This window comes from Gracilinanus agilis, chromosome 1 (assembly GCF_016433145.1).
Source record: "Gracilinanus agilis isolate LMUSP501 chromosome 1, AgileGrace, whole genome shotgun sequence".
NCBI classification, from domain to species: Eukaryota; Metazoa; Chordata; class Mammalia; order Didelphimorphia; family Didelphidae; genus Gracilinanus; species Gracilinanus agilis.
Genome location: NC_058130.1, coordinates 376,857,066 through 376,929,154, shown reverse-complemented (window position 1 = coordinate 376,929,154; position 72,089 = coordinate 376,857,066). Strand labels below are relative to the sequence as shown.

The 72,089-nt window shown below is 37.4% G+C and overlaps 2 protein-coding genes across 2 annotated transcripts; one reads left to right on the top strand and one right to left on the bottom strand.

Moving 5' to 3' along the window:
- Window positions 1-5,946: 5,946 nt before the first annotated feature.
- Window positions 5,947-18,319, top strand: PTGER4 (prostaglandin E receptor 4). The gene is made up of 3 exons (XM_044657768.1): window positions 5,947-6,376; window positions 6,949-7,868; window positions 16,417-18,319. The coding sequence occupies exons 2-3, from the start codon at window positions 6,993-6,995 to the stop codon at window positions 17,008-17,010; spliced, it is 1,470 nt and encodes a 489-aa protein (XP_044513703.1). The 5' UTR covers window positions 5,947-6,376; window positions 6,949-6,992; the 3' UTR covers window positions 17,011-18,319.
- Window positions 18,320-31,217: 12,898 nt separating this feature from the next.
- On the bottom strand, window positions 31,218-64,146 carry TTC33 (tetratricopeptide repeat domain 33). The gene is made up of 5 exons (XM_044657767.1): window positions 64,078-64,146; window positions 61,253-61,474; window positions 42,568-42,649; window positions 37,547-37,678; window positions 31,218-32,173 (listed from the first exon to the last, which is right to left on the bottom strand). Exons 2-5 carry the CDS (start codon window positions 61,471-61,473, stop codon window positions 31,820-31,822), a joined length of 789 nt encoding a protein of 262 aa, XP_044513702.1. The 5' UTR covers window position 61,474; window positions 64,078-64,146; the 3' UTR covers window positions 31,218-31,819.
- Between the last annotated feature and the right edge of the window lie 7,943 nt (window positions 64,147-72,089).

The following is a 72,089-nucleotide window of genomic DNA, read 5'->3' as shown; positions in this document are numbered from 1 at the left end:
AATTTTGTAAAAAATAAAAAAAAAACATTAACATTATTTATATGATTCTCATCATAATCAATCTAGAGAGTTATTATAACTTAATAGGAAAAGACCAGAAGTAGGAGGGACTCCATTATTAATTAGCTGCTTAGGCTGGGCAAGTGGCAAGTATATTGGATATGGAATCAAAAGAATTAAGTTTAAATCTCAATAATGCACTTGCTATGTATCAAAACTTGAACAAGTTACTTAATACCTCTAACCCTCAGTTTCCTCTCCTATAAATGAAAGGACTAGATTAGATCAGAGATTTTTAAACTGGGTCCATGAATTTAATTTAAAAAAATTTTCATAACAATTTCAGTGTAGTGAGAGGGAGGGAGTTGTAATTCTTTGTATTTAATTTTATACACTTAAAACCACTATTATGAGAAAGGGTCTCAGGCATAAAATATGAAACAAATACAAGGTCATGGTTATTGTTATTGAAAAGGAAGAGACCTGTATGTCTCTAGAAGTAGCTGTGATGGGGCAGCTAGGTGGCTCAGTGGATAGAGAGCCAGACCTAGAGATGGAAGACCCTGTGTTCAAATCTGCCTCAGGCACTTCATGACTATGTGACCTTGGGCAAGTCACTTAAACCCAGTTGCCTAGCCCCTGCCTTTCTTCTGTCATGGAATGGGTTCTTAGTATTGATTCTAAGATGGAAGGTAGGGGGTTTTGGACTTACTTTGGGTTTTGGTTTTGGTTTTGAAGTAGCTGTGAGGAAAGTTGTTCTAGAACAAAAAGGTGACTGGAAAGTCCTCACCCTTACAGAGGAGTTGTCCAAAGTAACAGATTAGAAAATCAACAGCAGCAACAGGAATAGAAAAGTGTGGGGGGAGGGGGAAATCAGGAAAGAACTCCAATAGAAAGTAACACAAGCTGTTTTGAAAGAAACTAGGGTTTCTGCTAGATGAGATAAGGTAAGAGTTTGTTCCAAGATAGGAGGAATCACTTGGGCAAAGGCGGAGAGGCAAGAGATTTAATGTCACATATGTGAGCAACAGCTGAAACGATCCATAAAGGGGGAATGTGAAATAAGACTAGGAAAGTTGGTAGGGGTTAGATTGTTGAAGGCTTTACATGCCAGAAGAGTATTTTGTTTTTCATCCTGGAAGTAATAGGGAACCACCAATGTTTTTCAAGGAAATATCAGCCTAAAATCATTGTTCTAGTCATACCCTTTGATCCAGCAATACCACTACTAGGTTTGTACCTTAAAGAGATAATAATGAAAAATATTTGTACAAAAATATTCATAGCTGCATACTCTTTGAGGTGGCAAAGAACTGGAAATTAAGGGGATGTCCCTCAAATGAAGAATGGCTAAACAAATTGTGATATCTGATGGTGTTGGAATACTATTGTGCTGTAAGGAATGATGAAATGGAGGATTTATATATGAACTGGAAAAACCTCCAGGAACTGATGCACAGTGAAATGAGCAGAACCAGGAGAACATTGTACACAGAAACTGAAACACTGTGGAACAATCCAATGTAATGGACTTTGCTACTCCAAGATAATTCTAAGGGACTTATGAAAAAGAACTCTATCCATACTGAGAGAAAAAAATGTGGGAGTATAAACACAGAAGAAAAACAAATGTCTTATCATTTATTTATATGGCTATATGATTGGGGGTTTTGGTTTTAAAAGATTACTCTATTGCAAAAATGAATAATATGGAAATAGGTATAAGTGATAACATTTCTATAACCCAGTGGAAGCACTTATTGGATCCAGGAGGGGGGAAGGAAGAGGAGAGGGAAAGAAAATGAATTAGGTAAACATGAAAAATATTTTTAAAATAAAATAAAATCACAGTACATTATATATGTACATTTTCTCCTGGACTCTGCACAAAAAAGAAGGCCTGGAAAATGAAAACAATTCAGAGGTAACACATTTGACACACACCAGAAAAAAGAGAGAGAGAAAAAGAAAAAGAGGAAGTGCAGAGATCAGGGGCATAACCACAAATATTCTCTTCCTCCTGTTCCCACGTGATTTCCTTACTATTATTCTCTAACCCACTGAGCAATCTGGCCAAGTATACCGTAGGCATGTATCCAAGGACATCATGCTATTTACTTCAGAAGTTTTTTTTCCTACCATTTTTTTTGTAGACATGGCCTATGATGAAAAAAGTGAGAAGGAATACAATTTGGGTAGACATGAACACGAAATTGATTAGCACTCAAATCATAGCAGGAATACATTACAAATCACCAGCTATAAGTTAACGGAGGCATCCAGACCAAGCCTGATTCATCTCACTAAGTCTTTTCCTAAGGTTCTTTTTTCCCATTCCTTAGTCTGCTTCTTTCCCTCCTTTCTGTCCTTTGCCTTGGCTCCTTCCAGATTCCTCCCATTTTGAAAAAAAAATTTTTTCTTTCCTTCCTGTTTTTTCTCCTTTGGCCCTTCAAGAGAATGGAACTAGGCTGTTGGATCTGAAAATGTCTATAGACATAGGTGGCCTTTGCTTACAGGCAAAAAGATTTCCTTTTCCCTGTTTACCTTAAAGTAATAAAAGGATCAACCAGCTGAACTATCAAATAGCCTGGTTCTTTGGCATAATACTTAAGCTTCCCTGAATGGCACTGCCAAGGAGCTATGATCCTGCTGCTAATTAACAGCACTCCTACTTATGTCCCCCTATAGTCATTTTCCTCCTGATAATGGAATATTGGCTTCAGGCAGGGCTCAGTCCTTTGCTAGAGCACTAAAAATGTGCATCTACATCAACACTTGGCAAAGAAAAGGAAAAATGTGAAGTAATAATTGAGAGTTCAAGGAAGAAAAAAAGTCACATGTACATATTAAAATTAAGTAGATTGTTCAAGGGTTTGAGATTCCCTACTGTTAGTGGAATAATCATTCCTAATTCAATTACCCACGCTAGTATATATATTTTTTACCTACAGAATATATACAATCTCTGGTGGCCAAAGAAAACTCCACTGTCCTGGCTTTCTAAATGCTAAAAACAAAAATAAAGTCACCTCCTTAAACTATCATTTTCTTAATTATAATAGCTAAGGTTTATTCAGCACTTTACAAATATTAACTCATTTCATCTTCAAAACAACCCTGGAAGGGAGGAACTATTATTACCCCCGTTTTACAGATGAGGAAACTGAGGCTGAGAGAGGTCATAATATTTGCCATGGGCCATTCAACTGTAGCAAGTGTCTAGGGCAGGATTTGTATTCAGATGTTCCTGACTCCAGGACCAACAGTCTATCCACTGCTCCACCTAGCTGCCAGCTGTGTATTTTACCATCTAGCTAAACAACTGTCAGATTGTGGCTGAAGGTTAAATTGGCAAAAGGGTTGTTTTTATCCATCTGAACCTCTACTTTAAGAATGTGGGTAGTGACTAATTTCATTACATACTTGCTTGATAGATCTTTAATTTAGTCTTTTCTTTCAAAATCATTGTTTCTTTAAAAGACATTTGGTGTAGGAAATACCATATAAGTTGTTTTCTCCAGTTGCACCTGTGATCTTCCCAAGCAGCCTGGAACCTACTATTTTAATTGATTTTAACTCAGTTTCTTCATTCTAATATTTTATTCGGTATTTAAAATGAACATTGAGTTTCAGGAGCATGTGGCAGATCATTATTTTCTCTGTCTTCCAGGATGGAAATTATAAGACCAAGAAACTATATTTATACATAATCCACAAAGCAGTGACCATGATACCTACTCCTTCCACAGTAGGGTTTTACTGACAACTGCCATGAGCACGAGGAAAGTAAAATTACTAATAGTGATGCAATATGACTAGTATGAAACACAATGGGAAATTTTCCTCTTTATTGCTGATTCTTCTGTAATACTTTTAAAAGATTGAATCAAATTCACAGAAAAGTATAAATGAAGTTGTTTTGGGACCATGAAAAACTGAACCAAGGGCATTCATTTATATCATATAGTTGAACAACAGGCATTTTCCAACCTAGAGTGCTACCAGTTGTGTGGCATTTAATAATACTATGGCTCATTTATATGTTAAAATTTTTATTAGTGCCTGCCTTTTGTGGAAAATAAGACTATTCAGATAAACTCAATTAAAAAGGCTAAAGCAGCCCAAACCTTTCATTAGTTACTTTGGAGGGAAAGCACTCCCTCTTAACTTAAATGATCTAGGTTCAAACTCCACCCCTAATAATTATTCCATGTGTGACCTTGGGTAAGTCACTTAAACACCCTGAGCCAGTTTCCTAGTCTAGAAAATGAAGAGATTAAAGTAGGCCACTTCTGAAGTTCTTTCCAATCTAGATCTATGATCCTATAATCACCACATTTGATTTCTTGATCATCCCCTGACTTTTGAAATATCTTGTGGAGTTTCTCTTGTATCTAGTTGTGAACAGATCAGAGAATCAGAGGTGGTTACAAAATATGGGAACTAAGAAAGGGCTTTTATTGAAAGGTGATTTACAGGAGCTTAAATGGGAAGTTCCCCTTCCCCGTCTTAGCTTATTTTTGGTGACTAGAATCCAAAAAGTACAGTTCTGGTTTTTAGATATGGAGTTGGAGAATCCTAAATCCACAAGAGAAAAGTGGCTTACCCCTCCCTAGCTCCCTGGAGAAACCAAATGAACTAAAAAGCAAATAAAACTAGAAGGGTAATAGGGAGAGCTGGGAGTTTTTTTGAAAAGTTAGCCCCAGAAACTAGCAGAGGAGGGCTATTCCTCCTCTCCCTTCCCCAATCATCTCTGCAACTAACCAATTTTTCTTTCCGAGAAACTGGTGGTATGAAGATCCCTACTATTAGGTTTAATGACCCAAATCCAGCCACATATTGTCTTTGTCTTTCTACGTCAGTTCTGGGTGAGAAAACCCCTGGATGTGATCAGGACAAGTCAACCCCGCGGTTAGACACAAGTACACTTCGGAGAAAACAGCCTAGTGAAGAAAGATCTTAGCATCCACAGGTCAGGTTGGTCCCCGGTGCCAGCTTTTACTGCGTCCTTTTTCATCTCGCCGTGTTCAAGGCCTTGGCTCCTTCTTCATTTAGCTACCGCTGGGACACCTTCAACTCCTTTTATGGTGTAGGGATGCCAATGCACCCTCCCATCACCAGCCTGACACCCTTTGCCTCCCGGGCATATCTCCCTGAACTATCCTAATCTGCACTCCCTGAAACTTCGGGAGGACAAACATATTCTAAAAAGCTGCCTTCCTTTTCTACCCTGTAAAAAAAGTATTCGGAAAATAGTATACTTGAGAGTAGGGAGGCATCTACCGGAGTTGCTCCTCTCTCCCGCCACCTCGACCCGGGAAAAAAAGAGAGGAAACAGGCAAAGAAAGCACTTAGGGTGGGAGAGAGAAAGGAGCTTCCCTCCTGCTGTGCATCCTTGGGCTACCGTGACGACCACAAGCGGATGATAATTCGGCTGCTGCTGTGCAAGCTACCTTCCTTCCAACCGGAGGACAAGGTACAGGAAGCTGCCACTCTGTGGGTACGAGGGTTGCCTGCTGATAACAGCGGAGAGGAGGCAAGCAGGAGACTAAGTCAGCCTCGGTCCTAGGACGTTAACCCCGCCCACAGAAGCCCTAGGGACCCGAACACCCCACCCCCACCCCAGCCCCTGCCTGCGCTCAGCTGCGGGGGAACCTAGAGTCTGGCTGCGGAGGTGGGGGTGCTGATCCCTCCTTCTATCCTCCTTCCGGGCCAATAGCTGGATGAGTGGTGCGTTGTAGGTCCCCGCCCCCTCCAGGGAAACTTGGAGGAGGAGAAAACTTTGTGCAGAGGTCTAAAGGAGCTTGACTGCTGCACATGCCCTGAGAGAGCGCAGGAAGATGAACCGATTCAGGTCCGAGCTCCACCAAGAGAGGATCCCGAGAGATCCCCAAGACGTAGGAAGTTCTTGCCGCCCCAGCCGCCGGCCCCGATAGCCATCCTCGGCCGGGCAGCTGGGAGACCTAGGACCACCTGTGTGCACCTGTGGGACGGGCTCTTGAGTGCTGGTGCCTACCTACGTGTTCCCCAGAGTGTCAAAGGACCTTCCTGTTCTAGCTAGTTAAGAAGGCGGCGTAGCCCCTAATTTGGGGGAAATCCTCAAAAATTCAAACCCCGGACAAAGTTCACTCACCCACCTCCCCCTGAGCATCCCACTCTCCTCCTCTTTCTTGATTCCCCTAAATCAAAGTCAGGCTTGAGCTGACTTTTAGTCTCGAAAGCAGACGGGCAGAAGAAACTCGAACCCGGACTCGGGAAGAAAAGCTTGGCAAAGCTCCACACTAAGGGGACGCAAGAGACCGTGAGGTGAGGGGAAAGTGTTTCAACAGGAACTAAGGGTGCCGAGGAACCTCTGCTGACTTTAAGGCCGCCGCAGGTGAGAGCTGGGGAGTGCGGGGCACTGAGGAGGGGGGAGGGGAAAGGAAGGACCTGGGAGTGTAGTTTTGACATCAGGTGAGGTGCTTCTTTAGGTTGGGAGCGGGAACGGGCCACAGAGCCAATTCGGCGACTTTAATATTTCTCTTCAAAAGAGAGCCCTTAATTAACTTATTTTTAAAACGAGTATTGTTAAATAGAACCAAGTCCGGTGCACTACCGCCTTCCTCCTTGCCTCGGGTCCTAGTTTTCCTACTAGCTGAGGGAAAAGAGGAGTGTGATATGAAGGGGTAGGGAAAGATGGAGGGAGGGAGAAGAGAAAAAGGAAAGTATACCTTTAAAAAACATATCAAAAGCTTATATCTTTCGTTCTGAGTTACTGGTTATGCCTGTAGATTTCTGTCTTCATGAAACGTGATTATTATCCGCATGACTTATAATATGCTTTTATTTATTATATATTTATTATATATAATGTGTGTAAGCTGAGCCTTAGAGAAAATAAAATACAATGCTGCTAATGTTCGTTTCTTCTCTCCCTATTGCTCACATTTTTTTTTAAATCTCTCTCAGTCACAGGCTTTCAGCCCAGAGCTCTGTCCCCTTTAGCCATCGCCATGTCCTCCCCTGCGAACGTCTCTGCCATTGTGGCACCCGGGAACCAGCCGGGTCATCTCCCTCCCGTGACAATTCCAGCGGTGATGTTCATCTTCGGCGTGGTGGGCAACCTGATAGCTATTGTGGTGCTGTGCAAATCTCGAAAGGAGCAAAAAGAGACGACCTTCTACACGTTGGTCTGCGGCCTGGCAGTCACCGATCTGCTGGGCACATCGCTGGTCAGCCCGGTCACCATTGCTACCTATGTGAAGGGAGAGTGGCCCGGGGGCGAGGGGTTGTGTGAATACAGTACCTTCATCCTTCTCTTCTTCGGCCTCTCCGGCCTCAGCATCATTTGCGCCATGAGCATCGAACGCTACCTGGCCATCAACCACGCCTACTTTTATAGCCACTACGTGGACAAGAAGCTGGCCGGTCTCACGCTCTTTGCAGTTTATGTCTCCAACGTGCTCTTCTGCGCCCTGCCCAGCATGGGGCTCGGGAGCTCCACGCGTCAATTCCCTTACACTTGGTGCTTCATAGATTGGCGCACCAACGTGACCACTCACGCCGCCTTCTCCTACATGTATGCTGGCTTTAGCTCCTTCCTCATCCTCGTTACGGTCCTCTGTAACGTGCTGGTCTGCATGGCCCTCATCCGAATGCACCGACAGTTCGTGCGTCGTACGTCGCTGGGCACTGACAGCCACCACCATGCTGCGGCTGCAGTGGTCTCCGCTGCCTCCTCCAGCCTGGCCTCCTGCTCCGCTGTCCCTAGGCTCAGTGATTTTCGTAGACGCAGAAGCTTCCGCCGAATTGCTGGGGCAGAGATCCAGATGGTCATCTTACTCATTGCAACGTCTTTGGTGGTGCTCATCTGCTCCATCCCTCTCGTGGTGAGTTAGCCAGAATTCTACTGGCTTAGCATCCTGGAATGTCCGAACTGGAAGGGAACAGCTAGCCAAAATCACTCCTTTTACAAGTCAGGAAGCCTGTTCAGAGACTGTAAACTCGAAACTAGGCCTCCTTTCTCTCATTCTAGTGCTCTTGCTATATCACCTAGCTTCAGTTAGTTTAATTTCACCCGGCTCATGGCCTCTCCCCTTTATTTGTTCCTTTCCTTTGGCAGGTATCTTATTTCTATTGTTTTATCATCTCAGCACCTCGGAGGTTTACATGTGTTCCAATCCCCCTTGAATCAGTTGCACCCTTGTTTTATACCTCTTCGTAGTGAACTAACTCTGCCTGCAAGGCTTTGAAGAAGCTTTTCTACTTCTTTTTTCTTTCTTTTATTTTTTTCCTTTCTTCATCTTGACCAGCTTCCTATCTTTTGCTGTCTTCCTGCCTTACTGTGCTGAAAAATACCCTACTCCCTCCTATTGTCAGATGTGAAGAATGCCCTAGGATGCTCTCTTCCCTTATCCTTTTCTTTTCCCACAGTGTTAGGATATAACCTGAGCTAGGTGATAGTTTAAAGATGGGATTTTTAAAAGAGGACTTTTGAATAAAAATCATAAATAACTAATTTTGAGCTTGAAGAAGACTTGATAGCTTCCTAGATTATCTGTAGTTCAACAGAGAGAAAAGAAATAGACTCAGAGACCTGTATCCTCCACAGAGAGTCAATACTCAAACTTGGGGCTCTTAACTGCCAATCTAGTACCATTTCTACTGCACCCCATTTTTTTACAGAGAAAATTCCCTTAAATTTTCATGAGGAACATATTTCAGCACTAATGCAAAACTGATCATTCATGGGGGCAGCTAGGTGGCTCAGTGGATTGAGAGCCAGGCTTGGAGATGGGAGGTCCTAGGTTCAAATCTAGCCTCAGACACTTTCTAGCTGTGTGACCCTGGGCAAGTCACTTGACCCTGATTGCCTAGCCCTTACCACTCTTTCTGCCTCGGAACCAATACACAGTATTGATTCCAAGAGGGAAGGTAAGGGTTTAAAAAAAAAAACTGATCATTCATATACATTTGTGATCATTCACATACATCTTCCTTCACAGAACAAGTATGATTCTGCCACCCTTTGAGAATCCTATTGGGTTTTGGAATACCCTATTCTTAAGAGAACAGGCTTGATTTTGTTTTATTATACCATAAATTATTTTTTATCATACTCACCTAAACAGATGTAGATTACATATAGACCTGTGGTTTCACTCATATAGCGAATCCTTCCCAGTTGAAGAAATTCCCTCCACAGATTCTCTGCAACTTAGAATCTTGAAGAGTTGCCTGGAGAGCACTGGGAGGTTTTATCATTGCTTATCAGAAGCAATACTTGAACCTAAATCTTTCTGATTTTGAAGCTCTCTCGCTTATTGTTGTGCCATGTGACCTCTTTTAGATGTAGATTAAGTCAGGAAAGCTAACACTAAACCACAGAACTGATACCTTTTAAAAAATAATTTGTCATCCCACCAATGCTGTATTCAGTTCTTCACAGTTGAAAATTCTCCATCAGTTCACTCACTAGACAAGTCAGTTCTTCCTTGCACTGGTTGGGATATAGATAATAAAGTTGTTATTATTTGCCACCAACCACTTAGGGATCTTGATTGTTAAAAACAGAGTGTGAGGTAAGGGTGAATGTCAATGAAAGTGACTTATGGGTGGATGGGAGCCAGCTTACAGTAGCATCTTGCCAGAGTATATAAACAGAAGCACAAAATATGACCAAAAGAGTTTAGGAGCTAATATAATCTTCAGAGCCAATTCACTTTTTCTATATAAATATATTTTACTTTCCTTAACAGTAGCATGGAATGAAGTAAGATTTTGTAAGTGACAAGTTTACTGCTGCTGGAGCTGAATTTCTTTGGTCTTTCCTCTTGGCTTCTCAGTCTAATAAATGACAATGTGAATAGTTGTTATTTATAGAACATCTACTTTGAGAAGTAAGAACCAGAAAGTTAAACAACATGTAACTCAAAAATGTTTTTGTGGTTGTGCTAAAAAGACATCTGTGCAAAGAGAAGTGGCTTCCATAAGAAAAAATGTCTTCTTCCAAGATCTGAAAAGGTCTAAAAAGAACAAATCACTTTAATGGACAAATTAAGCTTCAGACTCATTTCTGATGAAAGTTCTTATGATTGTTTGAAATAACAGGGAAAGAACTCAGAAAAAAAAATAGTCTAACTAACAAGCTACAAGTTCACTTAGAGAGCTCTCCATCTTATAAAAGATTTTTTTAAAATAAGATAAGCATTGAAATACCTTTTTAAGAAATCTAGGCTTTATCTTTTTACCTTTAAAAAGACAATAATGAGAAGTAATAGGTTTTGTTTATATTCATAATAAAAATGAGAAACATAAGTCGAAAAGAAAATGAAAAAGTTGAATCAAAATTAACTATTTTGAGCACTCTAAAATTATTACAGTATAAGGTTATGTACTGCTTGGCCGGTTTGTGAATATATGTAAATGAGCCAAGGAATAATCCAAAAGTGAATTATCATTAAGACTAAGCTTGGATTACAGAGAAACCAGTAAACTAGACCTGTGTTATCTAAGGGACAGATTCTTCAAATCATTTAAATCTAGCACTTAATGGTGATGGACAGCAAAAAGTTTACTTGATTTCCAAAAAACTATGACAAAATTAACCATGGGAACAAAAAGCTATGAAATAAAAGCCAAATTTTGCCTTGTTTTGAAAAATTTAAAAACCAGAAAAGAGCAATAATGATAGTTTACAAACCATAATCTCATTTGCTAGCATACTAATAAGGAACTGTTCCTGTTCAGGAGAATGGTTAGAAGTTATTCCAGAATTTAGTTAAGTCTTAGAAGGCATTTTTATCTGGATAACAAATTGAAATTTCCCTATTGAACTAATCTATAAGCATAAAAATTCTACCTTTTGAGATACTCTAAAAGGATAATAGAATAAATTGGTTGTTTATGGATTCTTGAAGGGATTCAAGTGGAAAATTTAATGAATTGAATGTGCAGAATCCTCTCAAGAAAGTTATAAAGATTTAAAAACAAATAGTGGGGATGATACAGTTATGATCATTTGATCCATTCTTCCATTTAGACCCAATTTCAAAACCCAGGAAGATCTGAAGAATTGCTATCTCTACTATTGGGATAAACAAAAGGGAATGTACACTCTAGAAGGCTGTGGAGAGAACTGCCACCAAAGGTTGCTTAAATGCAGTAGCTAGATCAATTTCTGGCTTCTCATGTTTGTAGCTCTCTAAGCAAAGATAATCACTATAATCAAATATCATGCTTCAGGGAATGAGCCAATTTGCTTCAGGACTTGGAAAGCATTTTTTCTTCCTCCATGCACAATTAGTCAAATGTGAGGTAGTTATTTTGCTTTGTTTTGTTTTTTTTTTTAACATTACTCCAAGTTATAGAAGAATCTATTTCACTATTAAAAGGAGGCTAGGAGAATTAGGCAAAAGTAACAGCTCTGGCTTTGTGTGTCCTTAATCTGGAAAGTAACTGGCCATGGGGTTGTTTGTTTTTGTCTTTTGTTTTTTGCCTACTTTAAAATCAATTGTCTCTATAAAGCCTTTGTGATTAGGAGAGGTTTGTGAAGACAGATGAAAACCAGGTAAAAGAATACTTTTTTGTTTTTAGTAGGTGTACTGTAAAGAGAGCAACAAAATGCCCTGGGTGGCATTTCAGACTACTTAGACAGTGTAGGTTTAGGTAAACAAGTAACACAAGGACAGGCTTTTGATGCCATTAAAGCAGAACCTGAAATGTTTTATTTTTCAAGTTTATTATCTCAACTTTAAACATAGCACATTTTAAAACTGACAGTAAGCCTCCTGGTGTGTATATTTATATATTACTACATCTCCATGACTAAAATGAAGACACACAGACTACTATATTTGAATATTAGAACACAAAGCCACTCTATTAGAGTCGCAATACTCTCTTTTCTACAATTTTCTTTTCCATGGCTGATTTTTCCCCCTCACTAAAGAATCTGAAGCATTAGATGGGTTTTGCTTTAAAAAGTAGTTAAGTAGATTAATTCACCTACTAGAGACCAAACTTAGCTTTATTAACTATCTCCCTCACATCTTAACTTTCTTCCTTATTGGGAAAGTCCATCGTTCATAGTAGTTACTTTATCACAGTGGCATGCTTGCTACTGATTTGATAACTTTCTGGTAGTTTTCTACCCGCAGAGGTAAATTTGTTTTTCCGGATGATACCATACATTTGTGTTGTGTATTAGTGTTTTTCGAGAGCTTTTGCCATCCATTCTCTCTTTAGCTTTAGCAAGCATATTATTTCCATTGTTTTGTCACCTCAGAATCAAAGGCTTAGACTTCTATACTGATTCCATACAAACTCAGGTCTTGGACATATTACAATCCCCTTTGAATTGTTTTCACCCTTATTTTATACTTCTTCACACAAACCTCACTACAGATAATTTTTTTAAACCCAGGGACAGTTCTAGGAAAGGACAAAAACTAGGCAAACAGTTAATTGACTTACCCAAGGTTATATAGCTAGGAAGTATATGAGGTCAGATTTGTACTCAGGTCCTTCAGATGCCAAGCTTGGTGCTCTAACCACTGTGCCACATACTTGCCCCCCAACCACAGGTATTATTCATCTCACCTTACAGACCAAGGGAATAGGAATTTAGAATGGCTAAGCAGTGTGCCACCAGTTAGTGACAGTCAGACTAGGATACCTGAACCCTGATCTTGTGACTCTTAATCCAAGGGTCTTTTTGTATCACCCCATGACATTTCTGTCAACTCTTTTGTTAACAAGTACTTCCTAAGACATACTGATCATAATGCTATGGTCTGCATTGTTCCAGTGTTAAGGTAATAATTTTGTTTAAAAGTATTTTTATATGAAAATAATCTTTTTTTTCAGGAACTTCAGGAACAACTGGGTCAGTTTTTACCTTTTCACAAGGTTGCTAGCTAGCTGGGCACACACAACCAATTTTATGCTCTTCAAGTAAAACAGGTACCATGGTACAGGTCATGTTCAATCGCTGAAAATCATAATCTCTTTGCTAGGTTATCGAATCAGTTTAATTGGAATGTCGGCATCCTTTCTCAGTGCACACTGGTTCAAACATCCTTTGCTTGTACAAAGTTTCAAAAACATGAGCTTCCTGTCGAAATGACGCTCTTAAGGTTGGATGATAGGTTGTTTGTGTTCTTTTTTTAACCTAAATTATTCAAGATTTTTTTTCCTTACTCAGATGCTGTTTTATCAGTAGTGCACCTTCCCAACAATGAAAATTGCCTGAACATGTTTATACCATGTTACATCTAGGCCCTGTCAAACAGGAATTTCAGAAAAATGCTCTCAATGTTCTCACATAAATTGGATTGCTTCTCCGGATGTATTCCTTCTGATACAGACTTTCTACCCTCTGGGGAAAGCAGATCAAGTAGCCATGATAATGTATTTATATAAAATACTATCAATGCTGTATCTTGAAATAAAGTCTCCATGGAAAAAAGTTGGCATAGAAATTTCAACATCAGCTTTGAAAGAGCCCTGTTAGCTACTCCCTAGAGAACACCCCCTTCCACTTTGATTGGTTTAACCATTTTTACTTTTTTTTACCAAATTTTTATCACAAAAGATTCAAATAGGAAATGGTCTTCTTAACCTGACTGTCATCTCTCCATGCCCTTCAAGCACCCTGCAAACAGACATTCGTTCTGGAGGAAGGAGGAAAAAGTGGCTGAAAGCACATTACTGCTGTAGTTTGACTGCTAGATAAATAAAAACACAGAAATGTTACTCTCCTGGCCTGTAGTAATCCAAGTCAGTGGTGAAAGGAAGCTGTGTTCAGTGAGTTAGTGCTACCCACTTGACTTCCTAGACATCCCCATTTCTCTAAGATACGGCAGTAAATTTCGAAAGAGAACCGTGTTCTTTAACACCTTCTTCTCTACTGTGGATTTTCCAAGAATTTGTCTTTTTCAGTAGTTGCTTGAGGTGAAAGGGGAAGGGGGGCTAGCAGTATCTGTCCGTCCAATGGCTACACTCTTCTCTAAATACAGAGTTTACATTTAATGAAAGCAAAGTCTTCAGAGTTTCAGAACCTTTAGTTCCTTACTTAGAAACTGAAAATCTAAGGCATGATTCTTTAAGATAACTGGAGTAGCCCTGCCACCTAGTGGCATAATTCTCCAATCTTGTTAATAACCTACAGATTTACCATACTGTACCATACACTAAAAAACTTTTTTTTTAAATTCAGATATAGTATTTATATTCCTTATAGGTAATAAATATATAGGCAAATATATGAATAAGGCTATAAGTCTCAACAAGTAGGAATAAATGTGATATTTGTGTTTTCTGTCAAGAGTTTCACTAAGATAACATCTATACTTTAAAAAATAAATAGGGGGGGCAGCTGGGTAGCTCAGTGGATTGAGAGCCAGGCCTAGAGACAAGAGGTCCTAGGTTCAAATCCGGCCTCAGACACTTCCCAGCTGTGTGACCCTGGGCAAGTCACTTGACCCCCATTGCCTACCCTTACCACTCTTCCACCTATAAGTCAATACACAGAAATTAAGGGTTTAAAATAAATAAATAAATACATACATACATACATACATAAATGAATAAATAAATAAATAAATAAATAAATAGGAACAGCTAGATGGCACAGTGGATAGAGCACAAGGCCCGGAGTAGAAGGACTTGGGTTCAAATTTGGACTCAGACACTTCCTAGCTGTGTGTCCCTGAGCAAGTCACTTTGCCCTTCTATGTTAGAATTGTTACACAGAAAGCAAGAGTTTAAAAGATGATAGATCAGAGACAAGACGGATGGACAGACAGAAGGTTGGAGAGAGAGAGAGAGAGAGAGAGAGAGAGAGAGAGAGAGAGAGAAATAGACAGAGAAATAGACAGATAAGATAGGTAAAGACATATTTTCATCAATATGCTCCCTTGGGGACAGGTGGTTAGAAAGAACTCTCTCCATTGATTATAAGCTCATTTGGATTTTAGTCTTAGTGATTACCTAGTACTTGTTGCTCTTCAATCATAGAATTCATACTAAAACAGAAGGTGAAGACTTAAAATATAGATCGATATGGATAGTTACCAGATCTAGAAAAAACAATGACCAGGCTAAAGACATTTCTGAGGGTTTTCTAAAAAGTAACTACACAACCTTGAGAATGAATTACAGTTATTATGTCATAGTGACTGAAATTGCATGTAAAATACAGGTTCATCTCATTCACTGACATAACTGAGCAATAAGTGATTTTTTATTTAATTTTGCCAAAATGCTTTTATCTTAATAACTTTGTGCAAATCTTTTTTAAATGTATCTGCCCACTTCCCCATCTTCTTAAGCAGAGGATCAAACCTCATTTAATGCTTGTTTTATGATTCGGGGTCATCATTATAAAAACAAGTTATAATATTGTTCAATCTGCCATCGGATAGGCAATAATAGCTTCCTTAGTTACTGAAAGCAAATTGTGGTTTTTTAAGTTCTTATGTTTACTTTTTGTAGGTTTTGCCGTTTTCTCCATTATTCACTGTTAATTCCTTTTTTTCAGTGTACCTTCCTCTAATATCTCTTCTTCCAGCTTCTACTTTGCCGCTTATAATCTGTTCTAACCTGGGGAAATAACCAAAGAAATTTGTTAAAAACCATCCCTTGCATATGAGTAAATAGGCAGAGAGTAAGCACATGACATATTGTGACTTTTGAAACATTGGCTATTAAGAATTTCTTGAAAATATTTATAATTAGATTGTGAGTATTCCTGATAGGCCCAGTCACTTTTGAAGGAAAAAAATACAAAATTCCTCTAGTCATATTGGGTGCTGGGATAACTAGATAGTCTCTGTGTGAAAATAGTTAAAAAAAAAAATCTCCATGAGCCATCCTCGTCATTCAGAAAGCAGCTGCCTAGCTGATTAGTTCCAGTAAAGCTGCATTTAGAAGGATTAAATAGTTTCCTTGCCATTCCAGGCTTGAAAATTACAGCAGCCATTTCTAAACTTTATTAAAAAAAAAAAAAAAAGGCAACTCTAGGTTTGCCTGTGAAGACTTGCATTTAAAACATACAGCAATGAGAAGGGAGGCCAGTGGTAGGAAAGACCTCAAGTTTCAGTAGTGGTAAAAATGTGGAATGTGGGTGGGCCTCAACCACGTATAGACAGTAATATGATAGAAGTAAAAGATAAATGATTTAGCAAGAGTTTCCATGCACCAAACACCAAATCCAGAAAAGATGGAATTTTAATTTCTTAGCTAAAAGGCAACAGTGCCAAAATTTGGCTGTGGTATCCATTCTTATTCCTCATTTTACAAACTGGGTTCCCGGAGTTTTTGCTGGAACCTTTTGCTTTCCTCTTGCTACAATCTGCCGTGACTTAGCTAAGCTTTTTTTTTTAAGTGTTTTTCTCTGGATTTAATTTAAGTTTTGGGTCTATCTCCTTATTTTAGGTACGTGTCTTTGTGAACCAGCTATACCAACCAGAAATTGAGAAAGATATCAGCAAGAACCTTGACCTGCAGGCTATCCGAATTGCTTCAGTGAACCCTATTCTAGACCCTTGGATCTACATCCTTCTCCGAAAAACAGTGCTCAGTAAAGCAATAGAGAAAATCAAATGCCTTTTTTGTCGCATTGGTGGGGGTCACAGAGAACGATCAGGGGGCAACTTTAACTGCACAGAAGGCCACAGGACATCTGCTATGTCCAGCCACTCAAGGTCGTTCATTTCCCGGGAGTTGAAGGAGATCAGCAGCACCTCCCAGACTCTCCTTTATATGCCAGAACTCAGTGAATCTGGCATTGGTGGTCGTAATTTGTTGCCAGGAGCTGGGCCTGGGCTACCCCCATCAGATACCACCTCGCTAAGGACTATGCGGAGCTCAGAGACTTCAGATTCCTCCCAGGGGCAAGACTCAGAGAGTGTGATATTGGTGGATGAAGCTGGTGGAAACAGTAGGGTAGCAGGACCTGCACATAAGGGAGGCTCCCTGCAAGTCACTTTCCCTAATGAAATATTAAACTTTTCAGAAAAGTGTATATAGTGGGTATAGAATAAATAACCATGCTGTTTCCAGGTCCAGTGTACTAGACACATCCAAGAGGGATTTGGTCGGGCTCTGAAGGGCTGTTTTTGTCTTGCCACCCTCTCCAGAGCAAAGCACCCACTCCTGACTATTGATCAGGTATGTCCCTCGGACGCCAGACACTCAGTGCCGTGGCTGTGACGTGTCCGTGACCTAGGATCGCTCCTAGGACTTGATGTCTGGAAGAATCCACTCGTTGCCACACTCAAGATGGTAGATGTTATTCCTTTGGTATCAGGAAGTTAATATCTGACACTGAGCAATGGGTCAGATCCTAAGAAGGCTCTGTTCAGATAAAATACAAGGACTGTTTGGTAGACGATTTCAGTGTCTCTCTAAAGCATGAAAATGTGAATTTTTATTGCTGTATATATCATGATTGAAAGTATTTAAAGTATTTTCTTCTCCATGAGAAGGTTTTATTATTAATACAAGGTATGATGGAAGAATTGCATACACTTTCCTCCCAATATTACCTGCTGATGTTATAGATGCTACAGGTGTATGATTTATTTTTCTCAAGGCACGTTCAGGCCAAGCTGTGATTGGTTGATTGATGGAACCAGTAGATCTGAAATTTTAATGAGAACTTTTAGTAGTATCAGATGAGTAAAAAAAAAAAAAAAAGTAGTGATTGGGCTATAATTTTCTAATTCTAAGTTCTAAAAGTTCTTTCCAAAGTATGTACTATACATATTAAAAGACAGAGAGAAAGGTATGTTTGTCCTTCAAAGGAAATCATTCTTTTAGAAGAACCAAATATGCTGGCAAATATTTCCCCTTTAAGTCCCCACTGACACACTGATTTTAGTAATGTGCTATGAATCTACATGTCTTTAAATGAATAACTCCCCAACTGAAGTGTATAATGTTAAAAAAAATTCAGGTCTCTTGTTTTTATTTTTCCATCAAAATGATATGTATATATTTTCACCTAGTTGCCGGAAAAAATCTATGACATTCATTAAGTTTTGAGTGGAAAATGAGTCACATCATTTAAGAAAATTCCTATTTGCCATATGTGGAAGGATTGGAAGATTTGGATTTCCACAAGGCAGACATGGAAGTATAATTGTATAAGGATTGCAGAATGAGGTTCTTTCAGAATCCACTTATAACAACTTATTATATCACACATTAATCCTGTACAGAAATTTGGAGGAACCTTTTTTCAAAGAAATATTAAGCATGTTCTGTTGCCTAAAGTGTTTTGTGAATTGCTTTATTGTAATTAAATTCTGAGCCTCTTATTGGTACTGTTTGAGAAGTTGTTGTGCCTGGTGAAATTATTTTGGCGATCACAATAAAAAAGAACACTCAGTCAAATGTGAATTCTCCAGTTTTGAAAGGCTTATATAACTTTAGAACTGAATCATGCAGTTCACCACTTTCAAAGCTATTTGGGTCCTTCATCAATGAAAGTTCTTTTGTCCTATAAAGTAAATATCAGGACCCATAGACATCTAAGATGTTCCTTGCAAGTTTTAGCATACTCCCAAGAGTCTCTACAAATCAATTTGTGTGGAAGCAGCATTGATGTAGTGGGAAAAGCCCTGAAAAGGAAATATAGATTTGGACAAGTCCCTTCAAGTCACCGAGTCTCACTTTCCTCATCAAAAAAATGAATGGTTTTATTGGATGAATGAACTCTGAGTTCTCTTCCAGCTTGGAAATCCTATATTTCTCTTCCTACAATAGAAAACAACATGGCTATGCCCATGTTTAACATGAGTTCATATACACAAAATATAAATGCCTTTCTGTAAAAGGCAAACTCTGTAAACACATTTCTTAATCATTATTTCCTATCTAATCAAGAGCAGCAATCCAAAAATTCTCAGACATACTCCATAAATGAGGTATTAAAACGTCTCTGAGTTCTTGAAGTGAATAAACTGCCCTCTATTAGGAATGGGAGACCAAAAGTTTAGTAAAGCATGACCTCATAAACCTCATAAACCATATAACATGAAGTAATTTAAAAACACTAGAATATGCTTATATAAATCCTGGATACATGTCAAAAGCACAATCATGAAAGCTTAGACACATAATACCTTCCAATTTGTCAATCTAATAAAAGGCTCAAAGGATATACTTTCGAGCACTATCTTAAGTTAACAAGAAATATGAACATTAATTACTTCTGAAAATATTGTAACTCCTCTAGACCCAAGTGAGGCCATGCCTGTATATGAGCAAATACTGCTAATATTCATTTTAAATGAACAAAACAAAAACATCAAGTTACTCTTTATCCATCTTTTGTGCCCAGAAAATATTTTGTTCAAAACAAGCAGTAGTTTCATATCCTTTAGGGAAAAGTTTCTAAGGAATATGTCATTTTAATATGTCTTTCCATTTTTAATTGATGACATTTTAAATAATAATTTATTTATAGAGATTTCAAAGTTTATGTAGTGCTTTCCTCACCTCACAACAACTCAGCAAATCAGGTAGTGGAAACATTATCTCCATTTAGTAGACAAAGATACCAATGTCGAGAGGTTGAGGCATTTGCTCATGGCCACACAACTTGTGTGTTAAGAATTGAGGGTTAAATTTTAGTTTCCTAACCCAAATTTCAGTCCTCTTACCATTGTATCATCTAAAACACTACTTTAACTGTTCACTCTAGTGATATTTATTCATATGTTTCAGACATTGTTTTCTTTCAGAAAAAAAAAAAAAAGAAATAGCAGGTATCACCCACCGAGTAGTTCTGATGGTCTGTTTCTGGAGTGGACCATGTATATAAATGGTAAGTAAAATGACAACCTGAAATGCGAAGGCCTGGTCCATGTAGAGAGCACTAGATAGAACAGGGTGTGGATTTTAAGTCATTCTCTATTCTTGAGAAAGCTGATTCAAACTAACAAATTATTTTTAATCTCTTCTTTATCTTTAAAGCTCAAATCAACATCACCATTTCTTGATGAATACAAAAATAACCCTACAAGAATTGTCAAGAATGTTAAAACTTAGAATGAATAGAAGTTGGTGAGGAAAGCTTAGGACAGTTAAAAGGAGAATGAGGACTTAGCTCAACTGGGAAAATGAGAAAGATCAAAGAAGGAACAGGACCACTATTGGATAGTTGGGAAGATGATATCTGTCAACAGAGAACTCGGGTATTCAATTTTTATTTTGTTTCAGTTTTGTCTCCCAAGGAAGATAGGGGGAAAGTGGGGCCTGGAGAGGTCAGAACAAAAATGATTAATACCAAAGGATACATAAAATCAGAAGCCAGAAAGCATCTAGGCGCATTTGATGAATTCAAGTCAGCTGGCCCTGATGAACTACATTCTCAAGTCTGAAAAATTGTCTCCATTATTATTTATGACATTTAAATATTTAAATTTAATTACTTAAACATTTAAAATTTAAAAATACTTAGTGATATTTAAAAGTAAGACCACTAAAAATAGAAAAGATGGAAAAGTATTGAAAAAGGGAAATTGTGATTTTCCAAAAAAAAGGAATAGAAACTGCAAGGTGTAGGCCTGCTTGTCCCTGATTCCAGATAAAATTCCAGACACCCTTCTGTTGTGTACTTAATGTAGATGTTTCCTATTATCCATGATGATACTTTTAATGGGCTGCTAAGCCAGAACTCAGTGAACATACTAAAGAGACAGTCTCTGATCCTAGTGTATCTCCTTGGCAGCTTTAAGATATAAGAAAGGGGGCAGCTGGGTAGCTCAATGGATGGAGAGCCAGGCCTAGAGATGGGAAGTCCTAGGTTCAAGTCTGACCTCAGACACTTCCCAGTTGTGTGACCCTGGGCAAGTCACTTGACCCCCATTGCCTAGCCCTTACTACTCTTCTGCCTTGGAACCAATACACAGTATTGACTCAAAGACAGAAAGGTTTTAAAAAATAAAATTAAATTTAAAAAAAATAAGATATAAGAAGAACTTTCTAAGATCCAATGGATCAGTGGGGATTAGGATTGGGAAGGATCATCCTTGGACTACATGCATCTCAACTATAGAAATACAAGACATCGTAGGCAATCGTGTGTCTGGAATGGAGCTATCTCCTGTTTCTGTCTTCTTTTATTTCATACAGGGGCTTGTGAAATTTCAAAAGAGAGCTGGCAATTTGCCCCTCTTTCAGGACTACTAAGCATTTAAGGTATTGGCTACTGAAGCAATTGCAGTAACAATAGTAGCAGCATCAGAGGCAGATAGCATGAGAGGGGGTGGAAATCATCCACAGGGAGTAACTACTAGAAAGAAAAGAGGTCACCTGGATTTGATCTAGCTGCACTCATTGCAGGTGAAATGTAAAATGGCTAATTGTCAGCCCTGTTTGCAAATGTCCTCATGAGGCTTGAATACTAACCTCTCAACTGATCCTAAATCATCCTGTAATTCTTTATTGCTTAACATTCCCTCTCCTGTATTTGGGGAATAAAACTGCCTATTCTATGACTGATTCATAGTTATATTTTGGGTGCCTTTTTATTCCTTTCCCCTATATCCTAGTGGGAAGGATCTCTCATACTAAAGCCCAAAATAGAATTATCCCTTGGGAATCTGAAGTGAAAGTAGAATTGAAGTACTAGGTTCCTGTTGTGGAAATCAAGGCAACCCAAGAACGATGAAATTAAGGCAAACTCCAGGGTAGGTAAAAGAGTTATTAGCAAAGGTGGCCTATTGGCTTTAGTCTAGCAGTCTCAGGATAACAGCTGCTGGAAAAGAAATAATTAAAGAACATCTAGAAAAGGAAGCAGCACAGGGTCAGCACAGCTTCATCAAGAATAGGTCATGCCATTCCTGATAGGCAAGTGGTAAAAAGATAGGGACAATTTTCACAAGTATCACAAATTATTACAAATACACAAATGAAAATACACTACAAATCACTAATAGTAAGAGAAACACAGTTTAAAACAACTATGAGGGTTTGTCTTGTGAAAACTGATAAAGACAAAAAAGATGGAGAGAATCAATATCCGAGGGACTATAGGAAGACAGGCACACTGATGTTATGTTGATGGAGCTATGAAGTGGTTTAACTTCTGGATTTCAATTTGGAATTATGCAAGAAAAATGATTATACTTTTCATACTCTTTGATACACAATGCCAAACCTGGGCATAAACTTCAAAAAAAGAGCAAAGCTCTAATATCAAAATCATTACAGTAATCTTCTTTGTGATAGCAAAGAACTGAAAACAAAAGTATATATTGCCTGTGGAATGACTAAGAAAAAGCTATGCTAAATGAATGCAATGGACTATTGTTGAGTAGTAAATGAATAATGTGAGTAATTCAGAGAAATGTGGGAAGAACTGCATGAACTGATTTAGAATATATATATAATAACACCAATGTAAATTAAAAGATCAGAAAAAAAGAAAACTCTGAAGAATGGAAAAAACATGAAGATTTTGTCTGAGACAGAAGACCACCAGGATATCTTGAAGGGAATAGACTAGATCAGTGATGGTGAACCTTTTAGAAACTGAGTGACCAAACTGCACCTTCACTCCAGATGTGAGCTGCCCCCTTACCCCAGGACAGGGGAAAGAGGAAGCACTCCCATTGGGCTGCTGGGTAGAGGGGAGGGTGAAGTGAAAAATGTCTTCAGGGTGATGGAGAAGGGGAACAGAGGAACAGAACAGCCCCCTCTGGTATGCATTCCATAGGTTTGCCAACATGGGATTAGATGGTCTCTAAGGTTCCTTTCAATTTTAGACGTATGATTATATTACAGTACTTGTGTACAGCATCAAATATATTCTCTAGATTGGACATTTGTGCTTCGCTATTTTTCTTTATCGTGAGGAAAGATTCAGTCTAGAGAGGGTAGAGCAGAAAATGGTTGTAAAGGTAAAACACAACAAGGAAGTAAAAAGAAAAAAGGCAATGTCGGGCAATGTCATTTTTTGATAGAGTGACTAGACTGGTAGATTGGGGAAATGTTGTGGATACAGTTTACTTAGATTTTGGCAAAGTATATAATAAAAGGTTTCACAATATTACTATAGAGAATACCTGAACTAAGTGAAAGTACAGTCAGATAGATTTGTAATTCCTTAAATGGGAAGGTTCAAAGTAGTCATTAATAATTTGATGTTGGCTTGGAAAGGCTCCAGGGAGAATGTCCCAACAGTCTCTGCTTTTTTCAAACATCATTATCAGTAACTTAAAGAAAAGCAATGATGGCCTTATCAAATGGGAAGATGACACAAAATTGGGAGGGATAGCTAACACCAGATGCCTGTCAGGATGCAAAAAGAACACTGAGCCCAAACTGTTAAGATGAACTCCAATAAGGATAATGGAAAGTCTTAAACTGAATTCAAAAAGTCCACTTAACCAAATCAAGATTGAGTTCAGAAGCCATTTGTCTGAAAAAAAATCTAAGGGTAGTCATGGACTCCAGGTGCAATTCAATGAATCAACAGGGTGGCATAGCCCCTCAAAAGCTAATATGATCTTGGACTTCATTAAGAAAAGGATAAGAGAAAGAGTTGTTGGAGTCAGATATATACAGATCAAAGCATAATATCTTTCATATCAGTATATTTATGGTTTTACTTTGGAGTTTTGGTTATGTACGAGTGTGCTCTTACAACAATGATCAATATGCAAGTGTGTTTTGCTTGATAATAAGAATAATTTTTTTTAAAAAAAAGGAGTTTCAGAAAGTGATAGACAGTTTCTCTGTACTTGGCTCTGACCAGATCACATCTGGAGTATTATTCTTGAAACCGTATTTTTGGAAGGACATTGATAAATTAGATAATTCCAGAAATGAAGGACAAGAGTGCTGAAGGTTCAAGTTACGCAAGGATCAACTGAATGGGGGCAGTTAAGTGGCTCAATGGACAGAGAGCCAAGCCTGGAGACTATAAGTCCTAGGTTCAAATCTAGAGTTAGATACTTTCTAGGTGTGTGATCCTGATCAAGTCACTTAACCCCAATTGCCTAACCCTTACTGCTCTTCGGCCTTGGAACTAGAACATAGTATCAAGTCTAAGATATAAGGTAAGAGTTTTTTTTAATTAAGCTGAATGAACTAGGGATGTATAATTAGAAGAGGACAAGACTCAGAAGGGACATATCTTTCAAGTACCTGAAAAGTTGTTATGAGAAAGAAGGATTAGACTTTTTTTCCATTTAGCCCTACTGGAAGGTAAAGGAAAATTTGAACACCATCAGAAAAACTTCTTGATGATTAGAGCTATGAAAAAGTGAAATAAGCTCCCAAAGGTTTTCCATCAAAGAGTTGACTATCAGTTGTATTATACATCTGGGTAGCACACTGAATAGATTGTCACACTTAGAATCAGGAAGATTCAGCTGTGTGACTCTAAGCAAGTCACTAAACCCTGTTTATCTCAGTTTCTTCCTTTGTAAAATGAGCTGAAGGAAGTGGCAAACCACTTCAGTATCTCTGCCCAAAAAAATCTAAATAGGGTCACCAAAAATCTGATACAACTGAAAAACGAATAAACAACAAAGTATATTGGGTATAAGTTGGATCAAAACCTGAGACTTCAAATTATAAAATACATGTTTTTAATAGTTTCATGTCTCTTCCTAACTCCCTTTCTTTCCAAGAAATCCCCACCCTGACAAGAGATCTCGGAGACCATTTTTGGTCCTCCTGGTCTCCATAACCTTTGGATGATCTTCTGGTCCTTGTAACTTCTTACCTGAATTGGCTTGAAATAAAGTACATTATAAAATGAATTCGCACATTTTGGGTTAACATAGTAACTTACTTATGAATAATATGGTAATACACATACAGTTGAGATTATAACTCAAGCAATATCCTGGATACACAGATTCTTGTCTGGAATTCTGTTCATACTACAAATCACAGAGTTGCAAAGCATCAAATTAAAGGAATTCTTAAGTTAATACAAATGAGAAGTTGCTTAATGAAATTTCCTTCTTACTATAGTACATATGCCAGGCACTGTGCTAAGGAAGCACTTTGCAATTATTCCTAATCTGAACCTCACAACAATCCTAGAAGATGTGTTATCTTCATTTAAAGACAAAGAAACCGAGGAAAACAGAATTAAGTGTGTTGTCCAAGGACACACAGCTATTAAATGTCAGAGGCAAGATTTGGAAGCAGGTCTTCCTAAATTCAGGTTAAGTGTCACCTAGCTACCCCAATCTAGCAGTGGTTTGTAGGATCGACTAGAGGGAAAAAGAGGCAAGAGAAATGGGGTAGGAAGCTACTGGAATAGTTTAAGAGAGAATGAAGGCATGAATTTTAGCATCAGTGGGAAAAAGTAAATGGGGACCACTAACGTGAGAGAATGTAAAACTAGGATTAACAGGGATGAGCAACAGATATGAACAAGACAAATTCAAAGATGACTTTAAAGATTTCAGATTTGGTGAAGATCGTGGCACTAAAAAAAAAAGAGGAAGAGGATTATTTTTGGAGGGAATATAAATTCCATTTTGGGTATGTTTTTTTTTTTAACCCATGTACTTCGGTGTATTGTCTCATAGGTGGAAGATTGGTAAGGGTTGGCAATGGGGGTCAAGTGACTTGCCCAGGGTCACACAAAAGTGGCTGAGGCCGGGTTTGAACCTAGGACCTCCTGTCTCTAGGCCTGACTCTCACTCCACTGAGCTACCCAGCTGCCCCCCTTGGGCATGTTCTTGAGGTGTTAGTAGGACAATCAAATGATGTCTAGAAGGCAGTTAAAATAAGCCAGAAGCATCCTAATAGGAAGTTGATAGGTAATTATTCTGTAAAGAAATTTGGAATTATGCTTTTTTTTTTTGCTAGCTCTGTGGTCCTGAAAGAGACTGACCTCGCTGGGCCTCAGTCCTCATCACTAAAATAAGAAGATTCAATTCAGGGAACTCAAAGGCCCCTTCCAGCTCTAATGATCCTCTGGATCATAAGGAAAGGAGATTATGAAGTAAATTCAGAGAAGCATGAGAAGACTTATCTGAACCAATATAGAGAGAAGTAAAAAAGAACCATAAAAATATATGAAAACCAAAGATAAAAAAAAAGCCAAGGCCTATAATGATGAAAATGAAATTAACAACAAAACCCATGACTAAATACCATATAGTTCTCATGGCTAACCTCAGCCCCAGAGAAAATAGTATTAAATGTTCCTGTCTCTATTCATTGGCAAGGTCCGAGATTATTCATGCAGAATATGTATGTACTTTCAGACTTGATGTTCTGGATAGTTTTACTGAATTGATTTTTTCTTCTTAAACATTTCTTACAAAGGTTGGTTCACTGGACACAGTTGTGGCAAAAGAAACATTTTGAAATGAATATAACCTAAAAACAAAAGATAGCAATAAAATTAAGAATTATTTTTAAGGAAATTCAATTCAAGGGTTTATGGTAGAAGTAGGAGTTCAAGCTAAAACTTCGAGAGTCATTCACATAGAAGTAAAATTGGAAGAAACTGATAAGGCAGATTCAAAACTGGTTATGACAGATCCAAGGAGTTAGTTGTCATTAATTTATTATAATCAAATTTAAAATCTCTATGAAGTGACCTAGGGAATTTTTCCTTAACTCTGTACTGTTTAACATAATTTATTAATAAATTGGACAAAGGCATAAATGGAATACTTATTAAATTTGCAGATGATAGATAACCCTGGGAGGGATGGCTAACATGCTAGATTACAGCATAGCATTCAAAAAGGCCTTGATAAGACTAGAATGGTGGGCCAAATCTACCAGGGTGAAATTTAAGATGATTATAAAATCCTATACTTGAGTTCAAAAAAATCCACACCACACATATTGCATGGGAAAGGCATGACTAGAAAAAAATATGGGGGGGGTTTAGTTTAATGTAAATCTCAAAAAAGTGGATATGATCTACATTATTCAAGGTATAGTTACTTGAACAAGGGAAGTGTCTAACATATTTTGCCCAAGTCACAACTTATACGTTCTATTCAGTTTATACTAGAAGTAGCATTAACAAAATAGCTATGGTCAGAAGAGATCAAGACCAAGGTGAGTAGGCAAAAGACCATGTCCTAGAAGGATCAGTTGAAAAACCTGTAAGTGTTTTATCTGGAGACTTGGTGGGGATATAGTGACTATATTAAAGTATTTGAAGAATTGTCATAGAGAAGAGGTAATGAACTTATTCTGCTTTGCTCCTGTGAGAACCAGGAGCCATAGGGCCAAATAGAGCTTCAAGTCAAGAGCCACAGATTGACAGGCTTCAGTGAGGAAGGAGGGGGTAAAACACTCCTGGATCTCAAACCCCTCCCCCCTAATCAGGGAGAGGTTACAAAAAAGGCAGATTTCAGAATGAATATATGGGGAAATCTTCCTGGCAATTAAAAGTTGTCCCATAGTGTCCCAAGTTGCTTAGGGAGATTATGAATTTGTCTTCTCTAGAGGTCAATAGTTCAAGGATGTTATTTTTTTTTTCTGCCAAAGTAGATTGCAACTCCTCCATGATTCAATAAATAGAATTCAAGAATTGCTGTGGCTGAAGCAAGAGAATAATAATATGATATTTAACAGAAAGTTTCTTATAGGGTGATTTTTACATGTATATTTTTATACCTAACAGTACCTAGAACATAGCAGGCACTTAATACATGCTTCTTGACTGAAAGGAAAACAACATTGAGAGGCTTTATAAGTCAGATCAAGCAGAACACCACGATGGCTTCAGAGGACTGATGAAGTGTATCCTAAGGAGCCATCAGAATAGGTCTTTAGCAGAGGCCAGAGGGTCCCTCTGAGCTGAAATAGGTTACACTTGGATTCAAAGAATTTGGAGCTGAGATAGCACCTTAGAGATCATCTAGTCCAACCCTTTCATCTTACAAATGAGGAAACTACAACCCAAAGGGGTTGACAAGGTCACACGGGGTTGTAAAATAGCTTAGAAGTATTTTCTCCTACAAGCCCAGGAGCATCCAACTCCAAATTCCATGGAATCTGCTGCCCCCTGGTGGCTCCGATCATCATGGTGCCAATACTTGGTCTTGCAAGGCACTGCAGTCGAGTGGAGAAAAGTGGATAATGATGGGCAGCTATTCAAGATCAGCAGGGTGGGACGCTGAAATTTACACAAAATATAATATTGAAATCAACAAAGCTATCCTCTCTGCTCTATCCGTCCTTGACAACAACACAAACTGTACTCTGAAATCAATTAACGGCATTTCTCAGGTGACACAGTGCACTTGGAGTGCCAGCCGTGGAGTCAGGGAGACTCATCTTCCCGAGTTCAAATAGGGCCTAATTAGGTGAACCTGGGCAAGTCACTTAACACTGTTTGCCTTCGTTTCCTCATCTGCAAAATGAGCTGGAGAAGGAGATGGTAAATCACTGCAGTTATCTTTGCTAAGAAAATCCCAATTGAAACCATGAAGAGTTGGACGCGACTGAAGTGACTCAACAATGTGTGCCGAGCCCCATTTATGATAGGTACTCCGGGTTAAAGACCAAAAAAAGAAAAAGGGAGGAAAACTCCCCAAAGACAAGGAGCACTACGAGAGGCAGTGCGTATAGTAAATGGAACCAAGACAACCACCTCCAAATTGGACCTCAAACAGTTACTGGGAATATCACATGGAACCTAGCTGTGTGCTCATGGCAAGTCACCAACTTCTGAGCCCATTTCTTCCTAAGATGAAAATAGTTGCTTGCACCTATGCACATCAGTTGTACGTTGTTGTAAGGGAAGTGCTTTGCAAATTTTATAGTATTATATGTGTGCCTCTTTTTAAAAGTTGTTTTGCATGACATGGGACATAATTAGGAAGACCACAGGGTTTTCTGAAAAAACTAGAGCTCCAGACTCTGGAATCTACATAATGACCTTTTAAAAGTTGTTTTAATACTTTTTAAATAAATTCATAGTTCATCTTTTCTTCTAATAGTTCTATACCCCAATTTTCCTAGAAATTATATAGTAAATTTTCTCAGCATGTTTGTAGACTCTAACCATTTGACTAGCCAAATATTCTATTTATTTAAAAACTAATATATTATATACATATATATTCACGTACTTGTTTTCAAAGAATTAGAATGTGTTATGTTTCATGCTAAAATTATAGTTAACATTTTTGTTGAGTCTGTTCAGTCATTTCCAGATATGTCTGACTCTTTTTTTATGACCCTATTTGGGATTTTCTTGGCAAAGATACTGTAGCAGTTTGCCATTTTCTTCTCTAGCTCATTTTACAGATTAAAAAATTATGGCAATGTGGGATAAGAGACTTTTCCAGGGTCACACAGCTAGTAAGTGTCTAAGGCTAGATCTGAACTCAGGAAAACAAGGCTTCCTGTCTCCAGGCCCAGCACTCTATCCACTGCACTACCTACTGCCATGCTTAACTTAATTTACTATTATTTTTCTTTGTAAATGTGGAACACATTTATGGATCTTGCCTCATCAGGATGCAATATTATGAACAGTGATTGTGCTGGCAACTCAGAAAGGCTGGTTAATAAATATTCCTAACTGAAAGATCATCAAATAAATAAACTTTATTGGGTCTAATTCTTACCTTATTTGTAAGAATGAGAGCACTAATAACATATAATAGATAATATCCCTTATTCAGAAAAGGGTATTAGCTACTTTCTAGACATGAAAATAAGATGATGCCTTATATGACCAATCCCTCCAATTCCCTTTCACCCTGAAACTATCTCAGATTATATGTAATCACACATGCAAAGAGAAAACAAAAGCAATAATAACACACTTTATTTGACTAGACGAGAGACATCTCTGGCTTGTATACGTAGGAAAAATGAAAAATTAAGTTGGGGGTTACTTTTGTAAGATTCTAATGGTTGTACAGCAGCAGTTTTAGGTGTTGATGAGATATATTAACAATCATATATGATATATTGGCAGAGGTTTCCTTTTACATGAAGGAAAGATTATAAAGCAATTTAACTGCCTACTTTATGTCACTCTTCCCAAAGCCAGAAAAAAAAAGATAGGGCTAAATATCTATAAAACAATTTAGCAATCTAGCAAGGAGACAAATTTATTGCACTACTTTAAAAAACCTAGCACAGAGTAAATTAAAAACTTGAAATTGCAGAAAACCCCACAACTTTATTTATATATGAATTTTACAATAAGCAAGAAAGCATATACATCCATCACACAAAACAATACATGAAATTACAAGACCATCCACATCTATACTTACCCAATCCATTTGTAGTTATTAATTATTTAAAACAGAATAAGTATTTTGCTTTTAGGCTATATTTAAACTTACCATTCTAACTGGAACCACCTTCCTGATAGATCAAATACACAGTACAATACTTTCTGCAGCAGAATTAATCTACTGATTTCTCCATCTCTGAGTAATGCACTTAAAGATCCTGTCAAAAAGCCATCAAATGACCCACTGCCAGCGTAGATGAAGAAAAATTTCACATAATGAAGATTACTCTGATACCTGTCAAAGGTAATTAATCTTAACAAAAAAATTTCTACAATTCAGGAATAAGATAAAACTTCTAATTAATGGTGTATTACACTGGTGGATTATAAGACCAACTTACATTAGGAAAGATGTTTATTTTTGTATGCATTTATTGCATTTGTATGCATTTTCATTCAAAGATATCATCAGTAATTCCCAGTGGTAGCAATGCAAAGAATGAACTTTTAGATTCTAAATTATAGACATGCGATGAGTTAATGACTTAAGAACTATTAACTTGATGCTCATTTTTTAAGGGCAGAATTTACGTATTTTTAAATGGTAAATCATGTTCTTATTGAAGTGAGAGTAAGTCCTATTGAGTTCCACAGGCTGAAAATCAAGATCTACTGCCATAAATATCACATATTAAAATAACCACAAAGATAATTTGAGCTTTAAAATTAAAGAAAATATAGTATTTTAACTGGGAGTATGCTACTGTTGTGCTCTAACCATAAAAAGTATTTATAATAATTTCAAAAGTCCATGTTTTTAAAATGATTCATTTGTGACAAGGATTAATTCTATTTTTTCTTACACAAAAACATTTTAATGTCAGAATCATACTTTTTATCATCAATTTGACACATCTGATAAATGTTGATGAGGAAACTTCATAACAGATCAACTAATTTTTCTCTTCTCTTTCTTAAAACCAAAAGTATGCATAAGAATTAAGAGAAAAATCAGAAATTGCTTATGACATGTTGGCATGCATACATTTTTTTGCTGAAGTTTCCAAAGTTCCCAGTGACACTTCTATATTCTGTATTCCTAATAACAATTTCACTTTGACTATTAACTCTCCTTATTTGTTACAATGCCTAAATATTTGATTCTTCTTGGGTTCAACCTACTTTTTACCTAAATAATAACATATTTTGATGGGGAGGGAAGCCTGCCACTTTTTCCAATTTGAAAAAACAAATATCAGTTTGAATAGCCAGTTTACAACAATGGTCTTCATATCAATCCATAAATAATAAAAGGGATCTGCAGTATTTTTAACATTCTTTCACTTTTCAAGTTACAAATTAGTGAAATGAGTGCTTTTACAGCTTTTACATACAAAAACTAAACAAAATGTGCTAATCACTCAACATTTTACTCACATTTCTTGAGGCTGAAATTCTAAGTCACAAGTCATCAAAATGCTGACCAGACATTATGCAATGATTCTACCATAAGTTTTCAAATTTCTCATCTCAAAAATACTGGTTTCACCCTGTTTCTTAAGGATGGATTTCTCTGCTGCTAAAACTTTTAAGAGATGCTCAACAAGCTAGGTTCAAGTTACATGCACTGCTTTATCGAGCTTTGATAAAAACAGAACCATCTGGGACTGTGGCACCTTCTTCCTTCTCGGTTATGGTCTCTACAGTCCCTGATGCTGACACGATCACCATCGTTTTATTTGCTGATACCGTCTTCTGTTTTTCTGCAATAGCTGCACAAACGGCAACAATCTCATCACTTTCAAAGTCATAATCTGGAATTGATTTTGGTGAAAAATGTATTTCTTCAGCTGGTGTTTCAGTTCTTTTAACTCTCTGTGCTTCCTTCTGCTCCTTTTGCAGTGTTCTTGCCCAGGAAAGGTCTTCTTTCCATATTTCAGGATTCATTGGATAGATGTGCAAGGCTACCTGGAAACTTCGAATTGCCTACAAAGAAAGAGATCAATGGTCCTTGAGTCAATCTATCTAATACTAGCCATATCTTTTCATATTTTCTACTTGTGTTTTATACCTGGAGTTTCCTGGGAACAATTTATTGCTTTAAATAAAAAATATTATTTGTTGTCATTGACATACCCCAGGATGCAAGCTAGCAAGTAACTGGCTGAGGCCTTAGTAACTGCTCTTGAAACTTCTTATCAAAGTCTTGTGCACTGAAAATATACCAAAAGGCAGTGATAAATGAGAGGAGTGGGACAGAGAAGCAGAGACTAAGAGCTGGAGTCTGTTCTGATTAATAGATCTCTATTAGTGCATACTTGGTTTTCCTCCCCTATCACCAAGCTCTAAGGAAGAAATAAATGGTGCAACTGCTGTAATCATTTTGCCCTTTTCTAAGAGCCAGCCTTCTCACACCTGTAAGAGGATATCTGGGCAAAAAACACCTAACCCTCGGATAACAAAGTAATCTCTCAGCTCAGGATCCTGCAGCTCAGCAAAAGACCTTCAAGAGTGTAGAGATATGGAACAGCTAGGTGGCTAAATGGACTGACAGCCAGGCTTAGAAAGAGGAGGTAATGAGTTCAAATATGACCTCAGATACTACATAGTTATGTGACCCTGCTTATCCCTTACCACTCTTCTGCCTGAGAACCAATACACAGCACTGATTCTAAGATGGAAGGTAAAGATTAAAAAAAACAAAAGAATGTGTTGATAATTACACTGCTCAAATTTGTAGAACAGAAGATTACTTTTTGACAGAAAATCCACCATTTGTTTTCTAAATAGTTTTCCTACAGAACTTAAATGCTAATCACTTTAACCCTGAAAATCCTTAGTAGAGTCACATTTTTATCAGCACAGAATAAGAGGTTGTAATGAATGGAGAAAAAATAAAGAAATTTAGAAGGCAAAGGGGTTTTTCAATGAATATGTCTAAAAAAATGAAAGTGAAAGAGGCCAACAAAAAAAGCTTGTTTTTGAAGGTTTGGCAAAAACCCTTCTGGTTGATCTAAGAAAGTTGTAAGAGTAAAATGTTAGTAGGCAATTTTTGAAAATGTAAGCAATACAAAAAGCATGCTCTGAACTTGGAATTTCCCTCATTTCTTCCTTCCTTCCTTCTTTTCTTCAGCTGATGGACTTTTTATTTTCAAAAAATATAGTTTAACTAAGAATTCTTCCAAAAAAATAAATGTAAACAGTTTTGTTTTGTGGTGGTAAATTCTCAATTTGAAGTATCTTGGTAAATGCAAGTTATCTACTCTAAGAAAAATGATTATGATGTTGAATAAATGTTATACAGACCACTGTAAACCTAGAGTAAGTGTCTTTATCATAAGTTAAGTTTTGCAAGGATTTGCATGCCTTTGAGGGACTTGATGGAAATGATGTAATTTGTTAAGAAGAGTAAAGCAAAAAATCCTAGATGGTAGAGGAGCTTTAAACTTTCCTTTGGTATAAACAGGAAGTCAGATAATTCAACTAAACTTCCTGTAGAATCCCCTCAACCAATCACAATATGGTTCTTCAGGAAGACTAGCCTCCTGGTATCAATTGATGTTTAACTGATGTTAACTAAATCAATATCATTAGAATATCAATGACGATCAATAACGCATCTAACTATTAATATTGATGATGGTACTTAATCTCAACCTCAGAGAGTAAACCTGGATCCCACTCTGTCTCTTCAAATTCCCTAAAACTCCTTTGAAGCTGTCTTGTTGCCAGGCCAACCAACAAAGGTCAGTAACCGGTTTGAGTTTTATAAACAAAGATTTTACTTGAAATAATCAAACAACAAGGGGAACTGTGAGAAGGGAAGAGGGTTTTAGGAATCCCAAAATGAAGTCTAAGCTTAACTCAAAGTATACGACCTAACAGCTTCAGAATGTTGAAAGCTGCGCTGGGTCAGAAAGGCCCACTGGCCTTATTTGGCCTGCTTTGGTGGATACTGCCTGCCTATAGACGAATTAAATTGCAGATTGAATGAAGATATTTAGATGGATAAATCTTCTGTTGTAATTTGATGGATGCTGATAATTGACCCTAAAGTTCAGTAATAATCCTGTAACTTTTAGGTATGCTGGTTGATACTTGGCTAGACCAATAAATTTTGGAGAGAAAGCTTTGACCCCTTCCACCCTGGATCCCCGGCTCCAGAATGAGTCCCTGGGTCCAGTCTCTCTCCCCCTTATATAGGGCACAGGCCAACCAACGACTGGTCTCATGCCCTGGCATGGCATCAGGAATCTCCCAAGATTCCAAGTGTCCAACTGGAAACCCTGCCCAAAGGCATGGCTTCTTGCAAATCCTTGCAAAACTTAACCTACATTACCTAATGGACAATGTATCTTGACTCAAAACAAGATCTGTAGTAACAAAACTTTTGACAGCTGAATATGTTGCAATATTCTACAATACACTACAGATGATAAAAGACTAGCAATTTCCAATTCTACTATCACTCATCGGAGTCAATTAAAAAACAGTGTTTTTGTAGTATTTGGGGACTTCTCTCTTAACTCTCTATGAAAATAATAAAGACAAATCAAACTATACAAAAAGTAAATTATGTAGTAAGTTTAGCTTACTATCTTTTAGATATAATTAGTATATGGATTTGACAGGAAAAAAAACACTGACATGTTTTCAGGAAAGATTACTGTGGCTTAAAAAAAAATGTCTAAAGTGGATAAAAATGACCCCCTTTTCACAATAATCAATTTGTCTTGCAGGAAGAAATTTTTTTATTCTAATAAAATGAACAGCATCCTCATATTTGAACTTTTATTCCTGAACAACTATTTAGGAAATGTCACTGTAATTTTTTTTAATGTACCTTCTTAGCTTAGCTGGGATCTAGAAAGAATTTTCAGAAGAGGCCTCTTCTTATCCCCTTGCACTATAGTTTCTGACTCTAGTCTTACAAAGATTTTCAACAATTCAGCTGTTCAAGTTCAATTGCTTTTTTCAGTCTTCATCTTACTTGAGCTTTTTAAAAAACAACTAATAACTTCCTTTTTTCCTGGAATCTTCAACCTCTCTTTGATTCCATAATCCTACTTTCTTTTGGTCTTCTTTTCTTACTATTCCTACTCAAGATTCTCTGAAAAATCAACATCCATTGGGGGCAGCTGGGTAGCTCAGTGGATTGAAAGCCAGATCTAGAGACAGGAGGTCCTAGGTTCAAATCCGGCCTCAGACACTTCCCAGCTGTGTGACCCTGGGCAAGTCACTTGACCCCCACTGCCCACCCTTACCACTCTTCCACCTATGAGCCAATACACAGAAGTTAAGGGTTTAAATGAATGAATGAATGAATGAATGAATGAATGAATGAATGAATGGCTAGATAGATAAATAAATAAATGAACATCCATTTCCTTGGTCCCTAAGTGTGGATCATTCTTCCACACCCACATCCATCCCCTCCCCCAATTCTTCTATTCTCAAATTTAAAATTTCCCATCTGTAATCTGTTTGTGGTCCTCCTCTTTTTCCAGGTTCATTCTAAAACATTTTCAAAATGACTCTAGGTTCTCTCACCCTACTTTCCTTAAAATGGTTTTCCCATCTTCTGCTTCTCACTATTTCATCAGGAAATTATTCCTCATAATTTCCCACCATCCTTCACACTGGGAGATGTTATAAGTGAGCTTATATTTTAAAATGGTATTGTTCTTGACTGCCATATCTCTCTGCTTAGCAAGTGAGTCAGCTCAATGTTGAATAGGTCAGGTTTGGGACTCTGTTGTTCTCTTTCTTATAGTGACTGATTAATAATCAGCTACACTTCCATCATTGATGATGGTGCTTCATCTACTCATTTTTCAGTGATGAAAACCTGTCCAAATAGTTCAGGTTGGAATTTTTAAAATTTCTTACCATATCTTTTTACCAAGTTTATTCATCTATCTATATAAATTCTAATATTTGTTTGAACAAGTTAGCAATCTTGTTTTCAGACAGCTAATTAAGGAATCCTTCCCATATGAATAATAAATCATTAAAATGTAATCGATTTCCTTTTTTGTGATGTTATTTGATGCTTGACATGTCCAGAGCCTAAAGATTCTTTTTCTCAAATAGTATTTATGTTGTATAGGCATGAGACTTCTATACAGTCTACAAGTATTTGGCCTCTCTCATTCCTTATTCCTAAATTTTTATTTCCCAACATATTTTTCACTGTGCTTGATTACTCCCATCTTTACATTTATATTACCGAGTATCAAAGTAGATACTGACTTGTTTTGGAGAATCTTCTCGAGATTTCCAGAACTTCCTCTAATTTTTCATTTTTTAGAATTTTTCATTCTATGCATTCATATTTAAATATAAGAGAGAAGACATCCCCCGACACCCTACTCCTTTTCAGAGGTCCATAGGTGAGGAGCACTGCATATATTTTCAGATTTTTTTCAATGTATTAAGCAGATTTTTTTCTTATTATTCTTCTTCAAAAAACTAATCTTTGGGGGCAGCTGGGTAGCTCAGTGGATTGAGAGCCAGGCCTAGAGGCGGGAGGTCCTAGGTTCAAATCTGGCCTCAGACACTTCTCAGCTGTGTGACCCTGGGCAAGTCACTTGACCCCCATTGCCTACCCTTACCACTCTTCTGCCTTGGAGCCAATACACTGTATTGACTCCAAGACAGAAGGTAAGGGTTTAAAAAAAAATAATCTTTATTAAATGTGATGGCTCTCTGAAAGGAGAGGAGAAAGCAATAGTAGGAGAAATTACGGCAATGTAAAGACGTTAATTGTTATTTTGGTATCAATATCAAAACAATATAGAAAAACTGTTTTTGTTTTTTTACAAAACAATTCTTGCAGTTTCATCATTTGCCTCTCCAGGAGGGTCTTTGAGTCATACTTGCGTTTAGCTACAGTCTCTTTCTGTCATCTTTTGTTCACAGAGAGAATGCCAAGATTGCTATGACCTAATTCCTTCCCAGCAGTATGTCCATTCCTTTGGTCAATGAACAAAAATATGAAATTTAGAGTTCCAAAAGCAAAAACTGCTTCTGTGCCACTCTGTCACTGTTACAACAAAAGCTGTACATTGTACTTGTTCTCTCTTCATCGATAACCCAGGCCAGAGAATTTTGGTGGTAAGAGTCTCCATATTTAACTAGGTTTTTCCTCAAAGAACAGAGTTTGTTCCTAGGAAGGAACTTGAAGTCTTTTCAGTCAAGGATGCTGGCACAGCTTGGGGAAGAACCTATCCAGGTCTATAATTCTATGAGCAATTCATGTGAGTTCTATAAATGAATAGGCTTTTATATTCAGGTTTATCCAATTAAATATAACTTCAAATAAACATGCTATTCAGTATTTGGAGAATGTTTCCTTACCAAGACAATCTCCCCTAACCCTAGCTGAGCACGTCCCAGAGTTTGCCAAGCTTCCCATGAATGTGGATTTCTCTGAACAGCCATTTCTGCTGCATGAACCGCAGGGAACATTTCATGAAGAGACATCAGAACCTACATCAAGAAAAGAAAAAGAACAAAAAGGATCCAACTCATCAGTTAGTGTCACAAACTAACAATTATTTTCCTCAAAAAAAATAAAAACTAAGACAAGTATCTTTTTTTATGTTTCTCTTTCTGAGTAAAAATTTTTGTTATCCTTAAATGCTGTTATTGTTCCTGCTCAACTCTCTCCCATTTATGTTGTGAGTTAGAAGATTTTGTCCCTCCCTCCTTGCCCCCACCAAATAACTAGAATTCTCTTATTTAAAACATTAAAATATAATACTTTCTTCTTCTAAATACAAATATTTATAGCCATAAAGAAAAAAGTGTGCTTTTCATGACCACATTTCCAAGGCAATGATGCTAGCTCTAAGAGTTACTTAAGCTTAAACACTTTCTTTGAAGTACAGCCTGATGCTGGGAGAACTAGCCAGCTTTCCACTTTAACCCTATGTACCTTTGCTCTTGTGAAAAAAGGGAAGGAAGAGAAGGGGAATATTAAACTTCTCTAGATAACTTTCTTTAGAAATTAATGAGTCCCTATTTCAATCCCATCAAGTCAACCAGATCAAGAAAAAACATTGCCCACATAAGGTCAAGAGGGCCCATGAGCCCAAGTTCTCCTTAGGTGCTGGGGAAACCAAATAATTCAGGATCACTGGCAGATTCTAGAGCTCATTTCACACAGCTGGCCACAAATCCTACGATAGTATTGTTGTGAGGAAGATTAGTTAGTAATTAAGTATTAAGGTTGACCTAGCGGGAAGGGCTGGAGCATTCCAAGATGGAATGAAGGAGCAGGAAGTAGGGCTTGTGCTCTGAGAGAGACTCCATTAGTGGTTGGCACAAACTGTTGTTAGCCCTGGGAGATTTCAAAGTTAAGGACACCCTGCATCCTGATTCCCTGGAATCCTGAGTGGTGGTGGCATCTAGCAAGGGGACAAGACCTACAGAGCAGCACCAAGTGGAGGAGGATTTGGGATCTGGTGAACAGCATCTCAAGCACACTCTCTCTACTTGGGTATCTTGGACCACCTTGGCTTTTGGCATTCTGTGATCATCTGTGGATTACCGTGAGAACCCCAAAGCTACCCTCAGACCCATTAGCTGTGCTGGTCAAACCTGACTGGAACCAGGTTTGAAGCCTTCCCAGAAACTCCATTACTGCTCCATGAGCCCTGCCTGCTTAGATCACTAAGATTAGGGAAGTCAAGTCCTCCCCTTGCTCTGTGGTTTTGCCATTTTGGTTTTAGTGTAGAATCCCCTATCCCATCCTTTTAGTTTCTCATAATTAAACTGTTTAAAACTTTTACCTTGCCTGCTGGTTCCACAGACTCTGGCCTAGGGTGAGCTGGGCCAACTGCCATTCTGACAGTTAACAGTTAATACCCGCTTAGCAGTGAACTCTGGTCTCCCTGTCCTGGTCCTGTCTCTCCTTCAACCCAGTGTGTGTACCCACAACCATTTAGGTTTTATTTAACATCCTTGGTGCCCCAATCTTTTTACAGTATACACAGAAGATTTAAAACAAAATCTGAATTATAAAATAAGACTCCCTACAATGCAGGGACAACTTTTACTTCCCTGGTTATACAAAAAAGTTTATTAAAAAAAACTCAGCCAATTTCAGACCTTAATAATACATGTATGCATAACTGTGTGTTAAGGGTTCATTTTAGTAATGTTTTACAGCTGTTCCCTAACAAAAATGTTTCCTATTCTTTCTTGCTGTTTTGAGGCTTTCAAATCTTTTAGTAAAACTTACTCTGAATGCCTAAGCAACCACAACTCCTTCTGTCTGATTTTCCCATAAAAGTATCTGACATATTTAAATATGTGTATTATTTTAAAACTTTTCATAAACATTTCTTTCGAGTATATTTTAATCTCCTACTTGAACTTTTTTTTAAGTTAACCTGATTATCAGAAACCAATGATATTCTTATTTTGAAGGCAACTAAGATATATGCCAAATAAATACAGCACAGACAATTTCCAAAGAAAAGTTTCTACTTTAAAATTATTTTTAGAGAAAGAAATCTAGCTGCTTCAAAGACAACCATAATTAGTTTTTATAATTGTTAATTTAAATAAATTCATACTTTTATCCATGAGTAGAGGCAGTGGTAATGTATAGAGTATCATGAATCCTTGGTCCAGTTCTCACCTCTAAAATATATACTAGCTGCCTCACCTTCACTAAGTCCCTTTAACCTCTCTGTGCCTTAAGTCATTAACTTTCAAAAATCAGTGGTTGAAAAGAGGGTGTCACTGTGTCCTGTAAGTGGAAGTTTCCACTACTAATGAAATCAAAGGCCCAGAACAACACCAAAAATAATCTATTAATAACTGACAAAGGTGCTTTAATTTTTTTTCAGAGGGAAGCTGGGTGGCTCAGTAGATTGAGAATCAAGCCAGAGCTAGGAAGTCCTGGGTTTAAATCTGGCCTCAGACACTTCCTAGCTATGTGACCCTGGGCAAGTCACTTAACTCCCATTGCCTAGCCCTCACCACTCCTCTGCCTTGGAACCGATATACAGTATTGATCATAAGACAGAAGCTAAGGGTTTAAAAAAATTAATTTTTTTTAATTCTTTTTCAAATAAAACTATCTTTGAATTATAAAATAAAAGCAAAATTGCTATTATAATTCACCTTGGCCCACCAAATACATACTGTATAGTTTCATCATCATCATCAACATCATCACCATCATCTATATAGCACTTCAAGATTACAAAGAACTACATATTTTTTCTTAACCTGATCCTCACAACAACCCTGTGAGGTAGGTGTTATTATTAATCTATTTTATGGACGAGGAAACTGGGGCTTAAAAAGGTGCCATGATAGTTAATAAGTGTCTGAAGCAAGATATGAAGTCAGGTCTTCCTGACTCCATGTCTAGTCTTTTTAACCACTGTACCACCCACCTAACTCATAATGAAAATATCTATTACATTAGTTCAATAATAGAATATTCCCAATTACTATAAATCTATAAATTTCTTGATATGGGAATTCTTTCTAATAATGCATATCCTAAAACATGTAGGCCTGTCCATCTTGTGAAACTCTTGTCTATAGTTATTAGAAAACAATTCTGTCCATGTTAAAAAAAATGTTTTTTAAACCCTTACCTTCCATTTTAGAATCAATACCTGTGTATTGGTTCCAAGGTAGAAGAGTGTTAAGAGGTAGAAAACTAAGGTTACATGACTTGCCCAGGGTCACATAGCAAGGAGTGTCTAAGGCCAGATCTGAACCTAGGACCTCCTGTCTCTAGCCTGGGTCTCTATCCAGTAAGCCACCTAAGTTGCTTTTAATTGTTTTGGAACAATAAATCAAGATAGAAAATGCCAATTGTTTACCTTAGTCTATGATGAAAATTTCTAGAGGTGGTATCACAAAAATTTGACAGTACTATACTTATTATGAAATTAAAAGTACATGTATTCCCAGTATGATTACTAATGTGCTCATAAGATCGCATTATTTTAAAATGCTAAAAAATAAAACCTAGATAACATTTATTTTAAGCATCCAAAAAAGTGGGAAAGATGTTGTAAGGGCACTTAAAAACATATAGACTACAGATGGCTATTTAAAATTCTCATAAAGAAATTAATAATAACTTTCACTGTCATCTAAGGATCCCCATCCAACACTTCAGCGCACCTCTGGGAATCCAGTAAAAACAAATCTTAATCATTTAGAACTTTTGATGAATTATAGGTTTTCTATTCAAGCAATTTTTAGGCACTGGAAGGTAAGAGAATCTGAAGCACAAAGTAAGAATTCAATAAATATTTTTCAAATGAATAAATAAAATACTGGAGTTGTCTTTGCTAGGCTTAGTCACTGGGAAAGCTCAGGCCTTTTACCCAAAAACTTAAATCTTTCTACAAACTACCTCCTGTAAACTCTAAGGTCAGTCAGTGATCGTAGAGAAGAAAAGCACTTCTCCCCAGACTGGTGGTATAAATCAGTCCAAGAAATAATGGTTTCCTAGTCTAGCATACCATGCTATCATACTTTGATGTATCAGGCTTTTAACAATTTCACAACAGAGAGGCACTAGCAGGGCAGGGAAAGCAAACAGTTTTCTAGCTAAATCAGGTCTTCTAAGGCTTCTTTTAATTCCTTCATCAAGTCATTAAGGGATGAAGCTTAATAAGGCTACTGATGTGACAGCAATAGCTTGTCACAGATGCTGGTTTAAAACCTAATGGCAAGCATATTGACTGCATGACTTCAAATAACTTAATTCCCAGAAGTAATTTCCTTTATTTCTTAGGGCAGAAAGGACAAAGTTTTCTCAATAATTATCTTTTTTGGAGGGGATGGAAGCAAAGAGAAGAAAGGGAGAAGGAAAAAAATCTGCTAAGTCTGCCTAGATACATTCATACTTCACCTGCCAAGTTCTAGTTAGTATTACCTATGCAAGTAACTAGCTGCATAACCTTAGAGAAAGTATCTATTCTCCTTATGTCCCAATTTCTTCATCTGTATATTCTTAGTATGATTATTAATATGCTAATATGATCAAAGGAGACCATATCTGAACTACTTATTTCACAGAGTTGTTGTGAGAATCAAATGAAAAGAGACTAAAAAGAATCATGAAACAGTTAGAGAACAATATATCATTTTAATTACATAAACTGAGCCTTGATTTGAGGCATCTATTAGTGTCTTCTTTGAAAGAAGATATAGGAAATTATAAAAGGGACAGAGATAGCTAGAAAGAAGCTCAGAGTAGGGCTAAATTTAAATTTCCCATGTATTTTAAATAATTATATTATACACAAAAATAGTTTTAATTCAAATCCAATTTTGAGGACTACCCATTTTCTTCAGTTGTTATCATTTTAAAATTCTAAGAGTACAAGTATTACCTGTGATTTCATCTCATACAAGGTAGCATCATCTGGAGTTAACTGAAGTGCTTCATCCCATTTGTGAATTGCCTCCCAGTACCTGTAGTTATTAAAATAACGTTATAATTCCACTAGGTCCCTCGAAGTGTGCCAATACTGTTAAACAAATGCTTATTAAGAAATACGAATAAGATTATTCAGAGATTGAGAGAAATGAAGGGTACAGTAAGATGAGAAGTGATATGGGTGAGAACAGGCAGAGAACCCTGAATCTAGGGAAAGACTAACTCTGATATTAAATGATAGAACCCCAGGACTTCTGTGGAAAAAGGAAAGCAAGGGGTTATTTTCAAATAGAGCAGTCATGAAGCACTTTGGTTAGGTTTTTCCTGTGATTTCAATCAATTAGCACTTTTAAACAATCTACTATTTTCTCAGAACTCGCCTACCTTGGCCAGAGCAGCAATAACAAAAAGCCTGATCCCTAGGTGCTCTCTGAAAGGACTCTTCTCTGTGCCCCCAACACTTTCTCTACAAGATTCACAGAATCTTTTAGTTAGAATGGCCTTCCCTAGAAATAAACTAGCTCCAATAAGTCATTTAGGTTCTCCTCACATCATGGAGCAGTTCTCTTAAAAAGCCTGAACACACCCATAGACAAGACACTAATTACTTCACTAGGTTGATCACTTCATTTTTGGTTTCATCAAATTTTTAGAAAGTTCTTCCTCCTAGTTTGCTGAAATTCAATTCAATTCAACAAGCATTTGTAGGTGTCAAGCACTGGGGATACAAGGAGAGAAAAGAAATAGTCACAGCCCACCGAATTTATAGTTTACTGAGGGAAAACAAGTACACAGATAAATGGGAAATATGTACAAAAGTTCAATGGGAAGAAGAAAAAACTAACAGCTGGGGGCAGCAGGAAAGGCCCCTGGTGTGTAGGGAAGTGGCATCTGAGCTAAGTTTTGAAGAGGGTTAGGGATTCTAAGAAACTGAGATAGGAAAAGAGAACCTTCCAGGACTGACACACAACTGGCACAAAGGCATGGAGGTAGGAACTAATAAGGAAAGTTACTCTGACAAGATTAGGTTAAGCAGATGAGAGGTGGTAACAGGAAATCATTCTGGAAAGATGGGTTAAAAGCTCTAAATACCAGAGAGGAGTTTATATTTTATCCTAGAGGCAACAAGAAGCCAATGAAAATTATCTGGAAATAATAACATCATCATCATCATCATCATCTCTATAAGGTGCTTTAAGAACTGTAAAGCACTTGACATATCTCATTGATCATTATAATCCTCCTTATTTTACAGATGAAGAAAATGAGGCTGAGAGAGGCTAAGTGACTTTCCTAAGGTCACAAAGAAGTGTCTGAGATAAAACTGGTCTTAGTTCTACCTTTTAGAGCAGTGATGCACCACCACCCCCTGGTGGGTGCTGCAGCGATCCACATTTGGCCACAGGTGCATTTATCTTTCCTATTCATTGCTATTAAAATTTTTTAAAAAATTAATTTCCAGGGGCCCAAGTAATATTTTTTTTTGAAAGGGGGCAGTAAGCCAAAAAAGTTTGGGAACCACGGTTTTAGAGATACACAGAGGGAGGCAAATTCCTCTTCTACATGACAATCCTTCAAATACACATTTTTTAAATGAGAGCATATCCTCTGCTCTTAAGTCTTCTTTCTACTATACTGTTAATCCTAGAATACTCCTAATTTCTCAGACCAACTTCTTATGACATAGTTGTTTGACCATTTAATACCCTGTTCACAAAGTTTTAAATATTTTTCTTAAATTGTAGCCCTCAACAAAAAATACAGGAGGACTTAACTTCCTTGATCTGGATACTATACTTCTATCAATGCAAACCAAGACTGCTTGTTTTTTTGTTTGTTTGTTTTGACTGCAATACCACTTTTCTGGCTAATGCTAAGTTTGCAGATTACTGAAACCTTTTCCAAATGAACTGCTGCTAATAGTCAAGTCAACATGCATTTATTAAGGTCCTACTATATGTGCTAGGCACTGTGCTAAGCACTGGGGATACAAAGAGAGGTAAGGACAGTTCCTACCCTCAAGAAGCCCCCAGCCGAATAGCAGAATCAAAATCCAACAAACTATATATATCACAGACAGATATCACTTTCAAAAATATGTAAATGATACTATCCAGACGGAATGAGATAGTCCTCATTGATTCTCCCAGTTAAGAAAAATCCAGTGCATAAATTAACAAAATGAGAATAAATTGCTCATACTGATGTTTATTTAAATAATTTTTCCCTTTTCAAAAAAAGAAACTATGCTAAAGTACTCTGATAATTGCTACAAGAAGCATAATTCCCTCCCAAACACACAGCAGGGCAATTAGTACTAGCAATCTACTAGCTAAGCAATCTACAAGCTAAACAAAATTTCAAAAGGCAACACTCGTTTAAGTACAATAAAATTATTCACAAAAATATGGCTGACTTGTAAGGCTATTTAATTATGTACTAACATAGACTTCTACCAAAAGCACTTTTAAGTTTTATTTTACTCCTGTAGAAAAGAATCTAATTATTCCCTTTTAGCTCTTATCATTCTAAAGAATCTCCATTTGTCCTTTTGCTTCATCCAACCTTGCCTCCAAAAAAATTTTTTCACATACCAAAAAAAACCCTTTTTAAGTAACACAATCACTTTGTTTAAACTCTACATGAGGAAAGCAGCAAGACTCTGTTAATCAAGGTCATGAAGACCCATTGTCACTTGTTTTTAAACATGACCAAAAAAAAAAAAAAACTCATACACCTAACATGATGGAAGATTTAACAATCTATCAATTTTTTTAAAGTAGAAATAACAAAAAGTAAATCTCTATGGTCATACAGATAAAAAAATATCATAAGGAGGAAGGAATACTGGTTTTTATGACATCAAAGCCAAGTCTCTACCTGGTATGCCACTCTGTCCTTGCAATAAAAAATGATAACATAAAACTAACTATACATGTTACATACATAATAGAGTTGGCAAGTAAAAGTCTATGTGAAACGTAGGTAAAGAAAGAGTTATTACTAATCTAAGGAAGGGAGAGGTCAAGGAAGGCCTCCTAGATGAGATAACATTTTAGAAAGGTATTAAAAGATTGGAATAAATGGATGAACAAGTATTTACTATGTGCCAGACACTGTTCTTAAGTGGAGAGGATAAAAACACAAAGTATAAAAAATCCCTACTCTGGGAGCTTTTGTTCTTTCTGGGGAAACAACAAGTATATGTATAAATATATATATAAAATAAATAAAGTCGTTGAGGAAAGAACTGCATGGTAGCATGGTGGCTAGAGGCAGCTTCAAAGGAAACAAGGAAGATCTGGCTGAGGTCAAATGCCACATCTACTTGTGTGAGCCTGGACAAATTTTAGTGCCTTAGATAACTCTCTAAGTTTCTGGAATTGAAGTCAGAAGAATTTGCTTGAAATCTTAACTCTACTTTGTTAACCTAGGTGATTCATTTCATTTCTTTGAACCTCTCCTCATTTATGAATTAAGGAATTGGGTTAGATATTTTCTGCCAATTTGCATTAGTAGAGGATGTTTCCTCCCCTGGAAGCTTCCTGAACTAATGAAACCACCAACCCAGCCCAGTACCATTTAGTACAAAAGGCAATATGACAGTAAAGGAACATAATAAATGTTGGAGGGACTGTGGCAAATTGGGACACTAATACATTGCTGATGGAGTTGTGAACTGATTCGACCATTCTGAAAGGCAGTTTGGAATTATGCCCAAAGGGTTTTAAAAGACTGCCTGCCCTCTGATCCAGCCATACCATTGCTAGGTTTATAATAACCCAAATAGATAATAAAGAAAAAGACTTGCACAAAAATATTTATAGCCGAGCTCTTTGTGGTGGCAAAAAATTGGAAAATTAGGGTATTATCTTCAATTGGGGAATGGTTGAACAAGTTGTGGAATAAAATGCAGTGACGGAATACTATTGTGCTATAAGGAATGATGAACTGGAGGAATTCCATGTGAATTGGAAAGACCTCCAGGAATTGATGCAGAGTGAAAGGAGCAGAACCTGGAGAATAATGTAGTATAAAGACTAGAAAGAGAGAATGGAGCTACGTTGTAAAGGGATGTACAAACCAAACTGCAGAGTTTCTATTTGATATTTAAAGCAATAAGGAGTCATTTATAATAATATTAAGGAGTTTATTAAGTAGGGGAAGAACAGGGTCAGATCTAAACACTGAAGTCATTCTGGCAGCTATAGGGAGTATGGAATGCAATGAGAGTGGATCCCTGATCTTTCTGCTAACCTCCAAATCCACATCTGTCCTACTGGCTCCTCAGACTCAACATGAGAAGCAATGTGGTATGAGAAGCAATGTGGTATTATGGAAAAGGCATTGGATTTGAAGTCAGACCTTGCTTGATATATTAACTCTGCTTTGTTATCTGGTTAATTCATTTAACTGTGAATCTGGTATCCTATTTCCCAAATAGGGTTTGTTTTCTATTCCAAAAAACCATGCCTTTTATTTCTTACTGACTTCATTATTTTTATATGTTCTGCAACATTTCTTACACCAGACTTTTTTTCTTTGTTGCCACCACCCCATTCAAGCACAGAGGAACCACATTTGTTCAGGGAATAGGAATTAAACACCAGCTGGCTGCTCTGACACTTATTACCCAGTTCTAGGTCACATATTCAAGAGAGGCTGAGAAGTAGACTTGCCTCTAAAGATGGCATTCCAGAGTGAAGAGTGGTCACAGCCTTTCAGCTGTACAAACAAGAAGGAAGTTCTGAAGCATGCAAGCTTCCCACTTCCAAAGCAACATGTGTGGTTCTGACCCCAGGGTCTCAGTTTCAGCATCTAGCCTATCATGCAGGAGAATAATAAGGATAAGAAATCCAAACCAAAGGTGAACCTGAACTTCTGTCACTCTGAACCAGTAGAACTTTTTTTTAGTTAACTGTTAGCAGCTGAGTCTAGCAACAATCCACAAGAACATCAATCAGGAGTAAGTCCACAGGCCTGTGACTCATATCCATGCCCAGGTCCAAAATTTGCAGAGTTCAGACTAGGAGGGCAACTATAAGACTTTGACAGGGGGGCAGCTAAGTGCCTTAGTGGACTGAGAGTCAGGACCAAAGATAGGAGGTCCTGGGTTCAAATCTGACCTCAGACACTTCCTGGTTGTGTGACCCTGGGCAAGTCACTTAACCCCCACTGCCTAGCCCTTACCACTCTTCTGCCTTGGAACCAATACGTAGTATTGATTCTAAGATGGCAGGTAAGGGTTTAAAAAAAGACTTTGCCAGAATCAGACTACTTTGGGAGCCCTAAGCTATCCAAGATCCTGGAATTACACAACATTTAAAAGCCCAAGAAAGAAACAGCAAGACCAACCCAGACATATCCTCTAGAAATGTGCAGAGACCAACCTAACATGAAGTCTGAAAGTCAAGAAATAGATTGAAAGAATAAGCAAGCAAAGACACAAACTGAGAAAAAGAAAGTGACCCCAAACATCTACAAGCAAAGTTTCAAAGAGAAACCGCTTGGCTGCAAGTTTAATTACAATTCCTAGAAGAATTTTTAAAATTTTTTAAATATTAAATTAAATTAAATGAGAACACACTATAGGAAAAAATATTTAAAAAATGAGTAATAGAAGAATTAGAAAAGAAATTTACAGTTTGACATGAGATAAAAAATATTGACTAAACAACAAATTCCTGGAAAATTACAATGGATCCAAATAGGAGCTAATGACTCCATTAGATAATAAGAAATATTTAATCAAAATCAAAATATTAAGAAAAAATAGAAGACAAGGTTATCTCATAGCAAAAACAAGTAACTTGGAAAATAGAATAAGGAGAAATAATTTTAAAATCAATACACTATCTAAAAGCCATGACCAAAAAAAGGGTCTAGATATCCTGTTTCAAAAAATCATAAAGGAAATCTTCCCAGATATCTTAGAATCAGGAGACAGAATAGAAATAGAAAGACTCCATTGGTTACTTCCTGAAAGAAACTCCAAAATGAAAATCTCCACAAACATTACAGCCATAATCAAGAGCTCCTAGGTTAAATTTTTGAAATAGTACCACCAACTAGAAAGAAGTCAAGTTCTAAAGAGCCACAGGAAAAAAAAAACTGATCTTAAATGAATATGACTTCCAAACCATTCCTGATGAAAAGACCAAAGCTGCACAGAAACTTTGAAGTGCAAACACAGTAGTCAAGTGAAACAATATAAGGAATTTTAAAAGGACAAACTGTTTACATTTGAAACATGGGGTCCCTCAGTCATAATCAAGACATTTAATACAGGAATAATACAAGGCATCTAAATTAGACAGAGGGGCTAGGATTGGTACTGTTATGTTTTGAACATCTTATAAAGAGAATAGAAAGGGAGAGGAAGAGGAATAAATGGAGGGATGGGGAAGGGGTTATAGAAAAGAAGGAAAGGAGGGATGAAGAAAAATAACTCACATAATCATAATGGCCAAGTAGAAATATAAGTAAGCAAGGAGGAAGGCAGCAAGGGGGTAGTTGACACTTGATCCTCACTCATATGAACTAGTAGAGAGAGAAAAAAGTCACACACTTTTCTATTGGGTTCAGGAATACATTTCACTCAAGAGGGTGCAAAGAAGAAGGAGATTAATCCTAAAGGGAAAAAAAATTCTGACAAAGGATATGCAAGTATTTATAGAAGCTGTTTTAGTATTGGAAAAGAATTGTAAAGGGAAATAGTATTCATCAATAGGGAATAGCTGAACAAGTTTTGGTATATAAATATGATGGAATATAATTGTGCTATAAGAAATGATGAAGAGGACAGTTTCAGAAAAACATGGGAAGGGGGCAGCTGGGTAGCTCAGTGGATTGAGAGTCAGACCTAGAGACGGGAGGTCCTAGGTTCAAATCCAGCCTCAGACACTTCCCAGCTGTGTGACCCTGGGCAAGTCACTTGACCCCCATTGCCCACCCTTACCACTCTTCCACCTAGGAGTCAATACACAGAAGTCAAGGGTTTAAAAAAAAAAAGAAGAAGAAAAACATGGGAAAACTTATATGAACTGATATAGAGTAAGATGAGCAGAACCAGGAAAATAATTTATGCACTGACAATAATATTGTAAAGGCAAACAATTTTGAATCATTTGAATCATTTGAATCAACCATGATTTCAGAGGACTCAGAGAAATCCACCTCCCTAAAAGAGAGGTGACAAACTTGATAGACTCAGTACAGTACAGTACTATTTTTTTGGATGTGACAAAGTGGAAATTTATTTTGTCTGACTAAACATGTTTATAAAAAGTTTTGGTTTTCTTTCTTTCTCATGTTGGGGGGAGGGGCAGAAGGAAGAGAAGGTAAATTTATGTTCATTGAAAACAAAATTTAGTTAAAAACAAAAAACACAAAGTCGCTGCAGAATTGAAAATAGAGCTGTGCCTGGGTATTCCTCTGCTTACAGCAGGTGGAGGCAGAGTAGTGTAACTTAATCTAACTGGCTACCAGAGAAAAGAGGCGGACATAACAGAAACCCTATCTCCCTCTCACTGATTCTCACTGGTTCCTTAGTAATCCCTGCCAATAATCATACTTGCAGTTCAAGTTCTCAGCCACACCAAAAGATAATGCCCTCTTTTATAGGGGCAGGTTAGCTTTGAACTGAGATGGTCCAACTCTGTTTTTAATTTATTTATAAGCTTTTTATAAACTGCTGTTTTAGCTCTGTCATATACCCAATTGTTCTTGTGGGAGTCAAGTAGGGGAGAGGAACATTATTATACCTACCTCTCATTTGGATTAGCTAGCTAAGGTTAGCAAAGAAAGAAGATGCCTTCCCACAGTTTGAAATATATGTTCCTTGTTCAATGAGTTAGAAATTATGAATCATGAAAAAAAATTTTACAACTATCATCCAGTTACATTTATAGGAATTCAGGCTGTGATGGTCTAGCATTTCATTTTCTTCTACTAAATATTTTCAATTTTTAAGTCTTGCTTAGTTGTTTCCAAGTTAGACAATATATTTCTTAGGAGTTCATGTTTTATCTTTTATTCCATTGTTTGATGAGCCTGTTGGTGAAAACGATATGGCAAAATGCCTTTTTACTGACTTATTTTTATATTCTGCTGTTTTGGACAGATTTCTTTTGTACATTACAGCAATATTTGGAAGTTAAGTTTTGTTTATTGTTTCAATTATGCACTGTTATGGAGACATGATACTGAAAGTACTTTTTGATGGATCATTGTTTCTGTGGGAGAGCCAGACAAATGAGTTTTTCTATAAAAAGATTTTCATTTTACCAAAAACCATCTCCTTTCCAAAGTAGTGAATGAAACTACAAATTAGTCAACTGGACACCAAAATTTTTCTTCCAAACGTTAGTATTTAGATTACATAATGTTTACCTCCCTCAAATAGAAAGTAGCTATGCAAAAAAAGAAAGCCAAATCACCTTAGTTTCCTCCTCGTCTATAAAATAAGGGAATTAAACTAGATGATTTCTAAGGTCTCCACCAGTTCTAACATACTAGGAAATAAATAGTATAAATTTCATACAACTTTTAACTTAAATGGATTTAAAATAAATAAAAATAACAAAGACTTTGACTTTGAAAATGAGTGAAAGCTATGAAAGAAAAAAAATTTATCACAACATTGGACAAAATAGAGGCTCTTCCCAAAAACAGGCCACACCTCTAAAATGAGATCTCACTGAAAGGAAATGGGAGAGATCTCTTCCCTTACTTTGCAGCACCAATAATGCCAGGGTTTTCAGGTAGAGGCTCCTGCAGCATGAGAGAGGGAGGGAGACAATCAGTTGGACTAGTTCTGTTACTTCTAGAAAAAACAAGTACTTAACTGTCTTTGGTATATAACGCATCATAAGTTTTCATATATTTTTATTTCTGTTCCTTGCTTAAGGCTCAGCTCAATGCCATGATGATTCATTTCCCTGATCTCCACCCCTAGGAAGTGATATCTTCCTACCCTTATCTTTTATGCCAATGTTTGACCTATTCGGTATACTTCATCATATCTGTATGGTAGAATTATTTCCAAAACACAGCAAGTTGTCCTTAGCTGTTACATTCCAACTCCATCCCCTCTGCTGTGGCCTTCTGAGGTTACAACATACCTTAAATATAACCTACTTTAATGAACCTTGATGGCTTCAAGTACCCATATAAATTCTGATGTGTCTCTGTGTTCTCTAGTCTTTTCTTTTTTTAATCGAAAAATATCAAGAGGTGATCACATGGCTCAATGGGGATATGATTGTGGATTTAGACTCTAAACAATAACTATTGCAAATATTAATAATATGGACATCTTGAGCAATGATACACGTAAAACCCAGTGGAACTGCTCATTGGCTACAGGAGGGGGGAAAGGGAGGAGGTGAGGGAAAGAACATGAATCATGTAACCATGGAAAAATATTCTTAAATAAATAAATAAACTTAAAATGAATATATCAAGAGGGGCAGCTGGATAGCTCAGTGAATTGGGAGCCAGACGGTCCTAGGTTCAAATTTGGCCTCAGACACTTCCTAAGCATGTGACCCTGGGCAAGTCACTTAACCCCCATTGCCCAGCCCTACCACTCTTCTGCTTTGGAAACAATCCAAGGTAGAAGGTAAGGGTTTAAAAAAAATAAAGAGATTTTACTCACTACTTATTAATTTACAAATGCCTACAAAAATCTGGAGTATAAAAAAAATCATGTACATATTACAATAGAAAGGTTAATGAAGGATATCAAATTTTGCTTTGATGTAAAATGAATAACATACCCAAAAAGGCAACAACACACTAGAACTGGATCTGAACCTTATGAATAGGCAACTATCTGTGGCATAATTTAAGAGATATTTTGTAGGTCACCCTACACAAATATTTTTCCTCCTCTGTCATGATGGTTCCTTGGACTTTTCACTCTTAAAATACACAAGATTCTTGGAGGCAGGTAGGTGGCTCAGTGGATTAAGAGTCAGGCCTAGAGACAGGAAATCCTGGGTTCAAAACTATCATCTAACATTTCCTAGCTATGTGACTCTGGCTAAGTCACTTAACCGCTATTGCCTAGCCTTTATCACTCTTCTGCCTTAGAACCAATATATGGTATTGGTTTTAAAACAGAAGGAAGGGTTTAAAAAAACAAAACCTCAAGAGACTTGCATGACAGAGCAGTATGAAGCAATGTAGTCAGCCAGCCTCCCTTCCACAAAATCTCTTTCTAAAAGGCCTAGGAAATGCACCAGCTGAAATCCTAATGGGGAAATCTAGAAAATGTTACAGTGAGTCCTTTGTCAGGAACAGCTTGACAAAAAGAAACAGAGAAGTTTGTTGGCTCTGGGGATGGGGCTAGGACATTAACACACTAGCACCCTGGGATTATCCCAGTGCCCAGGGAGAGGCTGTACATCAGTGCAAGAGGAGGTGCTTAACCCAAATTAGAGTGCTTTGTAAACAAAAAAGCACTGATGTCCTTCTATTGTAATACCCAGAATAATCCAGAAAAATAGCTCAGATTTTTATGGCACTTAAATTTACAAAGTGCTTCTTGTACAACCCTATGAGGTAGGTTGTAAATATAGAGATTATATGTATATTTTTGTATAGAAATTCACATGTATACACATACATACTTTGTTGAAACAAATTAACTAATATCTGAAACATAGATTTGGCACAGTAAGGTTACTCCCCAATATGTTAACCAGATTATTTTTCTTTGTGTGAAGAGAATAACAGATATATGTAGGAAAGAAGTAGTTGCATTTGGTCAACTAGTTCTTTTCAATTTATTTTAATTTTGTTTCCAATATAAAACTAAATTGGCTTTTGTAATAATTCTGCACTAAATGTTCAAATGTGAGTAATGATAAAAATGGACACCCTGCCTACTCTATCGAATTTCACACACCCTATGTTTTTCAATGAACAATTTCCCTATGTTTTATGCTAAACAATGTTCAAGGTAGTAATTGAAAAATAATGCATCGTAGTCTAATGCAGAACTAATGAAGCTTTCTAAAATTGTTACACCTTCCCTACATCTAGAAAAATTCTAATGATGATTATATACCTGATCTTATTATCCTTGCCCACACTTAGAAATAAACTAACTAAACTAAAAGAAACATCTGCCGATACATAATTTTATGTTAACTTATTATTACTAGTTAATATGGAAATGCTGAATAATAAATTGCCTACAACTTAAAAGCAATTTTACAAGTGGTTTTTAGAACAACATAATTTCATCTGGGACTTGGAAAACAGTTTTCCACAAAAGCAGTATTATAAATGGTGGTTAGATTTCCATAGTAGCCCACTAGTCTATATTCAACCTATGATATAGCTCAGATAATGTATACATTAAAAGAAAAATCATAGAATCACCTGGCTACCATGCTAGTAATTGAAATTTTTTAAAAGAATATTAAAACTTTAAAAAGTTTTGTTTTTATTTTGAATGCAGGAACTCAAAGTTATATAAATGATTCCCTTTCTCTCTAAAGTATCTCTTTTCATCAGCTCCAAAGCAGACACTGATCCTTGCTGGCTACTTACCTATAACTCCACATCCCTGCAACAATTAACCAACTCCTCTGTTCCATATGACAAACTCTATTCTAGATCAATCTTAAACTCCTAGTTCCAATTCTTAGTACCCCAATGATTTAGAGGAAGCCCTAGATGAGGAGATTCCACACTACCACTTCCTTTGCAATTTATAGCCTTAGACAGTTGCCTAGAGCACTTAAAGACTGAGACATTTGCCCAAAGTCACCTGTGTAAGAGCCATGACCTTATAGAAAGAGAAAAATGGAGTTAACAGTTTTGATTTTCTTAATATATGTAAGTTTTCAGGTGTGTTTTTTTTTGTTTTGTGCTCTACCTCTAAAACTAAAAATAATACATCTGTAAAAATGAGAATGTTAAGACAACCACAAATGCTTTTTTCCATTTTTTTCTATTTCTATAAGATTTACTAATTTGTGAAGTCAGCAAAAAGTTGTTTCTCATGTTATCTAATATCAATTTAACTAATACCTTAAAAAATGCAGCTTCTCCCTTTGCTTCAGAACCTATTCCTCTCTTAACCTAAAAACTTATTTTCTTAATTGAATCCCACTCTTCCAATTTATATAACTCTGTATGGAAGTAAGTTTTTTCTTTCTACTTTAATGATTATATGCTTCATCTATTTTGCAGGCATTTTGTTCAATTTTTGTTTGGCTTACTGCAGTCTGACTAGTCTATTCTATAGCTTCTAATTAATGTTTATTTTTCTATGAAGCCATGTATATACTATGCCAAAACAAATGGCTGAAAAAAAATCAGTTAGATATCTGATTATTTTCTCCATTTGACATCAAAAAAAGAGATCTGACTCATTTTTCACTGAATTAACAATATCTGGGTACTATGTGGGCAGGTAGCACATATCTTGTTTATCTATATGACAACGACACACAGGACATTCAGGAGGATATCATAATAATGACTAACTTGCCTTTTCCTTCTTCCCTCTTCTTGCAATTTAGAAAAAAACAATAATAATAAGTTATTAAAAAGTACTTACAAAAATTCCTAAAGTTATTTTTATAGATGCTGAGAAAGTGATTTCATAAATGTGGAAATTTAGTTAGACTTTTTTTTGGTCAAGACATAACAGCCAACCTTGTAAAGTACAAGTGGAGGCATATTTTTGTATTAGACTGCTAATTCATGATCTATAACATTAACCTGGGGGCAGCTGGGTGGCTCAGTGGATTGAGAGCCAGGCCTAGAGACTGGAGGTCCTAGGTTCAAGTCCGGCCTTGGACACTTCCAGCTGTGTGACCTTGGGCAAGTCACTTGACCCCTATCACCCACCCTTACCACTCCTTGGCTAAGGAAGGTCCCTAGCCCGGATGAAAAAGGAGGAGGGTTGGGCGTGGGGCTAGCAACCCCACCCTGTAAAAACTACATAGGCTAAAGAAACTGCAACCTAAAGTAGGGACAGCTGGGCTAGCTCAGTGGATTGAGAGCCAGGCCTAGAGACAAAAGGTCCTAGGTTCAAATCCGGGCTCAGACACTTTCCAGCTGGGTGACCCTGAGCAACCCATTGCCTACTGGTTGTGGCCCTATGCTCCTAAAATGGAGTCCCAGGGTAAAAAAAAAAAAAAAAAAAAAAAAACCATTAACCTGGGTGCTATGGTTTATTCTACTTTTAATAATGTGTAAACTAAACATTTGTTTTCTATTTGTATTAAAATTTTGTGAAAGATTATACCCTAAGCTAAAAGTTAAAATAGAGGCAAAAAGAATTCCTCAATACATCTAAAATGTTTATAGTATCGCAGTCCACAAATGATAAATGTAGGAATGTTACAATTTTCTCAGTTAATAAAGCATAGTTGGCTAATATTTCATTTTTCAACATTCAACAAAACCCAGAATTTTGTAAGACTAATTCTACCCAGTGAAGAAATCAGTGAAAGTAGCCTTTTAAGATATAGTCAGATATAACATAAGCTCAATTACACATTTGAATTTTAATGAAAATATATTCTCTATACCATAAATAAAGTTTGGATTAATTTAGGTTTGACTATTTTTTTCATACCTATACTACCTCCTACCACTATAATTCAGATTCAAGATTTCAAATTTTATAATGAAAGACACAGTATTAACCTTTTCCATATTTTTCATGATATCTGATCCACACATAAATCAAAATATCTCCCTTGAATAATCAGAATATTAAGGAATTCATTAGTATATCCAGAGCAGCTTCCAACTTGTACTGGTAGAGGGAGTTCTCTAAACCAATTAAATCATACCTAGGTCCAGGCCTTAATCAAAAAGATGAACCAATATTTCAATTAATTAAAAAGTTCAAGTCAATAATAGAGGATGGCCAAGAAGATCTATAATGTCATTAACAAACAACTAGATTAGGGAAACTAAGTAATTCAGTGGAGAGAAACCAGACCAGGAAACCAGAAGTTCAATCTGGCTTCAGATACTTCCTAGGACTTCCTAGCTATGTGACCCTGAGCAAGTCACTTAACCCCAACTGCCTAGCCCTTATCATTCTTCTACCTTGGAATCAATACTTAGTATCAATTATAAGCAAGAAGATAAGGGTTCAAAAAAAAAAAGGAAATAATTAATAACACTCATTCTGGAATCAACCATGTTCTTAATGATATATTTCCTTCATTGAAAGCAAATACATTTTGTTTGGGGTTTTTTAACTTGTTTTGGTTTAGACCTATGTTTTCATACATAAACAGTTTCCTAGTAAATTAATTCCCTTTACCAAGTCAGATCAGAATACCTACTCTGTAAATTATGGTTTTCAGAGAAGTGACTATGGCACTGAGAAGTTAACAAACTTGTCCAAGATCACACACCCAATGTGAGTCAGAAGCAGAAGTTGAACCCAGGTCTTTCTGACTTTAAAGGCCTGCTCTCTTCACTACACCATCTTACCATCCTGAAGATACTTTTTTGTAAATACCATAAAATTTCTGGTTTGGGCTCAAGGAAAAAACCCTAATGAACACATAGAATGACAATAAAGTTATGACATTTTATGGATTTAAATTCATTTATCTAAATGCAAAAGAGTTGTGAAACAAGTTTAATGGCCTCTGTTAGTCTTATAATAGGTGTTTTTAAAAAGAAATTTTGTTTTCAGGAAAGGGAACTTGGTTTTTAATAACCACAGCAATAGTAGGAATATATAAGCCAGTCATGAGGTTTCTATTAAAGGTGGTAGTGAAAATGCAATGGAAGAGGGCAGCTGGGTAGCTCAGTGGAGTGAGAGCCAGGCCTAGAGACAGGAGGTCCTGGGTTCAAACCCGGCCTCAGCCACTTTCCAGCTGTGTGACCCTGGGCAAGTCACTTGACCCCCATTGCCCACCCTTACCAATCTTCCACCTATGAGACAATACACCAAAGTACAAGGGTTAAAAAAAAAAAAAAAAAAATGCAATGGAAGACAGAATAATGCCAAGAAGAGCAGCATAATCATCAGGATTCATTAAGAGAATAAGGAATGACCTGATTTTCTTTTTGTCATCCTCTCTTGACTTCCTGCTAATTTAGCTTCTTTTCTGGTTCTTCCACTCACTCAATGTTCTACTAACTCCACTCCCTCCATTATTACCCTCTCTATATCTTGGTATCTTATGTGCTTCCTCAGTAGAATAAATTGGGGGGGGGGGGGGGGGGCTCGGTAGCTCAGTGGATTGAGAGCCAGGCCTAGAGACAGGAGGTCCTAGGTTCAAATCTGGCCTCAGACACTTCCCAGTTGTGTGACCTTGGGCAAGACACTTGACCCCCATTGCCTAGCCCTTACCACTCTTCTGTCTTGGAGTCAATACGAGTATTGACTCCAAGACAGAAGGTAAAGGTTTAAAAAAAAAATGTATATATATATATATATATATAAATATATATATATAATATGGAAAAAAAAGAATAGTGTGGGATCATGAGAGGATACATATCCCAAAAACATCATAAAAGACAACTTACAGACCAGCCAGAAGTTATTCTCAAAGCAGACCAGCATTCACATATCCATTCCAAATTCTAACCATAAAATCTCTGTTCTATGTATAACATGGCTCTCATTACAATCCCAAAGCCTGGAGTCACTATTTACCACTTTGAGTGAATGATATCTCCAGTGGTTGGTTTCCATCAATTACACTTCATTTTATGCTATCTTGCTTTTTAATTGAATCCTATGTACATATTTGCTAAATTGTAAACTCATTTAAGGTAGGGTCTATGATTTATATATTTTTCATATTTCTTATGAGACATAAAGGAGGTACAATAACTTAAAAATTGATTGATTCAATCACACTCCACTTAAACTTCTATAGTGATATTCCTGTTCCTAACCTTTGCAGATCCAACTGCCATACTCAATACATACTTGTACCCCTATAGCTAGTGCTGCAAAAAAGACTGGGAACTGGGAGACTAGAATACTAGACCTAGTTCCATTACAAACTAATTATGTGACCTTGGGTAAGTCACTTCACTTCTCTGTGCCTTGTCTATAAAATGGGGGTTAAGAGAAAGGTAAAACTTGACCACCTAATCTCCAAGGTCTTTCCTAGTTTTGATATATTCTTTGTCTGTGATTTATCATACTAAAGGAATTTGGGATATGTGGCATTCCTATGCAGACAACTCTGGGAATAGGGTGACAGTAACAGAAATTACCAGACTAAACATAGTCTTTAGTCTTGCAGATTAAACTGTAAGAGGGAATAAACACTCTCCAGGTTTATGTATGGTAGCAAAAAGTACAAAAATGGAAGGTACTCTGGAAAGGGTCATTGGAAATAATGAGAAAGACTGAAGGTAGCAGAAATTCCTTATATTCTATCCCCTTAGTTTATGTGAAAGAAATAAAATACTAGTGGGCTAACAGATCTAGGTCTAGGAATGTGCAGGAGGCACATAAGATTAGTAGTACAGAAGGAAGTGTCAATTATAGCTTACACTAGAGGTCAGAGCAATTCTTAAAAATTTGTCTAAATACTAAAACTTCTGGTTAATCTTTTACCTTCTCTCTGCTATTGTAATTCCTATTCTACCTCCCTCTGCTTTTATTAAAAAAAATGTAAAAAGACAAAAAGTGGCCCTAAAGTACTTTTTAAAAAATTATCCAAAGTACTGCCTATATTTTGTACTTGACAAAAATTAACAAGGCACAAAAATAGCACTCTTTTTGTTTGTTTGCTTTTAAAGACTGGGTCTCCCTATGTTACTTGGGCTGAATGAAGTACAGCAGCCACTCATGAGTCTAATACTTCTACTGACTGGCAGAGGAACCTGCCATTTAACTATATTTCCAATATAGGCCAACCAGTTAATCACTCCTTTGAAAGCTTAGTGGCCTCCTACTCCCACCATATTGATGCCAGACTTGGAACAGACTGGTGATCAGCTTTGCTCTCTGTAGTTCAAAACCCCCAAACTCAAGAGATCCACCAGGCTCAGCCTCCATAGTAGCAGTGACAACAAGCATGTGATGTTGTATCTTGTAATCAAACTCTCCCCATTAGCTGTAGGTTACCTAGACAGCAACTCTTCCCTTGCATTTTTTTTTAATCACCAAGCTTAAACAATATTATAGAGATGGGGTTATCTAGGTAACTCAGTGGAGCCAGACCTAGAGATAGGAGGTCCTTGGTTCAAATCTGGACTCAAACAGTTCCTAGTTGTGTGACCCTGGACAAGTCATTTAACCCCCACATTGCCTAGCCTTTATGATTCTTCTATCTTGGAACTAATACTTAATGTTAATTCTAAGAAGGAAGGTAAGAGTTTAAATTTTTTTTTATATATTTTTTAAAATAGCATCAATTCTTAGATCAGGGATCAATTACTAAAATTCATTTTAAACTTAGATATTTGGCTAGATTATTAAAAGTAAAACTAAAGTTCTATTAACTCTATGGTAGTGAGATAACATGTACGTGTGTAGACGTGTGTATATATAAAATATATATGTTCAAATACATAAATATATACTTCTGTTACTGCTCTTTACACTGTTTCCTCTAGATACAGAAAGCAAAAATATTTCAATCATTGGATGATAATCTAGCCACTCCCTAACAGTTATCTAGAAATGCTGTTATTAGGCTATTAGATTTCCTAGTGTGGATTTAGAAATTCCTTACAGAACTTGTGAATTAAGATGTAGATTAGTATCACATTTTCTTTAGTCACCAACTACATCAAAGAGTCTATTCTTAGACCAAGTCAGATACAAAGGATCTCTTAAAGCTGGGGACAGCAAGTTCTCTAAGACAAGCCATACAAGCAAACAAGTCTAGAGTTGGAAAAATCCTTAGATATTACTTAATACAATCTGATCTTTTATAGATTAAGACATTTACACCCATAGTCACTGGTAAAGCCAAATAATGAACATAGAAGGACTACTACTGGCAAGTATCAGCAAGAGAAAATGAGATAGGAAAAAGAAATCAGATAGAAGAACAGAGACAAAAGATACCTACAGTGGGATGACAGTGGACAACTAATAGCTATCTCAGATGCCACTCCATTCTACCAGTGTCTGAAAGTCACCTATTCCTGCCCTAATTAGAATAATTTGATATCTTACTCTGCTAAAGTATTTTTACAATTACCAAACAGAAATTTTCAAGGAGTAAATTAGAACTCTCAGAGGAATGCTATAATTCAATCTCTCACCTAGAGGTGCCTCAGACCAGGAGAAGTGTTATGATGAAAATATATATTTCCAAAACTACTACTGAGAATGCCTAACTTTCCTAGTATTAATTCAAAGTTGTAAATGCCATAAGAATATTTCCAAAAGTCAGGTATTCCAGGAGAAAACAAATCTGAAGTGCTGCCTTTTTAGATGAAGCTTTGAATGGTGGCAGAGCAAAACCAAGGAATAGTTTTGAACTTGTGAAATAATATAATCAAACTTAAAATTTTTAATCTACCCTAATCATAGGAAGTTTTAAGTACTTTTGCAGCCTATTATTCATTTAAAATGTATGAATACATATCTTTATCTAAGGACTACATGGTCAGAAAATTAAACATAAATTCCACTGCCCGGCAAAGAAAAATATATACCATACCTCTTATTTTCAGCCAAAATTGCACCTTCATCCTTTAACCGTTTACTCTTCTCTGTACAGTCTTCTAGGAGAATTGCTTTCTTTCGTTTAATTGCATGAAGCCAATTAACGTCATCATTCTCCACTAAGCCCTTCTCATCAGCAGCTTCGGCTTCAAACTGCTGGGATGTGACTTTTGAGACCTTTTCGCCAATTTTCCTCTTCCATCCAAAGGAAGCCATTCTAGAAAATATAAATGATCAACTTTAACAATTTCTCTAAAAACTTCAGATTGTCTGAAATGGTAGTGAAGGATCTGCTGAGAGTGATGTCTTCAGTTATAAAGAGCAATAGAAGAAAAGGGGAAAGGTACAAGGATATTAAATCTGACACTAAAACACCTAAGCAAGAGCAGAAAAAAAAATCTGCCTGATACATTTCCCTCCCAGATGAGACTCTTCAAAAAAAAGAGCAAAGACTGCAGGGGGCAACTGATTTAGAGAGGTAAAGGGTGCTTTCCAGTCTGATGGAGGACTCTCAAGCGGTCTGAGAATCTCTATGTGTACCAAACACTATCATTTTCTTCTTTATTCAGTTCCAACAAAATATGTGGAATGAATTGTGATCCTCCAATCAACTGAGTTACTATTACATTTGACATTAAAAAGAGGCCCTCAAACTTGAAAAGATTGGGAACCCCTAAAATAAAGTACTAAAATTTACTAATAAATTCCTAGAGAATCCTTGGCCCACAATGTGCTATTAGGCCAAACACTGGCTCTTAAAGAAGTTAATTTCACAAAGAGTTTCATTCACCCTCAGAGGGCTATTCATAAATGGGTGTTACTGATCATAAGGGGAAACCTACCAGAAGAGCATAACAGGATCCATGCGATTGTAACAATATTCTTAGAAAAGTAATTCATGAATGTATGACCAATGACTGCAGATCAATGGTGTCATCTTCATGTATGAAGAACAACACATACATTATTTTAATGTTATTTTTATTGTTATCTTTTGTTTTTACTAAATATGTCCTTTCCCCTTTCCCCACTCAGCAAGGTGTTCCTTACTATTTCAAAGATTTAAAAAGAGAAAAGCCTAGCTTAGTAAATCAACTGTATCTAAAAGTATATGCAAAAGCCCACACCCATAATTCTCCAACTTAATGTTGGAAGGAAGGGAAGCAGTAGTATCAAAACCAAGTAAAACCTAAATAAACAAGTTATTTATTTTATTTCTAACAATAATATTTTGATTTTAATTAAACTAGACAGATATGGCAATATTGCAAGTAGGCACAAATTCAAAGAAAATGTAAGCTTAGAGAGAGATCAGTGACTTGCTTCTATATTTATAGAAACTCCATGTTCATTCTTTAGAAATATTTAACAGATTACACAAATTATGGATTCAATAAGCTCTAATGCTCTTCAAACTTAGTCTTAAATACTCTGACCACAGAAAAATGTACATGTCAAAGTCAGATTTTTAAAAATAGTCTCTATGGATTAACATTTTCCCAGTTCAACCATATTTTTGATTTATGAAGATGTTTTTTTCAAGATAGTATAATCATACTTCCTCGATTTCCAAAGTCATCAAGGTCTTGCTAGAAAAAGACCTTTCCTAAATCTACAAAAGTAGTTTGTTTGTTTTTTTAATCCTGGTTTAAAACTTTTTTGTTGTGTTTAGTCCTTTTAGTCATGTTCCTCTCTTCCTGACCTGACTTGGGGTTTTCTCAGCAATGATATTGTAGTGGTTTGCTATTTCCTTTTCCAGGAAGGATGCTCAACCACTTTATGGATAAGCAAATTGAAAATTGGGTCATGAGACTTGTCTAGCGTCCCATCTGGGAAATGTCGGTAGCCACATCTGAACTCAGGAAAATAAGTCTTCCCGAGTTCAAACCCAGAGCTCTATCCACTAGGTCTCAACTGCTCCAGTTTTAAAATGCGGTAACATAACATTAAAAAAAAAAAAAGGTTACTGAGATGTGCTAGCAAAACCGTTTTACATTCAATGGAAATCAGTATTTTGGTACAGGAGTAGTATTAACTGGAATCCACTAAAATATTTAAAAAGCAAGCTCCCTGAGAGGAGGGTCTATCTTTTGGCTCTCTTATCGACAATATTTAGTACTGAACCTGGCACGTAGTAGGTGCTTAATAAGTATTTGACTGGTCGGTCATTGCCCTGACACGTACCTTAACAAAAATGCACACTAGGCACTATATGTTATGCCTAATAGATATTTTATTTATTTATGAGCAATTTTTTTTATTCAATCCTGAGGCTCTGGAAGGCAAAGCTTATCCGTGCTTTAGCTAAACCCCAAACACAGCCAAGAACAGTGTGAACACAGCTCAAGATCCTTTCTGTCTCCCGAGATGTAGTCAGCGTTGACTCCGTGAAATGATGTATCTTCGCTTTAAAAATTAGAGTCAAGAATCTTCCCCACAGAGTAACGTACCCACGGTCGCCAGGGGAAAAAAAAGGAGGCGGGGGGGGGGGGGGGGGGGGAGGCGTCGATCAGCAGATCTTGCCCCAGAATCCACCAAACCACCCTCTGAGGCCCCCAAACAGGCCTGGAACGAAAGAGATGAGAATCTCCACCTCCTCCTCCCATCTCCAGAGAGGAGTTGGGAGCCCAAAGAGCACAGGGGTCCCGACCGCTAAGGGTCAACCGGATCTCCCCGCTCAACCGCGGGGTGTACCAACCCACAGGGCTGAGGTCCGCCAACACCGCAAAGGATCCCCCAGACTCCTCGAGAGGTCTCTTCGCCAAAACCCGGCGCTCGCCGTCCCCAACTACCCAACCCACCCAGAGAGCCCCGGGTTACCTGGCGACAGCTCCCTGCTGCCCGTGTTTACGTTCCGCTTTGCTTCAGCCCACCGGAAGCGGAAGCGGCTCTGCCCTCACTTCCGTCTTTCTTGACAAGGCAAGATGGGATGGAAGCGCCTTGAGGTCTCCTAGGAAACAGAGCAGCTCTGCCAGCAAGCGTCATGGAGGCCCCCGGGTCGGCCCGACTGTGAACTCGCCCTCTGCGCGACTGCGGCTGCTTGGAGCCTGAAATTCCAAACGCGTCTAGCAAAACGCTGGGGTTCTCGTCGTCCGGAGTGGACTGCAGAGTCCAGTGTCGGAGACATACACATTCTGTGGCCGAGCCCTGTCCATCCCCTCTTCATAAAACCCTTCCCTCTGACACTGCCACCACTCTGGTGTAGGTCCCTGCAAATAGCCAGCTGGTGAGTCTGCCAGCTTCAACTCTCCTCACTCTATCCTCTCCAGTCACTAAAGTGATTTTCCTAAAACCCACTGAATGTCACTATCCTACTCAATAAGCTGTAGTGGATCCCTATTGCCTCCAAAAGCAACTACAAAACGCTGTAAACATAACCTAGCTCCCTGCTACCATTCCAGTCTTTTTACACCTTACTCTCCAACAAGTATTCGTCAGTCCAGTGACACTGGTCTCCCACCCCCCTGGCTCCAGGGCCTGGATGAGACAGAAAGGACTCTTAATCAGACACTGGCTAATCTGGGGACATGACACTCCATCACCTTGACTCAGCAGTTCTCTATCTGTCCCCCAATCCTGGAACAGGCTCTCTCTCCTCATCTCTGCCTACTGGCTTCCCGGGCTTCCCTTCTTCTACAGGAAGCCTTCCCCGCCCCCTTAATTCTAATGCCTTTCTTCTGTTAATTCTTCTTTTTTTTTTTTTTTTTTAAACTCTTACTTTCCCTCTTAAAATCAGTATTGTGTATTGATTCCAAGGCAGAAGAGCCGGTAAGGCCCAGGCAATGGAGTTTAAGTGACTTGTCCAGGGTCGCACAGCTAGACTGTCTGAAACTAAATTTGAACTCAAGACCTCTCATCTCTAGACCCGGCTCTCAATCCACTGAGCCACCCAGCTTCCCCTTGTTAATTACTTATTTATGCTAAACATGTCTTTTGTGTGTGTAGGTGTGTTACACTGTCTTCCTCATTGATTTGTAAATTGCTTGAAGGCAAAGACCATGTTTTACCATTTTTGTACCCCCTAAGCTTAGCACAATGCCCACCACATAGTAGGTGTTTAATAAATACTTATTGTTGGGTGTGATTGTGTACATTTTTCCAAGCAGGCAGCACAGATATCTTTCCACCCCTATCTGAAGAAAAGGAACAGGAGGAAGGAAAGAATTGATCTCTTAGTCTCTCCAGACTTTCTTCAACTCTAGGGTCTTTGGACTCTGCAGTTACTTTAGGCTCCTCTAACTTCTGGTTTTGAGAGAGAAAAATAGACAATGTCAATCCCATTTCAGATCACTAAAGGAAGCCAAATGAGAGGAGCTGGCAGTCTCCATCATACCCCTATACCCAGCTTGCTACTCTGGAAACTTCAGATAGTTTCCCTTTTGGGTGAGATAGCATTCTGTCTCCTGCTTGAGCTGAGTTATCCTGCTCCCATTGGGAGAACTTCACTCTGTATGTCTGTTATATCTTCTCCAATGTATACTTCGTCTGATGTATGTTTTGCTATGTTTTCAATTTTTTGCTACCACTAAAAGTGCTGCTATGAATATTCTATACACATGAAATCTGTTTTAGCTCCCTTGGGGTATAGGTCTATTGGTAGATTCTCTGCTTAAAGGATATAACCATTTTAGTTCCTTTTTTTTTTTTTTTAGGCAGAATAAAGAGCTTGCTGTCCCTAGGAGAATATGACCTGTTCATAAATTCAAGAGGCATATATCCCAAATATATAAGGATGTAATGGAGATGGGGGGGGCTAACAGCACCCAGATGTGATAATGAGATTAAATCTACCCTACCCACCTTTAGATTTAATCACCAAAGGTGAAGATATCTCCACTTAACTCACAAGTTGGGAGGTCTGTAACCCACATGTGCTAGAGTGAGTGACAAAATAGAATTTACTGACTGCCTCCTGGGCAGTCCTAAGAAAAGCATCTGTTATGATTGGACACGTAAACTAAGAGGAAGGTACAGGAAGTGACGCAAAAGAGGCCCCTTTAAAAAGAGACCTCAATGAACTCAGCTCCTCTCTTCTTCTGGTTCATGAACTGGACCTGAAGGAGCTCTTCTGGTTCTTGCTTGGATGTGGAGGAGCTCTGGACCTGGGACCCTGAGACCTTGGTGAGACTGTTCTTAAATATCTCTCTTGGAACTACATGTGGTGGGTGAAGAAGGCCGACTCCTTTAACTTCCCAGGAGGTAATAGCCTCCAGGAGGCTCCCTTGATTGGGAGAAGCCCTTATGGCTAAAACCCTTGTTATTTGACTTTTAGGCTCTGGCTGGGTCTCTGGAGCCCTGCCTGAGTAAAGCCCAGACTTGAATACAAATCTCTTATTCTATCCTCTTCTCATCTCTCTACTTCCACTCTCTCCTATATTTTGTAAATAAACTTCCATAAAAGTCATTTTGACCTGAGGTAAGGGTAGGCAATGCGGGTCAAGTGACTTGCCCAGGGTCACACAGCTAGGAAGTGTCTGAGGCCAGATTTGAGCCTAGGACCTCCCATCTCTAGGCCTGGCTCTCAATCCACTGAGCTACCCAGCTGCCCCCTTGAGGTTATTCTTTAATTGGGAATTGATAATTATTCAATTCCCTGGTGACCTAACCTTTTAATATATTTAACCAAAAAACCCCTTTTCCCCTTACACAGAACATACGTGAAAAATTCTGTTTGTTCTTTCTAATACAATAAATAAGTGGCTGACTATTCCTTTTTTTCCCCTTAACACTTTATATACTGAAGTTAGATTATAAAATGTCAAAGTAATCTGATTAAACAAATAACCTTCAGAAGAAAATGAAATTGAAGTTGATATCAGCATAAAATTGTTGATTTTCTCCTGCTCCTTATTTGTTGCTGCTTAATATTGCTAGAGAATCATAAAACTGTGCTTTTTGAGCCTATTATAAATTCATGCTAACTAAATTTAACTAGAGCAGTGATTCCCAAAGTGGATGCTACCGCCCCCTGGTGGGTGCTGCAGCGATCCAGGGAAGCAGTGATGGCCACAGGTACATTTATCTTTCCTATTATTTGCTATTAAAATTTAAAAAAAAAATTAATTTCCAGGAGGCTGAGCAATATTTTTTCTGGAAAGGGGACAGTAGGCCAAAAAAGTTTGTAAACCACTAAACTAGAGCCTTTCTGCTCCCCAGAAATCATTTTTTTCCATTTGTAGTCAGCTGCACTGGCAAATGAAATAGGGAGTTATTTCAAACATTTTCTTTTATCTTTAAATGGCTATTACCAAATGACCACCTTGCTCTCAGCCAATGACTTTTCCTCCTACTTTACTAAGAGAAAAAGGCCATGCAATGCAAATTTCTACAATTTCCATTCTGTGCACCACATTTCATTTTTTTTTTGTCCTAAGAAATATTTTTCCTTTTTTCAAGGCTTAGCCTCTCCACCTGTGCTCTTTCTTTCTGCACACTTTCTCAATAACGTTCCTCCATTAATTATCCTACACATCTCATTTACAATCTCTTCTACTTCATTACTCCAATTCCCTCTGTTTTGAAATATATTCATATCCATCAGTGTAACTCAGCTGGCTTTTTGAGCATTTCCAGTTTGACTAATGTGTAGCTCTGTGTCCTCTGTCACATGGGTTAGCCTTTGATTGACTGCCAATGTGGTTAAAGATGGCTAGACCCACCCATTGATTTTTTTTCCTGCTATTTTTTTGGTCACTCTTATCTGCTATGCCCAGCATGGAGACCATGAACTGAACTAGGGAGAGGGGAAGGATTTGTTTTCCTTACTTACCTCCCATTAATGCCCCACCCCCAACCAAGAAATGGTTCTGGGGATGGTTCTGCTTTGTGTTGTTTCTGTTCAGTTTCAAATGCTGTGATTCCCACTGGCCTGGTAATTGGAGTCATGGCGACTTTTGAAACAGAAACACAGGCAAAATAGTGCAGCTAGCCAGCTTGGCTTGGAAGCCCTGAGAAGCCAGGGTACCTGGGACTCAAGTGTGAGGGGAGTTTGGAAATGGCACTGGAACTGTGCACTATGGAAACCAAACAAAGCTATGAACCTAATCCTCTTCTCAGCCCCAGAGACTGAAGGAGGGATTATGCCTCCTTCTATGTATTGGAGTAAATTTATATACTCGTGATTTTAATTTCTGAGTAAATATTTCCTTTCTAAAAGGTCCTGCACTACACATCTGCAAAAAAAAAAAAATCTTATCAAAAACTTCATATTCCTCTGAGCTGTATGTAAACTTATTTTTCTCCTTTCTTTTACTGGTCAAAGGTATCAAAAAAATAGCAGTTTCTTGTCTGCACTTCCTTATCACTGACTCATTTATGAGAAACCTTGGCATTTTGGCTTCTAACCAGAGTTGTACTGCAACTAGCTCTAACCAACTAAGCGTTTTGTTAAATTTTCATTATGAGCTTTTACACAGAACAAATCTATAGGCAAAAGCTATAAATCAGAGCTTGATTTGTTTTGTTAATGGCCCAAAGGGCTAATAATGCTATAATTAAACTTAAAAGTATTTGGACACATAACGAAGTGATTTATAAACTTTAAAGTGAGTTCAGTCCTTGAGAAAAAGTACATCTTTAGGTGCCATCCATTTGGAAAAGTACATCTTCAACTCCATAATATGTCTCACTCCCCCACCCCTCCCATATCAAAGGAAAGAAGGAATGATGTAAAGAAGGAATGGCTTCCTTCATTCAATCCTTGCTTCCTTTCTTCCTAGCTTCCTTCCATCCATCCTTCCTTCGTCCTTTTCCCATTTGTTCCTTCCTTCCTTCATTCCTTGGACCAATATTACATCATCCCTTCCTTCCTTTCTCCCTTCCTCCCTCTCTCTCACCTTTCTTCCTTCTTTGCTCCCAACTATCCCCCTTCTTTACTTCCTCCCTCCCTTACTTCCTTCCTCCATTCCTTCCTTTGTTCTTTGGACCAGTATCACTGACTAAAAATGTGAAGGCAGGTAATGGGAAGGAAGCAGGAGAATACTGAGCCCATCCCTCCCAATTCAATGTTCCCCAGTCCTGTTGTGAAACATTTACCAGCACACCCCTGTATTGTCTTAAAAACATTGCTTGAGCTTAGCAGGAATGAAGTCACCACCAGACTGGACACTTGGATGACTAAAGCTAAAAGAATACTAATAATTGGTATTTAAATTGAGTTGTCTCACATAGGTTTGAGCCTTGTAACATTCCTCTCCCCCCCCCCCCTTAAAACTCTTATCTTCTGACAGTATCAATTCTAAGACAGAAGAGTGACAAGAGTCAGGTAATCAGGCTTAGATTTAACATTTCTCCTTCTAGGTCCACCATTCTGGTAAAATTGTCCCCTTAAAGGTCACCACTGTAAAGCCAGTGTCTACTTCTTACCATTTATAATTTGTTTTTTAATCTTTAGGCATTTAACTCCAATTTCCCCTTGAAACCTTATCCTATTTAACTGCACTCTTCTGGCTCTCCTCTTTCCTCTCACATCAGTCTCAGAATTTCTTCCAATGACTGCATTTCTTCCTCTTCCAACCCACACATTTCGGTTTACACAGTCCTTTTACCTTCTTAGGTTTTTTTACTTTGGCAATTTCATTAATTTCCATACCTTTAGCTTTTTAACTCTATATTATTTATTCTTTACTTATTTATTCATTTTTTTTTTTTTAGAAAACCCTTAGCATTAGTTCCAAGGCAGAAGAGTGATAAGGGCTAGGCAATGGGGGTTAAGTGACTTGCCCAGGGTCACACAGCTAGGAAGAATTTTGAACCTAGGACCTCCCATCTGTAGGCCTGACTCTCAATCCACTGAGTCACCCAGCTGCCCCCTATGTTATTTATTCTTAATCTCTTCCTTCATTTACAATAATTGAGCTCCAATCACACATTTCCTACTTAGTATTTCCACCCAGATATCTTGCCCATTAACTCTAACTGGACATATCACTAATGAAATTCATTATTTCATACCTCTCTGCTCATCTCCCCCACATGTAAACCAATTCTTTTGATTTAACTATTTTTGAAGAAAAAAAATAATGGTTACATACTGTGTTATAACTAAGAAGAAGGTAAATTGACAAAGTCAGGAGTCAAAAAGACCCAAATTTAAATCCGGCCTCAGACACTTAATGTGTAACCCAGGACAAGTCACTTTACCTCTATTTGCTTTAATCCCCCAGAGAAGGAAATGGTAAACTACATCAGTATTTTTGGCATAATATTGTCCACAGGGTCACAAAGAATTGGACACAATTAAAGGACTGAACACAGCAATAACAACTTTATAAAAGCATAGATTTTATAGTTCATATTTATGGAGCTTAGTATGATAAAGGCTCAATCTGAAGTATTTAGGCAATAATAGTTGATAGAGTGCTTGACCTAGAGTTAAGAAGACCCGAGTTCAAAGTCTGTTTCAGACACCTGCAAACTTGTGTGACCCTAAGCAAATAATTTAATCTCTGACTCATTTGCCTTATTTGTAAAATAGGGGTAATAATAGCATTTAGCACCCAGAGTCGTGGGTAGGATAAAATTAGATATTTACAAAACATTTTGAATAGATTAGTGCTATATAAAATGCTCAATTATTATTGTGAACTTTAAAAATACTAGCTATTATTATAAGTAAAAGAAATAGGTCCATGTGGAAAATAAATAATACACTTAGGTGAAAGAAGAAATAATGAAAAAATAACATTAATCAAGGATAATGTCAGTTCAGAGAGAATATATCAAAGTCTATGGGAATGTAGTGAAAACAATCATAGGTAAAATTTATAATGGTGAGTGTCCTCCAAGTCATCATTCTGCTTCTGATACAATGAATTAATTTTTAATTAATTGAGGGCTTAAATAAACTTTCCCTTCAACAAAAACAAATATAAATGTTCCCAGATAAAAGCAGTCATCAAGGAGGCTAAAAGTAGGCAAAGAAATTGTCAAAAACTGATTACTACCCACTTCTGAGGCAATTAGGTAGCTCAGTGAGTAGAGAACTAAGCCTGGATACAAGAGGTCTTAGGTTCAAATACTGCCTCAGACACTTCTCAGCTATGTGTCCCTGGGGAAGTCACTTAACCTCAATTGCCTAGTTCCTATTGTTCTTCTGCCTTGGAACTCATACTTAATATCAGTTTTATGACAGAAGGTAAGAGTTCAAAAAATAAAGATTACTACCCACTTCTGTTGATTCACATCAGTATGCCTGGCAGTCTAAAAAGATCTCTGTAAGATATTGTTAGGGGCAGCTATGTGGCTCAGTGGATTGAGAGCCATATTCAAATCTGGCTTTAAGACACTTCCTAGCTGTGTGACCCTGAGCAAGTCACTTAACCCCCAGTGCCTAGCCCTTACCACTCTTCTGCCTTGGAGCCAATACATAGTATTGATTCTAAGACTGAAAATAAGGGTAAAAAAAGAAAAAAGTACTGACAAAAATTATATAATTTCTTGGACAAAAAAAAAAATGAAAATCATAGTCACCTAATTGGGTTTTCGGCACTGAAAGTGCTCAACAATGCCAGAGGGTAAGAGTGTATTCATTTATATACTAACAGATAAATAAAAGGCTGATTTGAGAAGTGAACAGTTGGCTAAAAACATGAGAATAGGATTTGGATTTTGGGCAGGAAATCTCTTCACCAGCACTAAGAATGCTATCAACTTGGTGTCTTGCAAATCAAAGGGGATATGTAAAGACATCATGGAAAGTTACCTGTTGAAGCTATTGTATTCTTAAAAAGAAAAGCAAGCTGTATAGTTGCAGTCTCACATTTTTGTTTTATTTATTTTTAAATGTGCATTTTATTTGATGTTTGTGAAATTCAAGATTTTTTAAAAAGGAA

Coding starts and splice junctions, on each gene's coding strand:
- PTGER4 (XM_044657768.1), top strand. CDS start 6,993: ATGTCCTCCCCTGCGAACGTCTCTGCCATTGTGGCACCCGGGAACCAG. Junction 7,869..16,416: donor TCTGCTCCATCCCTCTCGTG/GTGAGTTAGCCA, acceptor TCCTTATTTTAG/GTACGTGTCTTTGTGAACCA.
- TTC33 (XM_044657767.1), bottom strand. CDS start 61,473: ATGGCTTCCTTTGGATGGAAGAGGAAAATTGGCGAAAAGGTCTCAAAA. Junction 37,679..42,567: donor TGTATGAGATGAAATCACAG/GTAATACTTGTA, acceptor TTCTTGATGTAG/GTTCTGATGTCTCTTCATGA. Junction 32,174..37,546: donor GGTTAGGGGAGATTGTCTTG/GTAAGGAAACAT, acceptor CTTTCTTTGTAG/GCAATTCGAAGTTTCCAGGT.